The sequence below is a fragment of the Sinohyriopsis cumingii genome, unplaced genomic scaffold, assembly GCF_028554795.1.
Source record: "Sinohyriopsis cumingii isolate HCF-2022 unplaced genomic scaffold, ASM2855479v2 utg000452l, whole genome shotgun sequence".
Classification (NCBI taxonomy): domain Eukaryota; kingdom Metazoa; phylum Mollusca; class Bivalvia; order Unionida; family Unionidae; genus Sinohyriopsis; species Sinohyriopsis cumingii.
Window position 1 is genome coordinate 1627314 of NW_028315901.1, and position 72089 is coordinate 1699402.

The window sequence follows — 72089 nt, forward strand, 5'->3', positions numbered from 1 at the left end:
ATAACTGTGTGGTTTAATCGTTAGATTCACTTTAAATAGTGCATACTTTCCTCCATCATGTATTGTATTGTATTTATTAGTCCAACTCCAAGAGCATGGTTTTAGTTTCCAACGTGGATTATTTCCCTGAAGTTATTGATATTGTTAGTTTTGCACATTTTAGACTCACCAACCGAGAAGTGCAATAGTTCAGAAACATACGAGGGAAATACGTCACAAACACCGTTATGAAAGTGACACATCTTGTTACATGGACATCGGTCTTTGTTGTGTAGGCGACTTGGTTTGCTTTTTAATATTGCGAACATAAACACTTAATGTAGACCAATCAAATTTCTCCCTGTTTCAATTTGCTGTTATTGTTCTGATTTGCTTAGCAATCATGCTTAAAGACAGTTTTGGAGAAACGGTCGTTTACAAAGCTACTATCTATTAATACGTTCATTTAAAATGTATGCTAATAGTTCAGTAGTGTTATCATGACGCTCTTAGCTTTTTCCCTCTTTGTGTCCTGAGTCCTCACCATAGCCGGTATCCTCCTCGACATAGCAAGCAAGCAAAATACATAATTGCACAAACTCTGGATGATTAATCCACACAAATGTCCAAATATTTACACATTAGTTTGTATACTGCTATTACACAACCAGAAATGCTAAATCAATTTATAGGTGCCCATGCTTTTTCATGTGCGATTACAACTGGTACCAAATGTACTCGACTTAGATGTTTGTAAATACCGAACAGCACTGTTTCTTATTTGTGCTCGGAAATGTCGGTAATTTTCCATTTCCGTCAATACTGTCGCGAACTCATAGAGCGTGGTGGATGATATTCCTTTCGGGTATGTAAGGATATATTCATTTATTTTGTTTTCTTTGAATTACTAATGCTAATCACTAAATGGCCCACATATTGAAAATATTCGTTCTCGTTTGGAACACCAGCAGGCAGGACTGTTTCCTCCACAATCATTAGTAACGATATGTCATCAGCAAACAGAAGGGAATTTCAGTGAAAATATCGTAAATATATGTTAAAACACAATTGGACTAAGCACATACAATTGAGACACGTCAGCCCTGATAGGTTGATACTCTGTGGTGATTCCTTATTATTGTGATTTCCGACAGTGCATTGAAACATTTGAGAATTTGTTACAGCATATTAAACCTGAAACTTTGTTATGCGTCTAAATAACGATAAAATATTAATTGTGTTTTTTCCTTCCTTTCAGCGTTCGGTAAGTATCTACACCCACAAAGATCATGCATCATGATGTTACGTAAGTAAATACAGCTGATCATTTCATTGGTTTTATTTACATTGAGACAACAAGGTGAAGTAGATGGCGTAATGTCTATGCAGTTATATGTGACATAAATCATTACATATTGAGAAAATATGTGATATATGTTAAATAGGTAATGAGAAAATGAGTGGCACTACTAATATGACAATTACTGCCTTCTCTTATTCAGGAGAGTACAAAATGATAGACGGTTATCCTTGAAATGCACTCAAGTATTTTTATTTGGGTAATCATGTAATGAATTGCTGCACTTTTCTTAACTGATTATTACATTAGGCAATGATTGTTCCACCCTTAAACACTATTCACACGCATCTAAATGAATATCAAAACAACTATTTTTTCCAAATAGACTCAATTTAAAACAATTTAAGATCAATTATACTTGGTCTAATGTAGTACAAGTATGCTCGGCCTCAAAACACATGAAATAAAATAATTGTCGGCAAAACTGAATAGATCAATGCTGGGCTTATATGCTTGTTTTCTGATCAAAGGCGTCAGAGCAGCTGCTTGTTTTCATTTTGGTCTCTTCAACTTGAATCTATATATCTATCAGACATTATATCTATCTATATATCTATCTGTCAACTAAATAAGATCTATTGGCATATGACAATGAAGAAAGACTTCAAAAGACTCGTACCCAATGCCCTTGACATAACAAAAGTCATTCGGGACCAAGGTACGGAATTACGACTCTTAAACTGCCCTTTCGATCTACGCATATATCATTGTTATGTTCTTAATACGAAAACGTGAGGTTACAATATCTTTTTTTCAATTTATTGATTTAAAACTATTTGCAGAAAACGTATTTACAAGTTTTGATCACTAATACTGACATTTGATTATTTGCATGGTCTGTTTATAAAGCTTCATTTCTAACGTTATTGGATATTTCCGACATAATAGGATGTAGGCTTGTTTACAGGGCTAGCATGGAAGGGATCGCGACATTTCGATTACGAGTCAGATACACTAACAATTAAAGGACAGAGGCTCCATTCAACGTTGTTTCTTTTATTCTTTCTATTGTTCATCCCGTCTCAACTAGGGTTATAAAAAGCAGATTGCTGTATAGTTAATTTAAACATTTTAGCAACTATTGAAGTACATATGGTGACATTTGTCTAATATCCTCGCTTGTTTAGACAATCCGGTCCTAAGTATCGGTACGACAGCTTTTCTGTAACATAATTTATTATACAAGTGGAGGTCAGTATCATAGTTTATTGTTGTAGTAAATGACCTTCGACCTCAAACATTGAATAAATAGGGCGTTCCGGAAACGTATTTGAATTTGATTCCATGTACCAATGTCGTGTGTAAATCGACATCGACATTTTAACACATTCTGGTGCTTAATTTGCAAAATCAATCCAGCTTAGCTTAGGAGTTTAGTGTCATAATACTACACGCCTGTACAATCATTTTTCTTTTTTAATAATTAGAAACATCGCCAAGTTTACTAATCCATTTTTCTGTTGAAAATAATTTGTATATATTTGTCAAGGTGAAGTACAAGGAAAGGAAGAAATATGTAATATACATAGAAACAAGGTAAACCTTAGACATAATAAAATCATTATTACAATTATTTTGTTAAATGTGATTATATTCTTATAATTAAGAATGTGGTAAGGTAGAAAATGACACGAATTTGAAAGAGTATAAAAAAGACACGAATGTTGTACAGTAGAAGATGTCACTAATTTTGACCATTAGGAAATAAGATGAATTTTGGTATAGTAGAAATTACACGAATTTGGTACAGCAGAAAATACACGAACGGTACAAAATGGTACGGGAAGCACGGAGCAAAACCCCCAGATACGGCTATAAAGAAGTATTTCAATATCAAACCACGTATATTTTATGATAAATGCAAACTAAATGATGATGTTATACGTAACTTTATTTGTGCTGATTTGTGCTGAGTAGACACGATTCTCAAACCGTACATTGTTCCCTATTAAATAATTACAGTAAATAAAGGACCAGTTTAATATTATTTTAACTATAAAACTTTCTTAGAAAACTTTATATGTCAACCACTAGCAAAAGAGATGAACCCATTTAAAAAAAGGTTCTCATTAAAAGCACAGTCCGATTTGAAATTAATGTAAATACTGTGTTGTTACAACCATATACAGATCAATAACATAGAGGCTGCATGATAGTAAATACTATTAATATATTATTCTACATCATACAAAAGAAGCAAGTAAGTGAAATATGTCGATACAAGAATAACTAGTGCTATCACAATCGACAACTAATAAGTTTCCAAAGTATCTTGCTTTAATTTCGAGCGAAAATATTTTAGTAACTTTCGAACTAGTATATGTATTACACAAGATACTGTCGTCTTGAGTTAGATTTTGACAATAGACCTTATGACAAAAACAATAGTCACATGCTATATTTTCAGAGAGAGATAGGGAGACAAATAGAGACAACATCAGGAACACGAAACGAGTGATGAAATGCATGTCATAAAAATATGCACTGTTCTGCCTAGTATATATTGTAAAATGTAACTTGAATCCACATTTAATGAATACGGCATTGCTCGTATTTAGTTTCATTTCCATTTCACCTGATCTGCCCATGATAGCATACATAGGTCTTGCCAATATTAAGCACTGTTCGACTCCCTTTTGCAGTTGCTCATCCAGCATTGTTCATATGCTAAGATTTATCTTTTCTAGTAATGCATGACAGTGTAACCACAATTCTGAATATTTGATTTGCTCTTTGGAAAGTTAATAATTGTACGTATAAATTTCACACTGCTTTTAGCGTCTAGCAGTTATAAAGTGAGAGTTTTTAGATTGATTTCATATATATTAATCCGAGCCTTCTACCCCAGTGAATTTACTGTTTTGCCAAACGCCGTTGAATCTGTAATGCATCCTCGCTTGGTAACGGAGTGTGTTAAGCTATTAATGTCTTGAGCGGTAAAACGAGCTAGCCCAGCGATGATACTGGTACGAGTAGTCTAGACTCACAGTGACCCTTGAGAGATTTTACCACTTGCAACTCAGTAACTTGTTTCAGCTCTGCTCCTCGGTTCTGTATCTGTTCACGGAATAATCGGAAGTTTTTAATGTCCTCCAACACTATCACGAATTCCGCTGTACTAATTGTTTTATAAGTAAAGATTATCCGGTATAGTGCACTTTTTATAATTTTTGTTATTTGATCTCCTGAGAATTCCCCAACCAACACGTACTGGCTGATGTGCTCCTAACGTAATTACTTTGTCGGCACTGCATGTATCGATTCTAGCTCCGGCGGTATATATGTATGTATGTATGTATGTATGTATGTATGTATGTATGTATGTATGTATGTATGTATGTACGTACGTACATACGTACGTACGTACGTACGTATGTATGTATGTATGTGCGTGTGCATTTTTGCCTGCGTACCAGTGACACACATTCTTGTATGTATGTATAGATGTATGCATGCACACATGTATGTATATATGTATGTATGTATGTATGGATGGATGGATGGATGGATGGATGGATGTACGTATGTACGTATGTATGTATGCATGCATGCATGTATGTATCTAAGTATGTATGTATGTATGTATGTATGTATGTATGTATGTATGTATGTATGTGTGTGTATGTTGTTGTTGTGGGGTTTAACGCCATTTTTCAGCACACGATAGGCTATCCATGGCGGCCAGTATTAATACTGGAGGAAGAACCCAGAAAAAAAAAAAAAAAAAAAACGGGAAGAACCACCGACCCACGAGAAGCTACTGGCAAGCTTTCTCACATACCCACATTAGCCGAATCCTAGACTCGAACACAAGCAGACATAGGTGAGATGATCCGTAACGGAGAGCGGTTTAGACCACTAGGCATGTATGTATGTATGTATGTATGTATGTATGTATGTATGTATGTATGTATGTACAAATAAATGGTACTAACAGCTGCCTCGCTTGGCGCTCAGCATTAAGAGGTTAGTGTTAGGACTGGTCGGCCCGGTGTCAGGATAATGTGACTGGGTGGGAAATCATGCTACATGTCTGCGGCATGATGCCCCAGTGCTAGACATCACCATAAACTGCCACATTGCAGACATCGTAGCGATATGACTGAAAAGTTGTTAAAGCTACGTTATAAATCCAAATCACATCACATCACAACACATGTATGTAATTATGTATGTATGGATGGATGGATGGATGGATGGATGGATGGATGGATGGACGGATGTATGTATGTATGTATGTATGTATGTATGTATGTGTTATACATTTTCAATTTTTCAAAAGATGCATATTGAAGATTATCTCATACATGTCTAATGTGAAAGCCGAAAATTCCATAATCATTCTCAATTCAGGCATGTTAATAACGAGACGGCACGTGGGTGGTTTGATCGTCAGATTCATTTTAAATAGTGCATACTTTCTCCATCATATATTGTATTGTTTGCATTATTCAAACTTCTAGAGCGTGGTTTTATTTTTCAACGAGGATTTATTTCCCTGAAGTTATTTATTTTCTTAAGCTTACATTTTCAGACACTTGCCAAGAAGAGCAATGTTTCAGAAACATAAAAGGGAAATGCGTCATAAACACTTTTATGAAACTACCACATCTCGTCACATGTATATCAGTCCTCGTTGTCTTGGAAATTAGGCTTGCTGATGAATATTGTGAAAATAAACACTTAATGTTAGACCAGTCAAATTTCTCCATGTTTCAAGGTACTATTATTTTTCTGATGCATTTTGCATGCTTGCTTAATGCATGTAAGTTCTGGAGAAATGTTCCTTTTGGAAGCTACAGTCTTGTAATGCATTGATTTAAAATGCAGGAATATATTTATTGAGCCAGGAGGTAAGTCAGTCTCATCCCAGAACATTTAAAGTTGTCAACACAATTTGGAATTTCCAAGTCGGAAACTAATATTCTGTATTCAAATAGAAATAAATAGATTTACCAATATGTATAATGGTCCGAATGTTTAATCTTTAATCATATATCAATAGTTGTTATGTATTATGTTGTTTAAAAAATAAATGTCATTCTTCAGGTAGAGCATAAACTTGATTTGGAGTAATATTAATTGCACTTTGAGCAGGGAGAAGGAAAAATACATTTGCTTAGAGACTTGCTCACTTGTAGTATGTAGGCTGAAGTCCACAAACCAAAGTCCTAGCCACGTACCAGCAAATATATGATGCAATGCCCCAAGATAAATGACAATAAGATGTCACGAACGACGAGATATTTAAAGAGAGAAAGAGACTGTTTTAGCTGATATTAGAGTCACTGATTCTCCAGGCCATGCGCATGATTTCTAAGATAGGATGTGCATAGTCTACGTGTAAAGTGAAGACGGTCGTGCAATGCCATTACGACATCCCCGTATGATCCAAGGTTTAAGATAGCAGGATTTAAGCTCTTTGATTGCGTTTAAGCGATATATATATATATATATATATATATATATATATATATATATATATATATATATATATATATATATATATATATATATGGACAGAGAAACAGAGAGAGACAGATAGAAAGACAGAGATAATCAGATAGGCATAAAGCGTACATAATTTTAATGCATTGACAATATTCAGTGTTTTTGATGCACATATATGGTATCATATCATTGCGCTGATCCAACTGTAATTAACAGAACACGCATTTAATATGAAAGCTGGTTAATGAGTTGATGAAAATCATGAATTGGAGATATCCATAGTTTCCATAATATTCAACTATAATCATTTCGACAAGTTTCCATTATCTTCTAAAGTCAAGAATATTTCATATTTGTAATTAAGCAGTAGCAGCAGGAGGTATGCAGGACAGAACTAATCAAGTGAACTGCGCATCGTCGCTGGGTAACGATATGAGTTAAGATCGTAAGGTATCAAACTCAAATGCATATGGTAAAACGCACATGCCCATCGAATATAAATATCCAACTTCCGCAACTCAATAACATGGTTCATCTCTGCCCCGCGGATCTGTATCTGCGTCCAGATTTGTCGGAAGCTTCCCATTTCCGCCAAAAATATCCTTCATTCCGCCCTGTTTTATCTGTAATGATCATACGGTATAGTTTTTATATTTTTCTGCTATGTACCTTCCCGACAATTCCGGAATAATCACGTATTAGCTGATGCGCTAGTAACGAAAATACTTTGCTGGTACTGCTTCCTGTCGATATAGCTCCGTTGGTAAATCTGATTGATGTGACGAGAAATTAGGCTTGTTTACGATTCGCACGAACCGAATGTAAACGGCATATTCGACGACACACATACATGTATGTATTTCGGGACTACTGCATGCTGTGTTGATTTCCTCTTGCAACTTCTATTCCACTGTTCACAAATATGATGGTCCATCACCCTTATTATATTGATAGCAGTATTGTGTAGTATAATTTATCTACAGGTTAGCATTGCTTACGTGCATCAAACATGTCATTGCAAACCAAGCATCTTTTTCACACGCACAGCCGCCATGCAAACAAATAAAGTTGTTTTTTTCCGGAGGATATGTATGTTTCGTTATTTATATCCATTCCCTGAACATGTTATTACATTTACCTAAAATAGCATTATGTCTGTCAGTGGTACAGTGGCTGGTCGGTTTCACACATGACCTGTTACAGTGCATCCGTGATGACTAACACTCTCTCGTCTTTCTTTTACTGGTCGTATTAATGTTGTAAGTTCAATATACTTCACGGAGACATTTATCGAGGCAGATGTTGCAGTGTATTCCACATAATTGCTGTAGAAGCAATCCCTAGGAAATGTTACGTCCGTCGTGGATATAGTCAGCGACCAGGCATGGTTTGCATTTCAGTGCAAAGATTCCAAGCTGGCTTCGAGTTTTTATTATCACAAACGAGCAATCAGAAATGTCGGTTTCTATCTGACCAACGAATATATCATAATTTAGTGTGTCCGAGGGTTGATCAATGCCTTTTTCAAGGAATTATTCATCGACATGAGGCACAAATTTACTTTCGACAGTATCATGCTTTACCAGTTGATATAATGGTCCGTCAACAAATCTGCAACATCGTTAGCGAGTGGCTGTTCAGGATCCATCACTCACATGTAATGGTAAATCTTAAAAATACACCACGCCGATGGCTGAGTACCCGACGCTAAGTACCTCACACGTGTTCATCGCCGTCTATCAAATGTATTGATGCTGTACGTGTAAAAAGTTATGGAACATTGTATTTTCATTCTAAACGCATTATTGATATTTGACGATGCCACTGTCACTGGACATATTCGCATCTAGATCCGGTTAAGATGAATAGTACGATCCGGACTTATACACCTTTAACATGTGAGGTTTATTTTCATCAAACCCATCCCACATAGTATAAACAAGTCCGTTATTTTGTATGTCCTCGGTTCGTTCATTTGTTTGGTCGGTCAGTGCTTTTATGGTTGTTCCAATTAAATTCAATTTTCGTATTGGTGAAGGGCCTCTAACACATTGGATTTGCAGGATTTTCCAAATTTAGGTGTGTATTTGTTTCGAAGTTTCCTTTGGTAAACACACACGACACAACACAGTCTCAGCTTCACTCGTTCTCAGCTGTTTCAGTTAGCTTTCATGTGGAGGCACCTAGCGGTTTCAATCAACGCTGTTAAGTTCCACGCGAAACGTTTGGATGTTTACAGCTTTCCCTTAAAATATCACAAACGCTGCCAAATCAACGCCACCAACTCAGTTTTCCGCTTTCGTTACAAACCTGGCTAGATCCACACTGGCGCCACGTCAGGTCGCTGAGTTCGACCATCATTAAATGTCAAAAAGCATTGCATACTATTGTAAAAAGGATTTAATTCATATGGACTATTGTTAAACAATGTTCAAGTTCACGTTTTCTTTTTCAGAGGCAGAACGTCCATTTCATTGTCATTTTTTTTAGGTATGTTTTTTTGTGTTCAGAAAATTGTCCAAACTTGTACTTTGATCCGTTGTGTAATATAACAGTCATAAATCCGTTTTAGTCTGAGTTGTCTCTGGTTACAATCATACATTCATTTACTCATTATTTTAACCATCTTTTTTGTCTAGTCATTCACAGCGTGTACTTGTGTACAGGTAATTTTATTTCCAACAATGCAGAACTTGCCAAACAGGTTTGCACGTGTAAGCTATAGTTGTACTGCAGTTTGCCGGTTGCTGTCACGGAGAATGGACTGTTCACCCCCACTCTCTTATTATGCAGTGATCTGGCAAATTTTTATAATTCCAAGTTGGCCGTTTGCCGTTACCTAGCAGAGCCTGTTTGTGTGTGTACGTTTGTGTGTGTGTGTGTGTATATATATATATATATATATATATATATATATATATATATATATATATATATATATATATATATATATATAATTTTCTCTAGGTTTCTGGAACTAAAACTAGATTCGAAAGGAATATGTATTACTTGCCATTGGCATCGGACAACTTACCCCGAGATGTAATTCGGACATAACGTTGAAAATTCAATCCCTTCAATATATTAAAGAATGATATGAAAAACTAAGAGTGTGTTTATATACTTAACATTTTAAGTTAATGATTATAAATCTTTGTGATATGGCGAATTGATCTAACTAGATCGAAAACTGTTTTGTTGGTTATATGACTGGTCTGATTACTATGGTACTTTTAGTACATTTTTGGTTATGATTCCATACCACCGATGGACTAGGAGCAAAATGTATCTCTCTACCTATATTTTCATGTATCGCGACGCTTTAATTACTAGTCATTAACTAGACTACCTGAGATGAAAAGGCTATAATAATGCATTTATTTTGGTTCGTTTCTCCTTTGCTTTGAACTATGAAAATTAAATCATTGCAACCTTATTTGTAAAACTATGAGTAGCTATTCGTGTACAAGTGTCCAATGCATTTGCATGTTTAAATGGATAGGACCGTTTCTCAGTTTTATTATAACACTGTATTTTCGTAACTCGGATGCGGCTGAACATTTTCACAACTTAGATAATATGTTGAATAAACAGGATGCACATATTAGAATACAATAGTATGGAAGAAAAGCATACAGTTGGTAATGGGGAGAAGAAATGGAGAATTGAATTCAAAAGAAGGTTGGAGTTCACAAGTGTAATGTGTAAGCAATATGTGTTACTCTGACAGTTTTAGTGAACTAGAAGGGATTCAAAGGATTTCAATAACTAAAAGGTGAAGAATTTCTGAAGAGTCCGATAAGGCTCGTGCCTGCTTTTATATAAGAATAAATCATATGATATGTACGCGAATTGTTTTCACAAACGAAGCCGATAATAGAGTATATATGGTTAATTATAGCGACTGCCGATTAAAAATCTAAAATAGTTTCATAATTTGCTGCACAACTCTTGGTTCCATTGTATGCATGTATGTATGTATGTATGTATGTATGTATGTATGCATGCATGTATGTATGTAAGTATGTATGTATGTATGCATGCATGCATGTATGTATGTATGTATGTATGTGTGTTTGTGTGTGTGTGAGTGTGTGTGTGTATGTTATGTATGCACGCATGCATGTATATATTAGGCATTTTAGCGGTTGCATTAGCAAAGGTATCGGTAACTCAATGAAGTAAATACTCTGTTGAAAATCTCCTTCCTGGATACAGTTACTATATGCCATGTACACAGCTGGATATACAACTCGATCATAACAAAGAAGGCCTGAGGAATGACCAGGGATCGTCTTAATGCTGCTTGTTGCCTACATGACCTTGCCTATAAAACATCAAGTGATATCCGTGCACGTCAGCGCGATGATGTTGATCTCCTCCATGACATGAATACGATTGTGGGACCAGGTGCTGGAGAAGGGATTTTAAGATGGGTCATCGAAAGAGGTGTCATAGCTAAGGCTGCACTAGTATGTTCCTCTCATCAAAAGCAAAAAAGTATAATACAACCAAAACAATGGATTCAAAGGCGTGACATTATCGAACATATTTTACATTCTGCGAGAGTACTGAATTTTTTAAACCTCCGATGACAAGTTAAACAGTAGAGTAAAAATCACTCATATGATTGCTTTTACATGGTTGTCCAAACAAGCGCTTTGGCAAACTTATCTGCCAGTACCAAAGAAAATGTTACGTGGTTGGATTGATGTGCGGAATAAATAATAATTTAATCCGGCTGATTTATTGTTTCTTCCACACGATTCTGAATAGGTATGTCTTAACGAGTGTTGATGTTCTCTGAAAGCGGAACTGCTAATGAAAGGATTCTGCAAGTGTTGAAGATCCATTCGATCGAATTTATATACGTTCGCTGCTCATATGGCTACATTTGTTGCAAGTGGATTATGGTAAAGAATCTATCTGGTGATTTACTGCGTTGCTAACCAACCATCGTGTACAAGCTCGTATTCGACATATCAGCATTCATCGCAACCATCCTATTGCGGAATTATTTAATTGAATACTCGCGAATAGCTTTTAGGTCATCTATAAGCGCAGCAGTTAGTAATGATGCAACAGAGGTCTCACGAATAGGTAATCCTTCTTCCACTAGTCATATCAGGACTCAACAATTAGTTCACACTCACGATTTGACAAAACCAGTCAGTGCAATTGCGAAACTCTACCTTCAATCGGAAAATGACATTACAGCCTTCTCCGTTACAACCACTCGATGATACGTTTTAGCTTATCTGCATGCACTAAGAGAACTATCGAGCAACTACTCCAGTATAGTCCGTCGATGGGTTAGCTATCTCTGAACAGATTGTTACTCCAAGACAACCAACAGATTATTGTTTGGGATGATCATCGCATGGTTTAACCAGACTCACAGCGAATCATTTGTTTCCGAGGAAATGGAAGACGTTCAAAAAAAGCGGAATTTCCAATGATATCAAGCCGAGAAAACTCCAATTAGTGCATGCGATATATCTGAAATCGTATCATATTTGTCGTGTGTGTAAATTCACGTCGGTCTTGATGACATTCCACGTACATGTCGTGTTTGAAAACCTTCTGCACAATTGCTCTTCTGAGTCCTTTTGCCATTTTAATATTTTTTAATCTGATCACAATCGATTAAATTATAGTCTGCAATCTCAAATATTCTTCAGTTCGTTTATCTGATCATATTTTGTATTCTTGCTACTAAAGAACGGATGATATTTCGGATAATACTCTGCATCAAATACATTGAGCAAACATAGTTGTGCCATGTCAACGTACAACTCTTTGGCGGTGATGTGCGTTATCAGCGAGTCGGTCACTGGGCAACATTTTGACCCGATCCCGGTCAAACGGTTTGATTTTGTCATAGCGAAACCTAGCACACGAGAAGCTTCGACACGTCCAGCACGGACTATCCAGCATATATTGTTCTTTTCAGCTCGATTTTTTATATTTATAGTTTCGGCACGAATGACAACACATCCACCATCATATATCTGTCTAGATTCAATGGCCGGGTCAGTGATGAGACTTCGAATATTTTCTTATTTGCTATCATAGATATGATCGACTCGGATTCGTTTACGCAAATTCTCCATGGAGTTTCCGGACACTGAATTGTTCATGAGCTTGAAAATGTCCTATTCAAATTCGTTTGTTTCCTTTGTTCTCAGCTCCTTATTAATCTGGATATACGGCGCCACCCAAGCTTTCTTTCAAAATGCAAGCTACACACACACACACACACACACACACACACACACATACATATATATATATATATATATATATATATATATATATATATATATATATATATACACGTTTTAGGTGCGTTGTGGGCAGTCATCCCGAAAGTGGGTTTACGGGAAGGACATGATATAGTTTACATTTCAAATCAAAATACATATACATAGGTTGTATTTCTTACATAGTAATTATGTATATGTTGAAAATAAGTATATACACTTATGTTATAGTCCTATTCATGTTTTCGGTTCGTGGGCAGATATATAAATTTCATGGGCAGTTTTGACCTTTAGGTTGAAGATGACAAAGTAACTGCCCAAAAATACGTTCACGAAGAACAAACATATAGCATTCTGCCCGCGAATACGGCCCCGGGAACAATATATAGCGTACTGCCCACGAATACGTTCACAAGTAACAAATATATAGCATGACTTTCCGGTGTGCGCGCGCAAAATGGTTGTCAAGACACGACGATAAACATTAATCTATTAAAGCATCCTTTGCAATGGCCAGCGTACATATAGCGGACGTGAGGTTCGTTTTTCACAGCTTGTTTGAAATAAATGGATGATTATATATCCAGTGTAACAACTTGTCTTGACAGCTTATGGATGCTAATGTTTGACATTTATTGTGAAGATGATTGTTCACTGCTTGTTGATGAATTCGTAGCTTCTGTTAATCGATGTTATAGCTCAATTTAACTGTCATACACTGATATGTTTAAGTCTGCTTGCACAGTTAACTATGCAGAGTTATGGAAATATAACAAATTGGTTTTAATAACTTTCAGAGTTTGTTTTACTATTAATCAATATTTGTTTCAAGTACTATAAAGGCTGTGATAGGTTGGGTGGCTTAGATTACAAATCAGGCCCTTCTCACTTGGGGGGTGGGGGGTGGGTACTGCCCATTATGAATATTACTGGTCCTAGATGTCCAACCTGATATTTATGACATATAGGTTCAACATCTTACTGCCAGCAGAAATGGTGTTCTGTAGTATTTTTCCCAGTCAATAGTTTATGGATATATTATGTCATGTACTATGCTTGTTTAATTCTCTCATCTCAGTTCTGACGTTACCATTGAATGCTATAATGTTCCCAGACATCCGGTATTCTTGGTTATTAAAATTATATATATACACAGATAACTGAAGGTGAGTTCTCATTATTCCCTAACAATTGTAATTAGTGGGGCTGTAGCAATTGATGGTCTGAGAATTCAAGTTAACTGGTTCAAAACTTGGGTAAACAACAAACTGTTTTCTTCCTTTGACAGGCATCATAAAGTTTTGCATCTTTGTCACTCTGATGACTGTGGTACACAAGTTACAGACTTTGCCTTAGAATGAGCCTGATTTTTGATACTTGTTACTGAATGGGGTGGGGTAGGGAAGTAACACAATTATTAAAGGTGGAATGTATGCAAACCATGCTGGAAATAGATATGTGCCAGCAACTGCAACATGTAAGCTTCAATCAATTTGGAAACTATAAGCTTTATCCTGTAAATATTAACAGTTCACACCCTGTATAAAAGATGATTTTGTGTTTGATTAACTGGAACTGTTAATTTATTATGTTAAGGAATTTATTGTTTTAACCCTAGTAAATGTAATATAATTAGGTCAAAAGTTCCAGTTTGTTTATTGTTTCCAGAGTTGATTATTGTAACTTGAAGAACCTGTTTCTAAGTGTTAAATGAAATGAAAGAGATATTGTTTACTCAAGTGATATAAAATAAAAGTTTAAAATGAACTGAAAGAAATATTGTTTATTCAAGTGATACAAAATAAATGTAAAAGTGTATATTCATTAAGAAGTGTATTGTCAATTGCAAATAAATGAAGATTTATCTTATTTTGTTCTTTACTTGTGTACAAAATTATACCTGGTATGGGCAATAATTACTTGGACTCCATTTGGAAAAGAAAAATCTATATGTTCTAAATACCTAATGTTCATATCATAATGCTCTTTTAATGGATGATTATGCTTTTCAGCTGACGTTACCATATTGCCAAGTGAACTAATAGTATGGCCTTCGGTGTGGCCCACTAATCACATTTGTAAATGAATTATGCATACAATAGAGAAATAGCTCTTAAAATATCTTAGGAGTTGAACAATGTGTGTACACAAATAAACATAAAGCAAATCTTTGAACTTGTATGCCACACATGCAAGTGAATTGGTGGTTTTCATATGTAACTTGTGTACTCTTATGGCTTTTGTCTATATTACTTTTAGCCATTTCTATTCACACACCAGAACACAACCTTTTTTGTCTGATTCAGGTACTAATGCAAAACTTATTTCAGCTGTAACTGAAGTATACAGAATTTTTCCTGATACTGAGGCCTACTGTGTAGACAGTATAGCTGTAAGTCATCAAATCAAATGGAAGACAACAGTGTGCAGTTGAAGAAAATGATATATACCCAGTACCATTTAGAGTTATCTTAAAGAAAAGTCACAATGCACACTGATACATGTAGTTTTAGAAAATGCATTTGTTCCACATACATTTTAACTTAACCCAAAAGTTCAGTCTCTTGCCTAAAATTCAATCAGATGTATGCATTTATTCCATAAAACACAAAGATATAATGAACCAAATCATTTTCATTATTGAGTTAGGTAGTAGGCTATGTTAAAGAGTGCAATCACTTTATCGATTTTTTTTTTCCATTACATTTTTATTTATTATAAAATGACATTTCTTAGTGGAGTGCTAGCAACTGTAACTTGAGGAATATTTTGTACATGCTGGCCTAAGTGTCATGAATATACTGTGCTACATTTTGCTTTATTAGGTATAATACTATCATGAGACTTGCTTGATTAAATCCTGAATTTGTCAGTTACACTTACAAGTCCACTGGTAGAATTTAAAATCTGTGACAGTTTGGGAACTTTTTTTGCAGTAACTGCAAATCACTTTGCCTTCACAGTCAATGAATTCAAGCCATTGATAATTGTCAAACCATTGTGACTGAAAATGTGATTGTCTCTTAGTTGTGTCCTATTTGATAATTTTGCTGCCACAGAGTCTGGATTGTGTCTCTGAAGAAATAGTTCATCTAGACTCTGTTGCAGTATTACATTTTATATGTTCAATTTAATGAATTTTCTTTCTTTGAATCATTCTTATGTCATAACTTGCGAAAATAGTTTAGTTAACAATATTTATTCAAACAGAAAAGATAACCTCACTTGACAAATCATCCTACTAAAGTGATCATGGCATACACTTTTATCTTTGAAATTCAAATATTGCCCACTCGTTAATTAACATAACTAATATTGCACATTGAAGGTGATCATATGTATCATCAGTTTTAAAAAAATAAAGACATAATACTATCATTTAATCACTGCATACAGGAAACAGACACTTGTGTCTGTAAAATGCCTTTCATTGGATTACTTTGGTTTATTAAAACCAAACAGCGATCCACTCAGGATTTTCTAGGGTAGATACAGAGAATATATTATGGTCATTCAGAACGCTATCAATACATCAGACCAGATTGTTTTTATTATTATTTAGGCAAAATAACTTAGTAAGTCAGATGGCAAACATGAGGATGGTGATAGGTTATGTGGAATTTGCATTGAATCATCTGATCCCAGAAGATCTGATACAATGTCACTGGTTGTGGTAATCATCAAGTGCAGTTGCACGGCACCATAAGACTTATCAAGATACCATAAGCTAGAAAGATGAAGAAAAAGAAAAACGATGACCCAAAGACAAATCCTGCAAACTGTGTGCAAAAACGATTCCACAGATTATAGATGAAAACTTTACTATATTTAGCTTCAAGATATTAATAAATTCGGATTACTTCCTCCAGTCTGCTACAGTAATTCATGCCCATTGCACTCATAAATTGATTATAGTCCTTGCAGTATTTTGTATGGGCCACAATATTTTAATTGATGCAACTGATGCTCCATTCTTCAGTTCAGTGTTGATTCAAACATAGCAATGTCCCTTTGGGATGTGTGCATAAATAAAGAATGCCTGTTCCTTCATTACCACACTTGTTGAATTTATCGTGTCTCTCTGAAAACTGTACCATGTGAGAAAGAATTTTATAAAGAAACTGGACATAAGTATTGCTAGACATATACTCAGACCTGAGACTTCATAAAAGACTGCTTACTTGTGAGGCATTATTAGTGCTAGGGTTTGAGGTAATAACTTGCTATATGTTTGGTAAGGCAAAATAAGGGGCCTTATGACTTAAATTGAAACTGTGAAAAAACAAAAGGTTCAAATGCAATAAACTTTTGTTTTTCCTCATTTGTTATATTACAGTGCCATGAAAGGTCATTTCTTTAATCTTTTTAATCCCTTGCCAATTTTAAGTCATCATCACTAACCAAGTCTCTAAATCAATTCTTGGCATATTTAGCTAAAATGGTGTCTACTGTTCCATTATATCATTGATTGTTTAGCTTGCTTGTATGGAGCTTAACACCATTTTTCAGGACATCATAGACTTTACATGGCAGCCAACATATTTATTGGAAGAAATGAACACACATAACGCTACTGGCAAACTTTCCCATATACACACATTGGTTGGACTAGAGAGAGTTGATTAGTGATGTGTATGCCTAGACCATTCTATAATCCAGGGCCCCATGATTGAATACAGCTTAAAGAAATTAACCCTAATTCAATTTCCTTGTTGCATTTAAATCATAACACCCACCATGCAAAGTGACACGTCTCAAGATTTTCAAATTTGTATATGTTTTGCAACTTTTAATTCTGAGTTGATGCATGTGGATGTGGAAATTCAGTTACTGAATACTTAGCTACTTATATAAGGAGCTCTCACACTGGTAAAAGCATGCAGTTGGGATTTTATTTGCAAGAGGGCAATTAATTGTTCAAAATACTGTTTTAGCTAACTACATATGCGAAGGGTTGATGTATAAAAAAGAGGATCAAGAAATCCTAGCTAGTAAAGATAATTGTATCCAACTTGATAGAAAGTCAGAAGGCCTTTTAATTTTGTACAGCAGTTTCATTAAGGAACCAACTATAATACCATTAGAAGTTTATGAGCAGCAAAAACCACATTTAGGACCAACTAGACATCAAAACCATATGCATAGTTCCATTTACGGCCAACCAGACATCAAATAGGTCATCTAGTGAAAGCACAATGTCAAAATGACCAGCCATCTAGGAGAAGTAGCAAGGAAGGGGTTTTCCAGATGCCCATTAAAACAGCCATATTGGAGGTTAGATTGGCACTATTTTCATTTATGTCCAACTAGACATAAGAAGTCTTTCACTGATATGACGATTCATTCAGGAGAAGTAGTTATAACAGGATTTTCAGGATGGCCACATTGGTGGCCTTATAGGATGTCTGTACAGCACCATAATTCTCATTCAGGACCTGCTAGACATCAACATAAGTATGTTGTACACATGTTGACACGCTGACACAATTATCCATTCAGAAGTAGCGATAAAAAGTTTCTTAATATGGCTACTGTGGCAACCACATTGTATGTGTGAGTGGCACCATCTTGTTTTTTCTTCCAGATATTTTCACACAAATATCATATTTAAAGATAACATGAATTCATACAAGATCTTGTCGGTTTATTTCATAACAGATTTTTCCCTCATATTAATATAATCTTTTGAAAACATTTATACATTATAGTTCTAGAAATTTTTCATGCTCTCAGAAACTATTAAAATCACAGCAGAAAGTGTTATGTTATATCTTTATTCAGCACTGAAAAATATTTATGAACTCTTAAAGTTTTTTCCCCTATATTAACTTAATTTAATGAAGATGTTCAGACTATAACCTTTCCATTGGATTTATTTTTTCAAAAAAGTATGTTATAGTAACCAAGTTTTACATTGCCTTCACCATCGCAGAAATCTCAATAATCAATTTCCTAGTAAAGAAAAGCCAAGAAAATAAATGGACAGTTAATATTCACTTCAGGATCACAGACCTGAGGCAAATATGTCATTGTTAAATCAAACATTTTTATTGTGTTTCCTTAGACCTAAATATATATATATACTTGCTGTTACTCTAAACGAAGGCTGGTGATCCAGTTGATAACCTTTTGGGGGTTTTAAGGATGTCTTTAAAATTAAGGCCTTAAAAATGTTGAGATCTTATATTAAAAATGACAATTTGAGCCTTGCAGATTCATGTCCACAGGTGCCCAAATAAAAAAAAAAGGGGGGGGGGTGCAAGGGGCAAGCTTGTTGGTGTGTTATAAAATAACTGACTTATCATCGGTGTGCTGACAGGTAATGTGTAATTAAATCACTGTTGTAATATTAATAATGAGCGAGTCTGCACAAAGGAATTTCATACAGCTAAACTAACTCAACAACTAGAGGCAATTAAGAAATATATCCACATTCGTGATTCTGTCAAATGGCAGATACAACAGCATCAGGAAGCTCAAGTGGCATTTACAGAAGGTAAAGAGCCGCTATACTTGTTATCTTTTTAGGGATGTGCTTGGATTTTGCCCTCAAGCTGGAGCAGTCATAGGATATATAATAAATCGCCACGGTCGGAATTTATCCCCAAGCTGGGGTAATCGATGGGTAAAGTCTTATCCACAGTCGGGGATTTATTCAAGCTTCAGGTGCAAGTTTTTGTGCATCTCCATGCCCTTGCATAAAACACAGTTACACGTTTTTTTATATAGATATTTTTCAGTTGTAGACAGGAATAATATGTATTTGCGAGTGTTTGAAATGAATGGGTTCATTATGAATTGAGTGGCACTACATTTCAAAAGCAAAATTGGATTGAAATGCAAGAACTGTAGTACGGAATTAGTGTTGGTTCTGGATCGTAGAATGGAATTGTGTGTGTGTGATTGGATTTTTAACGTAGCTTGAATAATTTTTCAGTCATATTGCTACGATGTCTGCAGTGTGGCAGTTTATAGTGATGTATAGCACTGGGGCATCATGCTGCAAACATGTAGTATGATGTTGCACCCAGTCACATTATCCTGACACCAGGCCGATCAGCCCTAACACTAACCTCTTAATGCTGAGCGTCTAGCGAGGTAGCTGTTAATACCATTTTTGTAAGTCTTTGGTATGACTTGGCTGGGGTTTGAACCCATGACCTCCCGCTTCTGAGGCGGACACTCTAACCACTAGGACACTGGAGTGGTCAGAATGGAATTGTAACAATTACAATGGAAGCAATTTGTATTATGCTTGTTGGGGCATTCCTCACTGATGGCTGTCAGTGACATCATCATGGGAATGTGTAACAGCCACATTTTGTAAGAACAAGGTGTAGTTGGTGAACAATACAGACACTTTTCTGCCATTTCCACTGGCATCATCTCATATGATGTTATTTAAAAAAACTTCCTACAACATACTCACAACATATAAAACCTTTATGCAAATCTGATGAAAGCTGCTTGTGTTTCTGAAACACATATTCCATACTGGTGGCAAGAATGTCCAAATCTACATTACAAAAATGAAAACATTACCATCCACCTAGGAGTTGCAAATGTATGAAATCCTCTTGTTGGGTAGTTTTACTAACAGGCTTTACAGCAGGGCCTGCCATTAGATTTAAATGTGGCAGGTAAGTTGACAAAGTAGGGTGGGGGGTTGGGGGGACCTACCCCAATGGGGATAATTCATTTTTTTTTTAAAGTAGCATGGTGTAAAGTAAAAGTAGATGGGCTGATAAGGAATCCACTGAATTTACAGACTAAAGGTTCAGACATTTGTTTTTAAGAGAAAAATGAAAGAAGGAAACAATACAACAGATATTTTAATATGACTTTAATGTTTATTTTCTAGATTTAATTAAGATTATGAATCAGAATCAGTCTCCAACTCCACTGTAAAGTTTATCTATTACTTCTTCTGCTCAGGCACCTGCAAATTAAAACAAAATTGTAATGCTTAAATAAAGTCATATCATCTCAGCACTAGTTACATATGCAGAAGTCATGTTAATCAGCATTATAAAAATGTATGAAATTTTCTTCACTGCACTTGTGCTTCCCTTACTATCGTTAAGCCATGATACAAGATAACTTTGCACTTACTTATCATTTCTGGCAAGTGGATGGTGCAATCAATTTGCACAAAGATGAATTTATTTCATCCAAATATTTCATGTGAATAAAAATTCCAAATGGAGGCACTTGTCCGATCAGACAAGATATATGCATATTGTAGTTAGCTGGACTCTAGCTTTGATAGTCCTGGGCAATAGGATAAGCTGATTTTGTTATCAGTTTAGAAATGCATCCGCTTTGCAAATACTATGCTTTAAAAGACGAAACTGAATCCAATATTGATGAAATAAGAGTCATTTGGATTACCTTGTTTTTTATCATTCTGCGTTGGTTGGGTGCATATTTGAGGGTCTCTGATATGGTCTCTTCCATTCCATTTGCCTTTGCTTTGCCATTAGTTTTCAAGCAGGCTTCTGCAAGAGTAATACAATGTTTTAAAAAAGTTTCACAACAAAGGATGCATTGCATTTTTCTAAATGCCAGCAATAATCAATGGAATATTTTTAAAACATGTACTTTGAAATGTGGTCTCAAGTTACTTTATCAATTCATTTAAAAATCTCTGGCAAGTCACATGAAAAACACAATTTAAATCAAGCCATACTTACTTATCAAAACCTGACATATCACAAGCTCTTGAAATGCTTTTTTCCCTTTACGTCCCTTTGGACTATACTCTGGCCAGTCTTTTTGTTTTAAGCTTTTTCATCATCCTGCAGACACTATCCCCAATTGTAAACCTGCCAAGGGAGCTCAAGTAGCATATCTGAAAATAATAATAATAATAATATTACTATTTTTTGATTTTGATATTATTAGTAGTAGTAGTATTTCATGATCGATGTGACAAAATATGCTTGTATATAGTTATTTTTTGCCATGGTTTTGCAAGCAAATTTAATTTCTCTAACTTGAAAAAAATTTGATAACATTAACTATGCAACACAATGTACTAATAGCAATTATAAACCAAATTAACCACCGTGAATCTATTAACTTCATAAATGACATTCACTCAAGGATTGAATTAAAGTAGCCACATAATATGTAATAGTGTATATGTAGTAAAATACCTGTTACATGTTCATCTCTAAACATGTTTTGGCCTACATCCGTAAGACAAAACAGCCGACCACTACATGTTCACCCCACCCCCAAAAATAATTATACAGGCACTGCAGAACTTGCATAAATTATTTTGAGGTTCACAACAGCAAATAAAGGTTATAACAGTTTTTTTAAATAGAAAATAAAGCCCCAATTTACCATCTTCTTGGAGAGTTTGGGATTCTCCTCCAACCTCTGGCAAAGGCCCTCTAGTTCCTCCACTGAATCACATGGCATTGCAAGAATTTCTTCTCTATATTCTGTGTCTGGGCCTTGTGTATGAACTTGGAGGGCCAGCTGCTCCAACAAATTCTCAATATTTGTGTCCAGTTTCATAAGTACATTGAACTGGAAATCTGTAACAGATTTGTGATGAAATTAGTTTTGAAAGATCAAGATCATTATTATAAACTCCTTAAAAAGATCTGTACAGTGAACATGGGTTTAACAATGAAATATATTTATGGAATGAAATACATGGTTTTTGTACAGTTTATATGAAAACTTTTCCCATAATCCTTTATTTTTTTATTCCCTGGATATGTTGTTTCACTGCTGGTGTCTGTAAAGTCTGCATTCAATGTAGATGGTTTAGGCGTCTGACTTACACAAGACAATGGTATACATCAGAAAGAAAAATAAAAAAAAACCAATGGAATGATGAACAGTCGACACATCAATGAAAAACAATTCATTGTTTATTTGCACAAATAAGTCTTGAACAGTATGTTTTATGACCTATAATTTAATTAATTAACATCTCACAATGTTCTGAAATAACAGTATCTAAGCTACAAGAGCTTGTGCTTTCATGTCATAATCTTCCATTTTGCAAACAAATTTTGATGTTGAATCAATGTATATGACCTTAGCATTGAACACTAACATTCAAAATGTCTACAAGATGACAAGACTATTATCAACTGAAGTGACAACAAACTAATGAGTTTTACGTGCATTGAACATAAGCATTTTTAAATGCTATAAAATGTGTTTTTAGTGTATGGCCACAAATTACCCAACATTTTGTCAAACATAAAACAGTTCTACTACCTTAGATGAGAATTAAATTCATAAATACAGTGTATAATTGACCTACTCGTATTTAGAGAGCTGTAAATGAAATAAGAGATTATATAAAAGTCAACACCTGTAGTATTTGTTTCATTATTCTATAATGTACATTTTTTTTTCCATCCTCAATGCTTACTACTTGCAGAGGAACTGGCAGAGAGAAATCTTTATATTCTCCACTCCAGAGTGGATGGGGATGGTGATGGTGTTGTCCTTCTGGATGCAGCTAAGAGTATAAAGATTATCACTACTCCTTAATTGCAGTAAAAAAGAAACAAAGAAATCAGACTGGATTTTTTGGCATGTAAACAAAATGCATACTGGTTGCAATGACCACTGTATATAAAGCAGTGATACAATATATCACAAAATGCATTCTTTTTTAACAAAACATCTAATCTCATATATACAGCATCATGAGTAAGTAAGTACTCTTAAACACATCTTATTAAACAGACAGAAAAATGATGAAATTTATACATACTTTTGATAAAGAATTTCCAATTGTGGCATGGTATAAAAGCAATTGATAAAAAATAAAAAGAGACCAGATAAACTAAATAGAACATACCAGCAGGATAAGAGGAAATCTTGGAGTCTGCAAAATACTCTCCATTTCAGGAGGTTTTGGATGAGATGGCTGACCAGAAAGGTTTCCACTTGAGATTTTCATCTTTTTTCAGTTCTTCATTTTCATCTGAAATGTCAATGAGAACTTGTAAATACTGTATGAGTCCTTGAATACACTGACTCCTTGTGACATACAGGGTTTGCAGAACAATCGCTAGCAATATTCACCACTTTTAAATCCAGCTGGTGAATTTTCACCATGAAATGCATCCGAATGCAGTGAATAATCCTGGATTAAAGACAAAATAGTGTACAGAAATGTGCAATAAATTAGTCAAGCTCCAGACAAAACAAAGATATGATTTATCTCTGATTCATAATGACTTTTCTTGTGCTACACATTTTACCAATGCAAATTACATTGAATTTTGTAAATTAAATGGTACAATTAAGATATGTATGTCAAAAGATTACTAATCTTCAGCTTTCCAATTAATGCTAAACACAAGTATCAAGTCATGTATTTAGTCTCTCACCACCAATAAATGCATTTTTAAGTAATCATCCTAGAGTGCACCAAAGTCATGTGAACTTGATCCAATTCCAACATTACTGCTGCTTGAGTGCTTAGATCCAGTATTGCCTTCACTAACTGATGTTATTAATACCTCTCTCTCATCAGCATAATTTCCATCATTTTTCAAAACTCCCATTGTAAAACCTCTGCTGAAGAAACTAACACTACACCATAAGGATTTAAAGAACTACTGCCCGGTTTCTAATCTCCAATTCATATAAAAAATCTTACAAAAGGTTGTTCAATCCCAGCTTGCATCTTGTCTGAATTCAAACAGTCTTTTTAGCAATGTACAATCTGCATATCGCCCTTGCCACAGGACACAAATTGTGTCTGCAAATAGATTACACTCCAGCCCAGTTGATCTATGTTGTGGTGTTGCACAGGGGTCTGTTCTTGGACCTGTTCTCTACACTCTATACACTCAGCTGCTCTCAAGTGTCATAGATCATCATCCAGTGTCTCACCAGTTGTACACTGATGACACCCAAATATACAAATCTAGCCACCCAACTGAAGTTGATGCTACCATCCAAGGTGTAGAGATGTGCATTTCTGATGTGAAATCATGGATGACTTGTAACAAGCTGCAGATGAATGATGATAAAACTGAGGCCATTCTGATTACAACACAAAGACTTTCTCATTCACGTCCTTTACCTCACACAATAAATATCAGCAACACCAACATTAAATTCACACAATCAGTACAAAACCTAGGTGTTACTCTGGACAGTACTCTCACATTGCACCAACATGTCATGAACATATGCAAGGCTGCATATCTTGAGCTGAGACGCATCAGCTCCATTCTCAGATATCTTTCAGTTGATGCCACTAAAACACTTGTGTGTTCATTACTACTTTCAAGACTGGACTATGGTAACTCAATTCTGTCTGGTTCATCTTAATATCTACTGCAGAGACTTCAAAAAGTTCAAAACATAGCTGCTTGGATCATACTCAGAGTACCACAATCAGAGCACACCTCCCCGCTGCTCTGTACCCAACACTGGCTATCCATTCGATCCAGAATCAAACACAACATTAGTTCTCTGTGCTACGTTTCACTGACAGACTCTAGTCCAACATACCTATCCGACCTCACCTATGTGTACACACAAGCAAGATACTTACACTCCTCTTCCGACAATCATATACTCATTATTCTCACTATGAAAACAGAGTCACATGGACAGCATTCTTTTGCATACCAGGGCCCAGCAACATGGAATGAATTGCCCACTGAACTTAGACACAAAGACGCAGTGATCCCATTCAAGAGTGCTCTCAAAACTACTTATTCTGACTGCAAAAACAAACTTAATGACTTAATAATGTTAACTACCTTAAATATTCTCAGCATGTTTTTTATGTTTTCTAATTTCATGGTGTTTGTTTTTGTAATCATATCATTGTGTATGTTTTTATGTTGTCTAATGTTGCAAAGCGCTTAGAGCTTCTAAAGATTAGGCGCTATACAAAGTCCTCATTATTATTATTATTATATTTAGCTTGGATGAATATTTTTTAAATCAGTGGCCATAACTAAAACAATGGGATTTTGTTTTATGATCATAAAAGTATGTTGGACACCATCCATGATGTACAATGCTGTCTGACATTTCTATGCACCTAAGGTTTCCATCTCAAATATTAAAGCAAAATGCATACCAAATTTGACAGATTGACGAAAATAAAAAAAAGCAATGCTTACCATTTGAAAAGAGGCAATTGTCACTAGAATATTCTATTCAAAATGATATTAATTTTGGACACAGGGGATACCACCCCCATGTTTTCCTGACTCGTGATATGTCGGCCTATTCTGTGCACAGCTTTAAAAGATGTAATGTTTATCCATCGAGCTATAGAAATGAAATACATTTACTGTAGACTGTTTCTGTCAGCAGTTAAGTTGAGTAATTAGGTCAGGTTTATAGCTAGTTTACAAAATTCAATGTAGAATGCCAATAAATGACAAGATATATTTTTGCAAACTAAAGTGATCTTGAAAAAAGATTAGTAAAGTTTAACATTTTATAAAAAATAAGCTATTATGTGGAAGAGAAACAACAATGAAATAAGATGCAATGTGTTTGCGTCTTGTTGATGGGGGAAAATTACTAAAGAATTTAGAAACAGACTATACGCTGGGGAATTTTTTGAGAATTTATGTTCTGGCGACAAGTTTACATATTGGGTAGCAGATGATTTTGCATGTGCGGGACAACTTCTTGCAAAATTGGAAACTTGGATTAAAATGCAGTATTGTTTTAAGGTATACATTACCATATTTTATATAATGTATTGTATGATTCTAAAAGATGCATAGTTAATCGGAATTTCTGGGTTACAGATTCAAGAAGGTCATGGAGTGGGTCTACATGTTGACTAATAAATTACTATTTGATCCCCTAGGTGATATTTCAATTCTAAATTAAAACTAATAATACTTAATGTATAACCAAAAATGCGACAACCTGGTGGAGAGGCGAAAATGGATATAAAAAACTTCCATATAGCCTCAGCAAATTTAAACTGAATAAATAGGGAAAAAATAATTAAACTAAACAACAAGACAAATTATGATATGATTTTCATACAAGAAACACATAATAAGTTGACTAAAGAACTAATAACTTCATATGAGGAAAAATTAAATGGGGTTATAATTGTGAATGATTATAAGGAGATGTAAGGGGAGGGGTAGCTACTTTTATCAAGAATAAAATGGGAGTAACTTGGGAGCAAAAAAACAAGGGAAACTTTTTTGCAGGAAGATTGATACATATTGTGATACAGGACACTCATTTTATAAATGTATAAATACCTGCTAATAAAAACAAAAAGCAACAATTCATTGAAAACCTGTTTAAATATGTAGAAACAATTTCAAAGGCCCCCCTCCAATCTGTGTTGATATTGATGGAAATATTGTGGATCTGATGTGCAATCTTACTGCATGCAAATCTTTCCAGAAAGCACCTATGTACTGTTTAGACACCGGTATTTGGTAACAGCCATATCTAGCGCAAAATTCAAAATGGTCATAGGACAGAAGGTTGAGTAGCTACAATGTCATAGCCTCAATGTCTCCACGAAGTAGGGATAGTAATATTTGTGCTAGGGTTGTGCTATTCCATGTCGATTTACAAGTAACCAAACAGGATTTGATTTGGAAATATTTTTCGCAAAAAGATCTCTTCTGCCAATGGTAGCTCAATGGCTGGGATAAATACTGGCAAGTCAGATGTGTATAAAATGTACAGCAATGTGTGCAGATAAAATTGTCAAAAATGTTTGCAGGTTTTAATGAAAGGGCTATATCAGCCTTGAAAGTGCCAGAAATTATCATTATAGATGTGGCTTGAGTCTACATGTTTTCAGTTAACAAAAACAGAGTATCAAAGCTAGTAACTGGCATCCTTGTTAATTTGACTAATAACTATTTTTAATTAACCATTTCAGATTTATAAATATATACTCAATAGTAGTGAAGTGGGATGATATAGCATCAATGGGACTTACCATTAAAAACCACCCTGGGACGATATAGCGTCAATGGGAAATTTAACATTATGGAAACCCTTGGGACGATATAGCGTCAAGGGGAATTTAACATGGGAATATGGGACTGTTTAGCGTCAAGGGGAATTGAACAGGGTGGGACTGTACAGCGTCAAGGTGAATTTAACATGGGCAAAAAAAAAAAAAAAAAAAAAAATCTTGGGCCTGTTGAGCATCAAGGGGAAATGGAACAGGGTCAGGACCCTATTTTAATAAGGTCCCGACCTGATGGGTCTATGGAAATGGAACAGGCGAATATTGAAACAGGGAGGGGTCTCTATTTTTTATTTTTTTTAAAACAAAAAAAAAAAGAAAAAAAAAAGGGTAGGCAATGAAAGTCAAGATCTTTTCGAGACCTATGAGTGGCCCTGAAAAGGGCCTTTGGGTTTCTTCTTCTTCTAACTCTTCCACTTCTTCAACCATCTTCTAACTTTTACCAATATTCCTGTCATCTTCTTCTTTATTTCTGACTCAGGCATCCAGTCAGGATGACCTATCACTCGGAATTTCTCCTGTATTCTTATCCAGTTATTGTTGAGTTTCTCAAAGCTTTTTTTTCTCTTTCTATTTTCTTCTTCTTTTCTTTCCTTAGACCACTTTTCTTTGATGTTCTTTACCTCTTCCGTCAGCACTTTCCTCATTACTTCTTCCATTTTTGTCAACTGGTCGAACCCCCATTTTACGTATCACCACTCCATCCAATACAATACTTTTTCCAGGAAGCACCCGACTTGGATAACATGGTCCAGTGCATCCTTCAAACTTCCCACTCTGACATAAGGTGGGTCAGTAAATCCGCTTGACTTGTTGACTTCTTCTTCTATCATCCCTGCGATGAGATCTCCGGCCACCTTTAGTCCTTTGACTTGAATAGTTAACAAGTCTTGCCTATTTCCATCACTCCATTCCTTTTCTATTCTTCCTACAACATATTCAACATCCATTATCCAAAAATAGATATCTCTTAATAGATTGAATAATTTTGTCACCTCCATCTTCTTTGTTTATTCCGTGGAATGGTCTGAACGATTGTTGTTGTTGTTGAGTTGAATTATAGTGGCGTGCGCTTCGCATTGAGCATGTACCACTGGTTTATGATGCCACAGGCACCTAACTGATTACTCCTTGGAGGAAGGAATAGAGCCACTTCCTCCAGGCATATCTGTGTTCACAGAACACTAATTGATTGGGCCGTCAGGTCAAGGTACTTTTGTGTACACATCGATCTGATTGTAAGGCCTATGTTTTGTTTGAGTGGGATTGGACCCAGCACACACTCTGTCATTCATTTGCATTGATTAGCGACTAGTGGGATTGGACCCGATCTAGTCCGTATTTTTAATTTATGATGCGTGCACTGCACGTATGTGTTTTGATGTCTGTCCGTCGCAAAGGGCGAAAGTGGTCAGGCTCGGGCGGAGTTGTCTTGCCACAGGTTAGCAGGGTTTTTCCGATCCAGGGTATTTTTGTTCTAAATTTCCGTCTTTGGAATTTTGAATCATAAAAACTCTGTGCTGTTTTTAAGAGAGATAGAGTCTATTGAGGTCGATGTTAGCTTTTAGGTGACAGTATTTGTCGATTGGTTTTGCAGCCTTGTGCTGCTGGCCCTGGATGGAGTTGGTGTTTTTTCCATCTTACTGAGTAATTGTTTTTGGGTCCTAATTATCTAGTTGTAAATTTTGGTTGCAGCCTTGTGCTGCTGGCCCTATAGTCACTGGTTTTTTTTGACTACCTTATACAAGTAATTTTTGGGGTGGTATTCTATATATTTGTTATATCTGCAGCATTGTGCCGCCGGGCCCGATAGTCGTTGGTTTTTTTTGACTACCTTATATGTGTAAGTTTAGGGTCTTAATACGGGGGATCCCTGATGGTCTATTCTTGCGACCACCTTTTACGTTCTATTTTGGGACTATATGGTTATACCTAGTTTTTGTCTTAGCTGTCACCTATGTAGAAGATAGACTTTTGGAGCTGTTAGTTAGGGTGTTAGGTGAGTATTAAGTTAGGAGAAGTGGAGAAGGTTTGTTTTGTTTTTCCCACCACCCACCCCCTGTATATTTCTTCCTGGTATTTGAACTAGGTGTTTTTTAATTTAATGATATTTGTTTGTAGAGTTTTATCAGTCAGTGGGCTAGTTTTGATAAAATGAGTTTTTCTATTGTTCAGAATTTGGTACTTGTTTTGTGAGTGTATTTATTTTGTAATACTTTTGGCTAGATTCGGATTAGATTCCCTCGTCGATCACACTCGCCTCTCATAAATGGAGAGTTCGGGGAGACCGAATCCTTGTCTTCGCCATTGGTCCAAATTTGATATATATATATTTTATGTAAGTATTTATTAGTGTAATTTAGATAATTTCATTGCTTAGCCGGTTTCGGATTAGATTCTCTCGTCGATCACACGGTCTGAATGACGAATACTGTAGGTTCTTATAGTTAAAGCGCAGACCTGAAGGAAAACATCCCCCTAAGACTAAAATCTTATATTACCAAGATCATCACTTAAAACGTACAATTCACAATCTTCTCCTAGAGCAAAAGTAATCCACATAGTAAGTAATTTCAGACCACTGCCATTCAGGGTAACGTTCAAGAATCTCATTGAACTCTTTTGATGTAAACGGTCTAAAGCGATATAATAGTATAAATGCACCCTTGACCCAGAGAAATCTAACACACTGGTTGACTTTTTTCACTTATCTCTTGTGAATTTCTCGGAATAAAAGTTCTACAGTTATCCATTGAGATTTCACTCTGGCAAGCCCCTGCCAAACTTCCTTGTAAATCTTCTCTTGCAGTTCTTTAGGTAATGATTCAATATCGTTTTTGAAATGAAGTTTAAATACTGGTCTCGATGATGTCCAACATTTGACTCCTAACCAATCTGGTTTCTTCTTTAACGACATGGTAAGTTACTTCAATTTCTCGGTCCCACTAAGGGTAAGTAATGACAATTCGGTGACCAACGAGCATGTTCTAGATAGGCCGAATCTTGTGGTTCCCAGTGGTGAAGTGACACACCGCAACTGAAGCACTTGACTTTATCCCCTTCGTGCAAGTAGAAAAAGCTGGCTCTGGCTAATTCTTTGGGGATCGGTCCTCCCAGATACTTAGGCCATTTTCATTTGAATGATTGAAGACGATTTTCCGACAAACACACAGGGAACGAATATTCGTCTTTCACAGGTTCGTTTCGATGAGGGCTGGGTGACATGGACAGGAGTTTGCTCAAGTCTGGATGACATCCGTAGGGGGGTAGACGTGAAGGTGAACATCCACATTTAAAATGAAACCCAGTAAAGTGTCCAAGAGGACGAGCAGCATCGCTTTCGCATCCCTCAGGTTTGACACGCACAGCATCACTTTCCATGAGAGGGGTAGTGAGAACAAAGTTCTCATGATGCTTTACGGCATCGCTAAGGTCACAGCGTACAGCATCGTTCCCATCGCAAGGCTCACAATCACATTCCACTTCAGAAGCCCCAAACTTGAATTGTGCCTTTCTGAACTTGTTTTGTGTTTCTCTGAAAGGATTCATCTTGTTCGCTTGGTCTTGGTAGTCACAATGAACTATCGATCTTGACCATAGCCCCTTTTTATACTAGTCACAATGCAGTCTCAAGCTTGTACATCGTTCCTTTTTTATATCTAGTTTTTGAAGGTACTGTCTCTAAGGTACCGTCATAATTGTACCGTAGTGTAATGGGTGGAAAGGCCATAGAAAGGTAAGGGCAGTGCAAAGACCATCGAGTGTGTTCCAGAATAGCTGAACCTTTATAGATACATAGATCCATTCGTAACTTCAGTCCACAAGCGAAACACTGTACTTCGTATCCCAATCCTGACTCAGGTCCCAAGTAGACAAATCCTGTTCTAGCTAAAACATGCGAAGAAGGTAATCCTTCCCTATCCGTAAACTATTTCTGAAATGTGTCCAATCGACGGGCACAATCACAATAGTCAGGTAAGAAGACTGGAAAATGGTAGGGTTTGAACTTGGAGTTCTCATCAGGTTTCTCACTTGATTCTTGCTGTGGCGTAGTCATGCTTCTGGTGAGTGGCTATCCACTTACAACCAATGTTTTATACCGACATGTCCATATGGCAATATAAAGTGATTGGGAAGCCGCACTCGCTTCTGATACACGATTTGACAGACTTTTTCCAAGGGTCGACTGACGATGTGGTGAGTGGGTAAATGTACAATCTTGTTCGGTTGATAGGTGGTCACTTTAAAGTGTTCATCTTCTCTAGACTGCAAAGCTTCTTTCAATACGCCAAAGTTCACCACTCGACTGGTACGATAATTCAGAGTCAATCCTTTCAGTTTACACTTCGTGTGCACTTCTCCTTGTTTGTCCCAGTATTCGTAGCCGTAATTTTTAAGACCGCCACTGGCGAAACTTAGAATCTTGTCGTCAGAATGCTCGTCTGTCCAGGCTCCTAAACGGTCTCCTTCGATGTTAGAGTGCTGTTGACTCGGGTGATCGATGTAGATGCAACTATCCGTGTCAAAGTACAGGACGCGTTCCCCTAACAGTTCTAAAGCTTCGTACAGTTTTAAGCGAGCATGAGCTGTCACGTAAGCTGCAATGATGCCATTTCCAAAAGGATCGGCTTCTACAAAGTCCAGATCTTCTTCGTAATTGACTAAGATCAAATCTTCGCGAACGACGTCCACGTGTTTGATGAATTTAGTTTTGTTGTGAATCATCTGGAAGTAGCAGGAAGGTTCTGTCAAATATTCTTGGGTAAACACGGTCGTTGTGCCATTTTACCCCACAAGCAATTTAACATCACTTTGGCAAACGATCGCCTGCCTTTGTTTTTCTCGATGTGATCTAAAGTAATGCCTTCTTGTGCCCAGTATTTCTCTTTGAATGTCTTTTGGTCTTCGGGAGTGTGATACCAGGACGGATAACCACTGGCTTCTTGCTTTAGTTTCAAAAAGGCATCCACGTAGTCTGCCAAAATGCCTTTCTGAGTGGGGTCACCCTTGTTGTATTGTTCTGTCTTGGGAAAGTGACAAATTTCATACACTTCTAACAGCTGGTATCCCATGTCCAGAGCTTTGAACAATTCTACTCTGACCCACGTCCCCGTCAAGGCCCGTTCTTCCTGGGTGTGCTGACAAGGCTGGTCTTGGTTGCACGTTTCAGCACAAGTACGGCACAAAGGAAACATCAGTTTGTCTTGACAATGGTGAGGTAGAACGGGATGGTACAAGTCAGTGGGAGCCAAAACTTTACATTTGATCAAGCCTTCATATTGTCGAATGTTTTTCAAATCGATGTGTTCCGTCAACAATTGTGGGTGCCCTGCAGGAAAGCGACAATATTTGCACACGTAGGGATACAGTGAACACACGTCCAAGTATTTGATTTCTTCTCCTTTCTCTTCGTCGGCTTGGTACAGCAAACTGGTGGCATTGGTCCTTCCTCCGTACAAACTATCCCTCGTGTTCAGGGGGTCCATGAACTGGTAACTTTCCACGAGGTGTTTAAACTCTGGATCGGTTTTCAAACGGTGATGGTACTCGTGTTCCCACATTTCCACCACTTAGTATCCTTCCTGTTCTAACTTTAGGCGTTGCTGACATGTGGCCTGGTACAAGTCTTCCATGGTTCATTGTAAAAACTGATTTTTAGTGCCACGGTCAGGGTAACAGACGGGGCATCCGTGAAATAAGCAACCTTTAAACTCGTACACAATCTTGGGGTTTTCTAAGTCCCAACCATCGACCGAATGCATTCTGATGGTCTTTTCACCCCCTCCGTTGCGGGCATGCTGAATCCATTTGTCTTCCTTGTCACACAAGTAATGTAACCAGCGTAGGGCTTTGACCGAGTATTGACGTTTGACATAGTTGGTCATTTGAGGACTGATGACAGCCACGGTGTTTTCAGGCATGAATCATTGCCGGTACACTAAGGAACATGCGTTGGCAATGGTGCAAGCTTCTTTGAAAGGATCGACCCCTCCGTGTTCCATGAACAGTTCTCGAAATTTTCCACAGCAACACCGTAAAATGTCCACGTCGGAACGACAATACTTTAGCATTTCTTCCTGAAAGTCGAAAGGGTCAGAGGCGTGAGCCTGGTACCAAGCGTAGAAAGCTTCTCGTTGTTCGGTACGCATGTTGTCAGGGTCGTAATAGTGAGCCTCAGGCAAATGGGGTAGAACGGTGTGTTGATTGGCTTCCGTATTGAAAAAGTGTGGAAAGCACCCTTTAGCCATTTCTGTCATTCCAAACGTTTTAGGCATTCGACTCAAAGGCATGGCTAAGTAACTCATCGAATCTTTAAACTGTACTTGTCCCACTGGCATGAAAATGATTTTGGCTCCATTCAAAGTGACTTTAGGACGTTCGATGCCATGTTCTGTATAGTATCTGTGAAGAAACTGTCCATCGTATCCGGAGAAATTGTGAGCCATCACTGTGGCATGACGATGACAATCTCCGTAACGTTCGATGTCCTCTTGGATCCACGTCTTGTCGATGGGGTGTAAGACCCATCGAGCGAAATCAGCTAGCGTGTTCGGTCCTCGAAAGATTTTTTCACGTCCTCCAGAAATCTTGCTGCAGTGAAGGCAATGACTGAAAATAGGTTCTTGAATGCACTTCTCGCACGCTCGATGAGCCACGCAGAAATTAGGAATGTGAATACCAGTCTCTTGCATGCATTCAAAATCGAAAAAGATGAAATTGCCTTTCTTCTTGTGACCGATCTCTTTCTCTGGTTGGGGTTGGTATTTTTGCACATGGCATTCGTGTTCCAAGTCCACGATGTGGCAGCAAATGTGACATTTTTTCTTTCCTCGACACAGGTGTGCCTTGGCATTATTGGTAAGTATGCCTTGTCCACAGGTAGGGCACAATCTCAGCAGCTGACAAGCACATTTCTTCTGTGAACCTTGCATCTTCAAATGTTGTTGGTAACAGGCAGGGCTGACAAACGTGCGCAGACCAGTTGAACAATGCACTCGTTCTTGTCCTTCGCTCAGACAGGGTGGAGAGGCCAAACATGCTGAGCATTTCAATCCACATCTCGGTGATGAACCCTTCTGCTTTCTCTAACAGTACTTCGGACTTGAAATCTTTAAACTTCACCGTGTATTTGTAAGCTGTAGTTCTAAATTTTCTAGAGGGATGCTCTTCCGTCTCTTGAATGGAATAGTACTTTTCACGGTTGACTAAGGGTGGTGAACTTTGTTTAGAGGGTTTGGATTCTGGTTCACTCATGTCCTCTTCAAAATCACTGGCATGAATTTGTGCCAAGACTTCAGCCCTGGTACGAGGCGATAAAGCACGTTTCTGCCTCTTACTTTCTTCTTCCTTCTTCTCAAATGAATTGGATCGTTTCATCTTGATAGCAAAAAGTCAAATGACTAAAGTTTAAACACCATGGACTAATTTATAGTCATAGCAGACCAGCGTATATAAAAGGGTATGTGTCTTGTCCTTTCACTATTCATTTCACTCTCAAACCGAGCACAACGATGGAAGAGACTACTCAGATCGAACGTTTCATCAGAGCTTTGCGAGGGGTCAAAAAAATTCTCTTCAGACCAGCCGAGGGACTACTCTCCTTCCTTTCAAGATAAAAGTCAAGATACTTGCTATATCTGTCAGAAGAAAGGGCATTGGTCTTCAGAGTGTCCAGACCGTCAAAAAAGAAATAAAGGGGCTAGAAAAGACAAAAGTCAAGATACCTGTTATTATTGTCAAGAAAAAGGACACTGGTCTCCAGATTGCCCAAAAAAGAAACAAGGAGTCAGAAGAAGAGAGGGATTCTTCAGAGGAAGAAGAGGAAGAAAACAGGTGAAGAAAAAGAAACAGGAGAAGAAAAGAAGAAGAGAAGAAAGTGAGGAGGAATAGGAGGAAAAGACTGTGGTGGTGAAGAAATTCAAAAAACGAGAGTGAACAATGAGACAGAAGAAGTTTATGAACTTTTTAAAGTGCTCTGTTGTGAATTGTGAATTGGATTGTAAATATTTATAAAAGAATAAATTAGGTATTAAAAGGTAAGTGTCTTTGGGTTTTGATTTTAAAATAAGAACCTACACTCACACACTCATACACACGTACTACAGAGGTAAAATGTTTTTTTTTTATAGTTTGAATGGATGTTGGCAATTGAAAGTCTATCTCTTTTCGACAGACGTGGGTGGCCCTGAAAAGGGCCTTTTTTGGTGTAGGGGTGAGTTTAAGCAATCAACTTTAACTGCCTTAAGCCTTTGCCACGGCCAAGGCCTACTTCTGGACTGCGTAGTGTTGATGATGATGATTTGGTTGAAATCACTAAGGGTGGCACGGGAGGCTTAGTCACAGGGTTGGAGTGTTTAGCTCGGGAAGGTCGTATTCTCTTTGGTCGTAATAAAGAAGTCTGATAACATTTGTTTCAGACTTCTTAACTCCGCTAAAATGTCTAACAGTACCGTGACCATTTGATTTTCACACCCTTGTTTCTTTGCTGCTGCTTCTTCTTCTTCTTGTTTTTTTCTTACCTCTTCTTTTTGCTGCTGTTGCTGTAGGAGAAAAGCTTGTTCCGCTTCCTTTTGCTGTTGTATAAATTTCTCCAATTCTTCTTTCTGTCTCTGTCTAAATTTCTCCACGTGTGGTAATGAAGGAGAAGGTGACGAAGGTTCCGGAACAAATTCTTGCGAGGTAAGAAAATCCACAAAATCCCAATTCACCTCTTCTGAAAGTAAGTCCGGTTTCCCTTGGGTAGTCTCCACAGCTGGTGCACCCCAATTTATCGTTTTCTGAGTTTCCGTCATGTTGAAAAACTGTCGCATGAATTGACTGCACACAGGTGCTAGCAAATCTATATAGACCACATGACGTCACAGACTGCTCTCTTCGGATTGGATGTGGGCGTGTTTGGATTGGTCAGTGAACTCCGTTTCAATCCTTCCTCTCCCTATAAATAAGTGTAGTTCACTGCATTCCTTCACCTGTTCTCGGCGCCTCAACATGTGGACCAACGTTCAATCTTCTATGCTTGTGTCTTCGATGATGTTCAGGACAGACATACCGATGTACGTCCGATCCAAGTGGACAGTTGTCCATAGGACAGATACCAGCCTATGGATACGTAGGATCTATGTGGAGAGGCAAGGATGTCTCAAAAGAGTTTTAGTCTATGGTCCTGCAGTCAGGCGAAGCCTAAGGACAAGAAGAAGTCACAGATGCCCTTTATGTTAAGGGCATATTAACATAAACCCAAAGGCCCTTTTCAGGGCCACTCATAGGTCTCGAAAAGATCTTGACTTTCACTGCCTACCCTTTTTTTATTTTTTTTTTTGTTTTAAAAAAAATAAAAAATAGAGACCCCTCCCTGTTTCAATTTTCGCCTGTTCCATTTCCATAGACCCATCAGGTCGGGACCTTATTAAAATAGGGTCCCGACCCTGCTCCATTTCCCCTTGACGCTCAACAGGCTCAAGATTTTTTTTTTTTTGCCCATGTTAAATTCCCCTTGACGCTATACAGTCCCACCCTGTTCAATTCCCCTTGACGCTAAACAGTCCCATATTCCCATGTTAAATTCCCCTTGATGCTATATCATCCCAGGGGTTTCCACAATGTTAAATTTCCCATTGACGCTATATCGTCCCAGGGTGGTTTTTAATGGTAAGTCCCATTGACGCTATATCGTCCCACTTAACTACTCTCAATGTGTTTATACCAATATTAAGTTTCTGTATGTCACTGTGTTTAAGTTTTGATTTTCTCTGTTTTATTTCACTTGATACAAACACATGCTGACTAATCTTGTCATGTGGTGTATCTCGATCATACTGTAAAAGTGCATAGTTTAACACAGGTTTCGAACTCTTGCTATGAGCAGCAGCAGTAAACATGGCATGTACCACTAGAAATCAACTTTTTTTCTTCTTGGCTATAAAATCATTAGGTACTAATGTGTAAACTATTAAGTTGGTAATTTTTTAAATATAATTATTGTGCAGATTTACTAAATGTACTTTTGCGATACTAAGTCCCATGTTTGTTTAAAGGTTCTAACAAGCTGGGGTTTTTATGCAATATGTCATAAGTATATAAGGTGTTGTGGGCTGCATGTATGAAGACAGCTCAGCAGCTTTCTAACTAATATTGCAATTACTATGAGCTTTTTTAAAAGTTATTTATTTTTTTTAAGTTGTTTCTTACTGTTCTGTATATAGTTTAGAAACTTTAAGCAATATTTTGGACTAGTCCGATAACATAAGACACATCACCCAATATATTTGTTGGGGGGCTGATGGGTCTTACTGCCTAACGAAGGGTGCTGTGTGGAGCGTTTTGATGTCGACTAACACTGTAATGAAAGTCAAATTTTCTGAAATATCACACACAACTGGTAACCAATAACAATGCATTTCTACAAAGTAAAGTTATAATGTTTTTGTCAGACTTCACTTATCCTGATGTCTTTTCTCTAATAAATTCAAATTCTCACAAAAGAACCGGACCTGTTTTCAAGTTTTGTTGGCCCACATTTCAGTTGGCTGGAAAGTCAGGAATGCCAAAATCGGGTTAAGCTGAAACATTATTCTTTAAGGAAACAAATAAAAATATGTTTTGCCTATTGGAACTGTAAGCAATGTTTTGTTTCATTCAAGAAACATATTCCCCACATGAACCTACTTAAACAAACTTTGGCGTACCTCGACTACCATTGCATTGCAACAAATTCAAATGTATGTCAATGGAACATGAAAATGTGTCCATTTGCTAGTGTCATATTTTCACTCCACCAGGATAAAGACAGCACTGTAAGTATATTAATTACACATAAATTAGTGGAAGAGTGTCGATATAGGCTGCCAAGTGTGTGAGCTATTCCTGAAACTTGGACTACTCATTCCGATGACAATTGACATTGGAACACATATACATGGCCGTTATTTGGGTAGTAAGACATAGCACTAAAACAAAATATTTTGGACTTGTACATTTTTGTTTAAGATTTTATTTAAGCACAAAATATTTATTGATGGAATTTAATGTGCTTTTCTCTATTCTAAATTATATAATTAATATTCATTCCTAACTTATTTTACAAGCAAACTACATATAGTTATATCATTTGTTATAAGAACTTGGCTATATTGTCAAGTGAGTGTTATCTTCACATACCAACACGTGTATGTACTGATTTTCTGTATTTAAGACTCTAATTCCATGCCTGAGAAATTTTTCTTATGCTGCAATACATGATTCAATTTCTTATACAGTATAGGTCCAAAAATGTTCTTAGGGATATAGAATACCCAAGTCATTGTGAGTGTTATCCTTGCTGATTTGATCTTTGCAATACAATTTAATCATTACTTAATCCATGATATGATTGAGGTTTTTTCAAACTAGTAATTTTTTAAATTACATTACATTTTTTTTGTAATGTAACAAATCCAAATCACTCACACACACTTAATCTAGCACTTCACACACATAATTCCAATGTCTTCACAAAAAGCTCAAAATGTCAAAGTCACTGTGAGTGTTATCTTCACTGACATAATATTCTAACTTCAAGTCAACAATAACTTATTAATCTAGCAATCCAGAAAAGCATAATTTAATGACATTTTTCTTTCATAATTTACTAGTTGTCTAAGTCTGAGGTGGGCAAACTATTTTTCAATGTAGCCACAGGTGTGGCGAATGAGAAGTGAAAAACATCATACGATGCCACAACTGAGCCAAACTTACATGGCCAATTTGCCACTTGTGGCAATTGGTCACAAGGTTGCCCACCCTGGGTCTAAGTCAGTGTGACCATTGTCATTACCAGCCTGAAACCCAATTTAATGCCATTTGTATAAATTCATTTCAAATAAATATTATGATATAGTTGAAGTGTAAAGTCAAGCGAGTATTCTGTTTGCAGATTTTACATTTTAGATATTACAGTAAAGTCATATTTTCTCTTGTGTAGTGAACTTTATTGCAACTGGTTCCAAAATAGTAAAACTTATTCAGTTTTCATTCACCAGAATAGGTATTAATACAATCCTGAACTAACTGTATGGTACTAAAATATACCCTGATCTTGTGTGAGATTGTAATATACAGAACTATACCTCAAGACAACAATAATATATTGAATTTATATTATATCAAGACTGTCATGGTTATGAACTCCAACTTTATTCAGGTTTTTTCATAATAAATGATCATCTTGTGTTATGGCTGAAAAGAAATCAGAGTTCATTTTAACTCCATTCTCTCCACATTTGTCAGTTGTTATGAGGCATACTCATCATCAGTGTTATAGTAAAATGTAATCTTATCTGGATCAATCTTGCTGGTGTAATATATGAATGGAGAAAGAATATTATCATCCAGATTAAAATATTTTTTATTCAGACTCTACTGAAAATTTTAGCTGGATATGGGATACGGAGCCTGATGTGTACGAACAAAGCAATGTGTACCATGACCTTTTTAATTTAACATTTTAAACTCCTGCAGAAGAAAGAGATTTTTAGATCCATTAAATTGTATTAACAAAAACATTTCTTCAGTATGATTTTCCTTTACTTAGTAGTGACACAACTCATATTTTAAAGTTGTTGTTTTGTGTTTGGTTTGGCTTTTTATGGTAAAGCAACACAAGTAAGTTATTTAGTGCCAAGGCACTTTAAGTATAGTGCCTTGCCCAAGGACGCACCATGGTAGCTAACCCAGGTTGGTCCGATGGTAGAATTTGAACCTACCTTATTTCACAGGTCCAGAAAGCTAACCACTGAGCAACTACAGCTCCCCATCTTATAGTGGAATGCTGGTATACTTTATGATCAAGAAGGATGGGTTGGGGTATGCATGTTGCATCTGAAAAAAGTGATGGAATTTTTGTTTACATAATATTTTAGTCATACAATATGAATCATTTTCTATAGATTTAAGATGTATCAGATCAAGTTAAGAAAAATTATATATTCTGTTTCCTGGGAATGTACTACAATTCACTGTTAATGTTTGATTTTTTTGGTAGTAAGCTTACTTGGTATTTTTTTCTTTTTAACTTGAATACCTAATTTGTTAACATCCTGTCCTAAATCTTCATGGTTCTGTCTATAAAGTGACAACTGTTGATACATGTAGGGAAGTTTTTGTTTATATCTTTTGATTTTTGTGGTTCTGGAAGTTGCAGTATTTGTTGTTGTATTATTAACCATTTCAGTAATTTAATGAATGCAGAGTATACTGCTCTATAAATGAAATTTATGGGAAGATAATGTAAAAGTATGTTTCACTGCAAATATAAATTGTTTAAAATAATAATATATCATTTATCATATGACTATTCAATTGTGGTAACTAGTATTCCATCCAATATCTATATATTAAAATATGTCTTTTCATACAGCTGGTGATCATTTAGATACAAGTCCAATTGAACATAATCAAATTATCAGTGCAGGTGTTTTTATTAGTAGTAGTATTGCAAGTATAAGTGTTAGTATTAAGATTTCATATACAGGTATGATAAGTGTATCATAATGTTTAAATGATGCTCCTTGTTACAACATAAAATATGTTCATTGAAACAAATGGTTCACTGGTAAATTGGCAGTAAAGGTCTTCACTGAATTATGTTGCATAAACTATTTTACAATAAAACATATATGATGCATCTCAATTATGATGATGTGGAGGAGGAGGATTAATAATAATGCAGTTTAAGTTATCTTCATCACATAAGTTCTAGCAGATGTGTCATTTTTATGTGGCTCATTATCAGTTTGAAACTGGTCTATGATTCCTGGATCTGGACATATCTGGCCCCCTGCTGTTGTGCTGCTATGGTCTTTACAGTTCATTAGGATATCAGTTACACTTGGTTTACATTTAGAACCCCATGGGATGGAATGCCCAGTTTGAAACTGAGAGAATGGTTAATTATCCATAATATAACTCCTGCAGTTATTATTAGGTTTGATATCAAGGTCTTTCATTAAAAGCTTTTCAACTCATGTTCTGTTCTACCATACAGATAAATAAAGTCAAATTCAAGGCTTTCAGAATTGTCCAGTTTGTTTCATGTGTTGTCAGTTTAATGGGCAGGTAACTAAATGTGCAGCAGACGGACTGTATATTGCCACTGTACCACATAAATATCAGTGCTTAGTCTGCTCTCAGTGGCTGTGGTTTGATTAGTTACAAGTATCATCACATGTGACTAATTATTAACCAATGTAATGAAACTTATATAATTAGAAGGCTGTATTTAAAAACTCTAAAGATCTTAAATGTGTGCTAGAGGGTAGGGTTAGCAGTTATAATCCCAATTATGTTGTGACGAGCAAAAAGCACTGCACACATTTGAGCTTTTAGTTTGGTTCTGGTAGGGTCAAAACATGCAGGTACATTTTGATCTTTAAAAATTAACATAATTCCCATGTAATACTTTCCAAACCTAAGTATGCAATTGATCTGATAAAAGTTTTGAGATTACTGTTTAGGCTCTGTTCTTACAATACTAGATATACCTGACTACTCCACAGTGAAATGGCCAACTGTTAAGTTATATAAGCCAGATGAGTAATGTTAGCCATTTGTTTAAGTGTTTTCTCATTAATTTCATTTGTGTCACAGAGTTGCATGCAATATTTCTTTCTAGAATAAATTTATTTTATTTTCTAATTGTGTATTTTATGGTCTCACTGGACAGTTTATCTGGTGAATTTTCATCCGACAATGACCAATTACAGAAAAATGAGAATAATTTTACACTGAAGATACTAACAAAAACAAACTAATGATTTTTGTAGAAAGCATACATGTGAGATTTTGACTGCAGTAATCAGGTTAATTCCTGATGCAGCTATTGATTTCTATACTGAACCATCACTGCCACCATCTCCTAAATTTTACATTCATTTTTGACAAGAAATAGCTATTTTCAATATTTTTCTGTGACAAGGCAGCTAAAAGAATCAGTATGTGGCTTATGCATGAATAAAGTTCACTAGTACTATAACAAATTAGCATACTTTTTTCATCAACCCTCAACCATCTAGATTTTTTTATATTTGCCTCTGTAGCAGACACACATCAAGGTCAGCAGCTCATTTGCAGATCAAGCATTTGATCTCCAATGCTCATCTAACTGTGACAGGCAGTCACTAACAAGCCAACCTATTTCCATGCCTAACTCAAAGTAAATCTAAACCACATTATAGATTTAGCTTATGTGTGAATTTAGAAATGCTAGGCTTGTGATAATTAGGTTCATGCCTTCTACCTTAAAAATTAGGTGTATGTCAAAATACAAAATTATCCAGTGAGACCTATGATGTTAATTTTAATCCCTATGGGATTTGTGACATAAAAAACCCAAATGCTTTATGTATTAAAAGGTAACTAATGGGGGCAGGATCTGCAGTGAATCAATGGTATGTATGATAGACTCCTGATAAAAATGTTTGTGTTACAATCCTGTTATCAAGTCAACCAGGTTACCTACTACAATGTACCCTTGCCTTACTCCAATTCCCTCAGTACTCAGTAAACAACTAGTGTTGCTGTACATAACAAAACCAGTCCATATTGATTTTACCTATTTTACTAAATCCTGACAAAAATAATTCTCTAAATAAAGCATGATTAATATGTGAAGGTCTCGCATGTAATCAAACTCTTCCAAGCTTTTAATGATATGAACCGATTTATCAATGTTTATCAAATTTACATGAAAAACTATTTCTTATTTGTTATCAAATATGTTAGATGTTTTGATCATATAAGCATTTCTGCTACATTAGAACAAAATAATCTTTTTGTCAGAAATAGAGCCCTTATAGTATTTGCAAGGTCAACCAATCAGATGCAGAATTTGAGTTTAATATGAATGAATATTTTTTTTACAAAATTGCTCCTTTGCTATATCTTGATGAGATAAATCTATTTACCAAGTCTGATAAAATTAATGAGAAATAGTTTTAAGAGCAGTAGCAAGAATGGCGAGTGAGATGTAGAACCACCACATTATTTGCATAGAATTTGCTTACAGCCTCAGACATACAAGCAAATAATTAAACAAGTCAGATCTAAATTTGACCATAAACACTGTTGTGCAAGTCGTAAGAAACTCTGCCAATCAGATGCAAGGTCACTTCATTAACATACCTTTATCACACTCATAATAAGCATCATTGTGAAGCTTGACTATAGAAGCCCAATGGCCAAGTATGATCAAACTTGAATCAGCAGTAGTGGTTATAACCTCGTGTATTTGTATGCATCTTCACTTCTTCAATCTAGATCTCATTTATATAAGCATGTATTCTAAATTTAGTAAAAACTGCACTATATGCATAAATACTGCATGCGGTGGTAACATGCTCAGTCAGGTGAAAGATCACTTTATTATTATTAATGGTTAACACTCATCAAACTTCGAGGACAACTTAATGATTTTAGTCTATATTGTGGAAATATGGCTTTTAGGTTGGTTAAAAGAACTCAACTAATCTTATACATGATCACCTCGTGTATATACTTGGATTTTGCTGAATTCCTAAAGCATGGAAAGATGCCATAAAAAACCACCTAGTACATAATAATTTTGATAAGCAGGATGATAAAATAACGAACTTGCGAAAACAAGATTCACTCAAGTTTATTTACAAAGATCTTTGACAGGAAGCTAAAAGGCAACACACTGCGAAGCAAGAAACTTGGATGCAAGTATTAAATAAAAATATAAGTAGTGAGGAGTGGTCTGATATATATAGCCGGGCAAAATGCTGTACCAAGGATACCAAGTTGATCTCTTTTAACTTTAAATTAATCCATAGAATAATCGCTACTAATGATATTCTTAAAAGAATTAACATATTTGATGACAACAAATGTACTTTCTGTAAGAGTGAAACTGAAAGTATTGAGCATCTCTTTTATGACTGCAGTATTACTTCACAGTTTTGGTACCGTTTTAATGAAGTTTTTGCACCTTTTTGCCCAAATATTGTACATCTGTCCAAAAAAGAAACATTTTTAGGAAGTGAACAACTGGACAGTTTGGATAATTTTCTGCTTATTTTGGCAAAATATTATATTTATACTTGCAGATTCAATATGAAAAATCCTTCTATTTTTGCTTTTAAGCAAATAGTTGCAATGGATAAGAACATTGAAAATTACACTGCCAAGGTAAATAAAAAAGAGGACCAATTTCTTCAAAAATGGACCTCAACAATGAACATTTAACTTGTCTCTGACTTGAGGGTAAACAGGAACAAAATACTGTAATATCACAAAAGCCATGTCACCTAGATTTTGGCCATATGCATATGCGTGTGTGTGTGTGTGTGTTTTTCTTTTTTACTTTCTCTGTAGATTATATTTATTATCCCTAGATTATCTGATAACCAGAAATGTTTGATTGTAAGGTGATCCTGGGATGGTTCCCCGACCCAGTGGTCAACCTATTACGGGGTTAATAAAAAAAAAAAAAAAAAAAAAAAAAAAAAACTTGGATTTTGCTCATTATTAGATTTATCCAAGATGTTGATTTAAGCCCAAAACCAAGTTTTATATAAACAAATTGATCAGAACTATGGACTCCAAAGTAGCTAATTTCTTACTGTTGAAAGACAGAAGGGATGTGAAATAAATAACACACTCTGGACCATTACATAAACCCACTTAGCCTTTTGACCAGTTGAGATAAAATAGCAACAATAATGTTAATTCAGATTGATAAATTATGTTTTCTCACATTACCTCTAGCCCTTTTCAACATGGATGGTATTTTTCTTCCACATATGTCAGCTCTTAATTAGTGGCCCTTTTCCATCATGAATGTTGTAGGTGAAACTCTCAGAATTAGGCTTTTTAATTTGTATCTGAAAAAGAAAAAAATTATTGGTCTGCATATATCAATGTCACCTTTTCTGTATTAAATTAAAATACCATATATGTGTGTGTGTGTGTGTGTGTGTGTGTTCATTTTAGAATTTAAGCATACTTGTCTCCATGTGTTTATTTTACAATTGATGATGATAACACATAACTGGTTCAATTGATAAAATGTTATTTCTGACTTCTTACAACTGCTCATTATATCTGAATTTACATTCAATGTTTGTTTTAATTAACATATTTTGGATAATGGGCAAATTATTTATTTTGTAGTTTATCATTATATCATTTATCAGTAATTTATCATTCAAATATTTAAAATATAGTACCATTATACTGACTTCATATTCTATATGATATCCCAGCAATACATGTTAAGCAGATAAGTGCAAATAAAAATGTTTAGAATGTAAAAGCTACTCCAAGCTCAAAGAAGATCTGCAAAAGATGATCTCCAACATATTACCAAACAAAAAGCGAAGTTAACGCAGTTACCTTTTTTATGATGTCTCAAACACCAACGGTACTGTACAGCTACGTCTTCTGAGTTTTACCGTCATCTTGTCTTTCAAACCAGAATTAATTTCTTGAGCTCTTACAAAATGAAGAAAATTTTAAATACTATAATTTAAGCAGCTTCTTTACATGACATAAGATAAATTATGGCACAGTGTTATGTCTTTCAGCACGACGCAACTTCACATTTGGACGGCGTGCTGTGTGGGCATCCCTGACACAGCAACTGACATGAATCCTTTATTAGCAGACAATAATTCGGAATAAATCCTCCGCAAATCTAACATTCTCGATTTTTCATAGTTCCACTTTTTCACTGTTGCATTTGTTTGATTGTGCTCATGAAGTTCAATGAATCAAGTTCATCTGCTGTCTGAAATCCCGGTTCAGTTGGTATTTTCTTCCGCGCATGATGCCGTGTAAATACAAGTTACGGTCGACATTCAAAGTGGTTTAGGTTAATTTATTATTTTCCTTTATTAAGGTCATTTGCAGAAAGTGTTTCGCTAGGATGAGATAATTTTAAAAAAAATATATCAAAAATAAAACTTTCTTTTCCAACGCTAATACTGGATATATTTCAATTTGTGATTGATACTATAAATAAATATTTAAAAAAACATTTTAGCCCGTGGCTTCGGCGCGCCACTCGTTTTTGTGGGTTTTTTAAAATGTTGTTGGTGTTGTTTTGGTTTTTGTGTGTGTGAGAAATATATTGAACTGATCAGGCCCCAATACTCTCGCTCTGACAAACATTAAAATAATTATATGCAGAATATCGGTATGTCTCCCTCTTGCCGAAAATGTCAGCACCATATATATTTTGCAAGTAATGTAATGGGTATAGTAACACACACACGCACACACAAACACACTTTTTTTTGGGGGGGGGCCGCCGGAAATATGCCCCCCCCCATTTCCAAAAAATTAAAAAGTATTTTATGTTTGTGTCTTTCCCCCTCAGATGTGTTGTATGTTTTATTTAAAACAAAATTTTATATAAAAAAATTTAGTTTGTAGATATTTTGATGGGGTATTTATGTTTCCATAGTGTTATCTAAAGGGTTGTTCGTCCGAGTCTGGTTTCCCTCACCTTGCTCGAAGTTCCTTCCCTTGAAATATTTTGTGACCTTTGCTATATGTCGCCTAGGTCTCAGTGTTTGCTATATGTAATGGTGCTATATTGTATGTATGCTATATTTTCTTTATGTTTGAGACAGCAAGTATAGATCAACTATCTTTCCCAGTTGTATTTCTTCCTTTATGATGTTATATTGTATCTTTTAATTTGTTTTATGGTTTTCTAATTTTGACGATGGAATGGTGTACTATTTAGATTTTGTTTAAAAAAAAAATAATTTCTCATTTTATTATTCGAGTGATAATATGATCGTTCCTCATAATAGGTTTTAAAGATGTTGATAGGTAGGTTACGCTCGATCCAAGGTTCACGCTTCTTTATTCTTTATGTGTTTCTCCTGGGTCGCATTAGGCTTCCTTCATTTAGTTTATCTGATTATGCTTTATTGAAAGATCCAAAAGTATGTATGAGACCACATTATTGTGCAGTGGTCAACCATGCAGTGCGGGAGCTGTATGGATTTTAAGATATAGAAGTTAGTAGGGTTTTAAACTAAGTGTTATACAGTATGTATTTGTGTCTCTGTTTTGTCTGTTTATGTTCTACATGGCGTGTTTTCAAAGACTTTTGATGGGCCTGTCCACTTCGCTTAGCGCCATGTGACTTAGCCCCATGATGTCATCGCTATTTACTTCCCCCTTATATTTTCCCTGTATCCCTTACTATATATGTCTTTAGAATTTTTTTTTCACAGAAAGAAAAAAAAAAATAAATTACAAAATTCTTTTATTGTTTTCTTTCTTCCTTTCTTCCCTTTTCTCTTTTAAAAAAAAGTTATATGGGTTTCTTTGAAATATTTGAAATATAATTTGAAATTTTCTTTAAAATATGGCTGTTGTGGGGTGCGAGGAGGGGGTATGGGTATGGCATCAGCTCGCAATTGCGCTACGCGACCCTTCGGTCTGTCATACCTATTCCTCTCTCCCCCAATTCCAACATAAATTGCGTTATATCAGCCTGACGGTAAGTATCTGTTCGTCGTAAGACGTACTGAGTTCGTATTGTGGTTAATATTCTTATTTTTACGGCGTATCCTATTTAAAAATCTTTATCACCTGTTCACAGGATATCATCGTAGTTACTATATAGTCTATACATTTTTAGAACGATTTTGTTTTCGTAGTCTACATCTATGAATAAAATGTTATTTTTGTTATACTTATATTTTTTTTGCAAATTTCCATTATTAACTTTATCCTATTATGTTTAGTTTTTTTACATTGGGCAATCGTATGTAGTTTGGTGAAGTTCGCTGTTTTACATAAAGGGCATTTCGGCATTATCCTGAGCATATGACGTTTGATTGCTTCTTCGTCTGTTAGCCAGGTGTTGTGCAGGTATTTAAAAAATTATACTTTGTGTTTGACAGATCTTATTTTCACCAATTTTTCCAAGTGTTTGTCCAATTTACCCGCCAGTTGTCCTGCTCTAATCTACATTTTATATTTTTGGTTACCTCCTCTCTAATCCAAGCGTCACTTTTACTTATTTCTATTTTCCATAAATCTGTTTTGTCTCTATATTTTAATATTAGTTCTCTTATATATTTAAATTTGCGTGGCACTTCAATTTTTTATATTAATTTGTTATTTTTGTATATCTCTGGTCGGTTTCTCAAGGTGAAGCCGAACCAGTAGATGTACAGTGCTTCCCACGCTGTAGCCGGGTCTGATTGCAATTTTTTAATCTATTGATTATGTTAGTTAATTATAGTAGTAGGGGGCTCGGCAACCCCAAGCCCCCTTTACTTCTGGCCCTATATAATGTCTCTTTTTTTACATAATGCATTTTATGATTCCATATATAATCTATTATTTCCTTGTCTGTTTTGTTTAAAATAGTATTATCCGTATATATGGATTTAATTATGTAGTTAATATTTCAGTATAAATAAGTCTTGGCCACTTGGGCCCGCTCCATGATACGTAATGGCGCCATGGCCAGATTTTCATATTTTCTCTTATTTTGTTGATAATATGTTCATAGTTTTCTACAGCTTCTTTTCTTTTTTACCAAAGTAAACCCTTAGAGCCTTTACCGTGTCTCTCAGTAGGTGTGTGTGTGGGGGGGGGGGCAATCCAGGGTGGTTGCCCCTCCAGTTAACTATTTTTAAGATTTCGTGCTTGTTGTGGTTTATTTTGGAACCCGACGCTTTACCAAATTTTTCAAATTCTTCTACTAGATGCATATAGCATTTCCCCTCTCTTATAAAGTTGGTGCAATCATATGCATGTTAGAGCATTTTTTATTCTTTTTTAGGTTTGGTATTTGTATGCCTTGCATTCAGGGGCGGATTAAGGCTCACTGGTGCCCTAAGCACTGACAAATCTTGGTGACCCCCTCCTTTCAACGTACACCTGGGAAGATAACCCTAGGGTGTACCATGATCAAGAAACAGAACATTATGATCAATTGGCACTAGTTTTATCAATTTGTTTTTACAAATCTTCATTCGCTTTTTTTTTTCTTTTCACCCTTTTCTCAACTTTGTGGTGCCTCCTTTGGCCCTGGTGCCCTAAGCAAGTGCTTAGTCTGCCTAATGGTTAATACGCCCCTGCTTGTATTTCTGGGTTGTTTCTTATCGTGTGACTTAGGATTTCTATTGCCATTACGTATTGTAGCATTGATAGTGGACATCCTTGTCTCACTGATCGTTTTATTTCAAATTATTTCGTGCATTTCCCGTTTAATTGTACACATGAAATTATCCCAGTTTGTAGGATTTTGGTCCATTTCAGAAACTGGGTCTGAAACCAAATTTTTTAAAAACATTCTTTATATAGTTTTGTTCAAATCGGTCGAAAGCTTTCTCCTGGTCGAAGAGTACCATAACACTCATCATACATGTTTCATTTATGTAGTTAATTATAGTTTTAATGTTTAAAATTTTGTTTTGTATATCCCTCCCCCACAAGTTTGATTTACAATAATTATTTTGTTTATCCTACCCGTTACTCTATTTGTTAAAATACTACTTAAAATCTTATAGTCCGTGTTTAAAAGTGATATGGGCCTCCAGTTTTTAATCTCGTCTCTATCCCCTTTCCCTTTGTATATAAGTGTGATAACTCCCTCCCTCATAGATTTAGTCATTTTATTTTTACTTAAAAATATATTGTTATACAAAGCGTTTAAGATCGGGGTCAGTTCACCGTGGAACTTTTGATAGAATTCCACGGTGAGTCCATCGTTCCCTGGCGATTGTTGTGAGTGTAGATATACTTTTTGTGATTTCTTGATCTGAGATGACGTCATCACATTGGTCTCTATGTTCTGTTGATGTCATCTCACAGTCGACATTTTTTAAGTAGCTGTCGATTGTGCTGAAGTATATGTTCTGTGTGGTGTATAGTTCTTTATAATATTGGGAAATATTATTTAGGATATCTTCTTTTACAGTATGGGTTACATTGTTTATTTTGATTTTGTTTAAAATTGTATCACCCCCTTTTCTAAATTCTTCTCGTTTATATAAGTTTTTTGCCTTGTTGTAGATCTCTATAAATTTTCCCGCCCTTATTATTCCCCCCTGATTTTCGTCTTCTTCAACGATTATAATTTTGTCTGTCAATCGTTTTTTTTCTCCATCGTCGTTTGTTGTTTTGCTTAGTTCAAATTTGAGTTCGTGTTTGTCTTTTTTCTGTTTTTCCGCCCTCTATTTGAGTACTGAATATATATTCTTTTCATTATGTTTTTCAAAAACATCCCAATCAATTATTATATTAATATTTTCTTCATTTTTGAAGGTTTCAATTTCTTTTTTTATTTTATTATTTGGCCCATATTTTTCTATTATTTTTTTTTTCATTTTTAGGTCAATAGTGAACATGAAATGGTCTGATAGTTTTTGGTTGGTTATTGCAGCATTAATATATATTAATGGATCATAAAAATTCCCGTAAAATTTATAAAACTTGCTAGACTGGTTTTATTTATAGTTAAAGGTAAATTCTCTTCTTAAAATGTTCAGTTTTCTATGAATGTCATGTAAATTGTGTTTATTTAATAAATTTACCATTTCAGTTCGGTATATTTTGTTACTTGTTAGGTCAGCCGTTCTGTCAATTTCGTCCCCTACCCAGTTGAAATCTTCCCCTATGATTAGATTTTCCATCGAATATTGTTGTAGGTAGGTATGTACGTTTTCTTTAAAATTAGTTTCTTATTTTTATTAGCTGGCATGTACACATTTATAATATGGCAATTCAACATTTTAACATGTAGCAACCGTCCCTTAAAAAAATTCCCCCACCTCAAACCTTTACTAGCTTACTGCCTGTTTTATTAAAAAATATTATTGTTGCAACCCACTCTAATATCATTGTTTGTAAAATTGTTGCATATCTTTATTGCGTTAAGTTTGTCTTCTACTAAAATTTTGAATTCTGGCTTAATTCCATAGTGTGTTTCTTGTATCATTATTATCTCAAAGTTTGTTTCTTTGGCTATTTTGTCTGCTTTCGCTTTGTATATCCCCTTGCTGTTGATAGTAGCGATCCGGAAGTTTGTTTCTTCCATTTTTGCTTTACTCCCAGGTGCCGCATCACTTTTAAATATAATTTAATTGTATATATTTCAGTTAAAGTTATTATATTTACACACACACCAGCACGCTCGACAAAGAGCGCTTGAGTAATATACAGTTTGATACATCCTACATGGTAGTGGGCAGGAATATATATATAGGTCGCTATCCTTCTGGACCGAAGTAGTAATATTGTTCCAATGTTACCACTCGACGTCCTCGATTTGTGCTTCATCGTATTTGCAGTCTATACACTTAAAGTTACAATGGAAAAGTGTACATGAACATATTTATACCATAGACAGAGCCTTGAAGTACTACTTATTTCGGTTTAGAAATGTAAATTAAAAAAAAAAAAAAAAAAAAAAAAAAAAATTATAAAAATAAAATAAAAACCCGGCTTGTGATAGTTCATTTCGATACATTTGCACAAGAGCATTTGACGTTCATTTTGATGTCAATATTATTTATATCGACTAAGTGCGATTTGTTTTCAAAGTTACTTTATTGCTGGTAGTGCTTCTGTTTTCAAGTTCGATATATAATAAAACCATGGAGCAGTAGTAATAAAACAAATCATGAACAGCAACCATCATCATCATCATCGGGATTATTATTATCGTATATGTTGGTCACAGCTATGATCATTAATAAAAAGCGGTTGAAATATGAACAAGATTCCATCTCTTTAAATAGCAAATACCCTAGTAAAGTGTGTGTGTGTGTGTAATTTTTTACGTAGCTTTAAAAAAATGCAATCATATCGCTACCATGTCTGCATTGTGACAGTTTATAATGATGTGTAGCAATGTGGCATCATGCCACAAACATACAGCATTTTGTCCCACCCAATCCCATTATCCTGACACCTGTCCGACCAATCCGAACACTAACCTCTTAATGATGGGCGCCAAAAGAGGCAGCTGCTAGTGCCATTTTTACAAGTCTTTAGTATGATTCGGCCGGGGTTTAAATCCGCGACCTCTCGCATCCAAGGCGGACGCTCTGTAGAGACACTGCACCACCGGAGCGATCGCTTAACAAAGAATGTACGATATTGGTTCCTGTTGTTCTTGACAACTCGACCTGGAGACCTACCTGAGGGAAAATGAAGGCGCATTATAAGGTTATAATATACGAATCCAGAATTTTTTTGATAATTATAATTTTCAAGAAAGTTAGTGCCTGTTAGAATTTGACAAAGTGTGCTTGCAGTAGCGTACTAAGGGGAGGGGGAGTTTACAACATACTTCGATGCTGACACTACTGATTTCAAGCATAAAATTAAAGCTAAACAACAGCATAACATGTTAATATATTTTATTAAGTACGTCTTCATTTGTCTTACCGTGCGCCAAATGCCTTCCTACACGAACATGTTCCACATAGGTAAATAAGTTGTACCAATCGTAAACGACCACCGATTTCGACATATTTGATATCAATTTATAGGTTTCTCATCAGTTTAAATCGATCTATGCCACACACACACACACACACACACACACAATAAAAAAATATGGCGAAAATGAATAATAAAAAGTTGCTATTTGTGACTCATTGTCGCTTGCGACTTTACCGATCTTCGTATCCTTGATGCTTCCATCCTTGCCGTTTAGGATGGTAGCACATAATTGGATGCTAATACTATAGATTTGAAGCATATAATTAAAGCTGTATAACAGTAAATAATATGTGTATGTATCTTATTAAGTAAGTCTTCATATATATGTTCGTGCGCCCAATGCCTTCCTATACGAACGGTTTCGATATAAACGAATAAGTTATACCAATAGTAAACAAATACCAATTTTGACAAATTTCATATTATTATATAGGTTTCTCATCAGTCTAACTCTATCTGTGCCAATAGACATGTGTTAACATGCAAAATACAAAAAAGTGTACTTTTTACTGAATATTGGGTTCGACTTTACTGATCTTCATATCCTTGCTACGTTCATACAGCGTTCCCGTTCTGCGATGGTCGCACATACTTCCATGCTAATACTATAGATCTGAAGCATAGAATTAAAGCTGTACATAATTATAAAATATGTGTATGTATCTTATTAAGCACGTCTTTATCTGCCTTTCCGTGTGCCTACATCTGACCTATACGAACGTTTTCCATATGGGTGAATAAGTCATACCAATCGCAAACAAAGAACGATTTTAATACGTTTGATATCAGTTGACAAGTTTTTCATGAGTCTAAATAGATCTGTGCCAATATAAATGGGTGAAAATGCAAAATAGAAAAGTTAATATTTTTCACTCAGTATCGCTTGCAACGTTACCGATCATCGATTCCTTGCTACGTCCATCTGCCATTCCCGTTTTGCGATCGTATCACATTTTTACGATGCTAATTCTATAAATCTGAAACATATAATAAAAGCTGCACAACGGTAAATAATATGTGTGTATGCATCTTATGAAGTACGTCTTGATTTGTACGTCCTTGCGTTTAGTGCCTTCCTAACCAAATATTTTCCATATAGGTGAATAAGTCATACCAATCGCAAACAACCAGCGATGTTGACAAGTTTGATATCAGTTGATAGGTTTCTCATGAGACTAAGTCGATCTGCCAATAGACATGTGTGAAAATGCAAAATCAATCGTTTTGTTCTTTTTACTGAATATTGGATGCGACATTACCGATCTTCATATCCTTGGTACGTGAATCTACCATTGCCGTTTTGCGATCGTACCACATATTTCGTTGCTAATACTATATATTTGAAGCATGTAATTACAGCTGTACAACAGTAAATAATATGTGCATGTATCTTATTAAGTACGTCTTCATTTGTCTGTCCTTTCGCCCTCTCTTCCTATACGATCGTTTTCCATATAGGTGAATAAGTCATAACAATAGTAAATAAACCCGGATTTAGACAAATCTGATATCAGTTGATATTTTCTCATCAGTCTAAATCGATTTGTGCCAACATAAATGTGCGAAAATGCAAAATAAAAAAGTTTATATTTTTGGCTCGGTATCGGTTGCGACTTTGACCATCTTCATATCCTTGATACGTCCATCAACCATTGCCGTTTGCCACGGTACCACCTACTTCAATGTTAATAGTATAGATTTGAAGCATATAGGGAAAGCTATACAACAGTATATAATATGTGTATGCATCTTATAAAGTACATCTTTATGTGTCTGTATGTCAGCTCAATGTCTTTCTCAATGTGCGTTGTCCATATAAGCAAATAAGTTACAACATTAGTAATTTTTTAAAAACGCGATTTAGAAGAATTTGATATCAATTGATAAGTTTCTCATCAATCTAAATTGATCTGTGAAATATATAAATGTGTGAAAATGCAAGTAAAAAAGTTGATATTTTTTACTCGGTGTCGCTTGCGATATTACGGATCATCAACGGATCATCATATTCTACCTACGTGCCTCTACCCTTGCCGCTTTGAGATGGTACCATATAGTTCGATGATAATCATTTGAATGTTAGTGCTCCTAGATCTTTACAACACGAACGTTTATCTTAGAGTCGAATAAGTCATACCAATCGTAAGCACACAAAGATTTTGACAAATCTGGTATTATTTGATAGGTTTCTCATCAGTCTAAATTGATATATGCCTACAGAAATGTGTGAAAATGCAACGTAGAAAAGTTAATATATTTTACCCATTATCCTTTGCGACTTTACTATTACCAATCTTATATTCTTGTTACGTGCCTCTACCATTGATGTTTTGCGATGGTATCACATATCTCGATGCTGATACTAATGATATGAAGCATATACTTAAGCAATAAAACAGTAAAAGTTATGTGTATGTATCTTAAGTACATCTTCATTTCTCTGTCCGTGCGCCTATATCCTTGCAACATGATCGTTTTCTATAAGGCTAAATATGTCATGTTAATCGTAAAAAAAACCCAAAGATTTGGACATATTTGATATCCATTTATTGGTTTCTCATTAGTCTAAAACGACCCGTGTCAATATAAATGTGTGAAAATGCTACCTTGAAAGTTGCCTTTTTTGTCTCGGTATTGCTTGAGACTTACCGATCTTCATATCTTTGCCACTCGCTTCTACCCTTGCCGTTTTTTGATGGTTTGTATATAATCAAATAAGTCATGCCAATTGTAAAGAACCACCGATGTTAACACATTTGATATCAATTTATAGGTTTCTCATCCTCCAAATCTTTCTGTTTTTAAGAAACGTTTTTCTAATTCAACTAACGGGTCATCATGCTAAAATTATGCTACTGACAAATGTCATCTTAATATCCTACATACTAAACTTAGATAAGCAGGTAGTCTCCTGAATTCCGACCTTTACATGGTGAATTTAGTTAACTCTTTCACGTGTGCATGTGCTTATAATAATGAAGAAGTTGAGCACTTTGTCTATTGCCCCTTACCTAATGCCAAAGATCCCAGCTCTTTCGCTCTACCTTTCAACACACTTCTTGGTTAAGTCTAGATTTATCATTGAAAAATGACGTGACTACCCAGCTACAATAAGATGTCTTTCTGCTTGTGTGATGATCCGTTAGTTAAATTAGAGAAACGTTTCTTAAAAATAGAAAGATTTGGAGGATTTCGGATAGCATCAGGGAGAGAGTTCTAAAGACGAATCGTATATGGTAAAAGGTCGTGTGAAAATATAAAGTTTGGTAGAGATTGGTGTGATACTTTGAGAGTAACGTAGACGATAATTAGATGCCTCATATCTCCTTTGTGGAAGAAGTTCGCTTAAATAGTTAGGTACTTGAGTATTTATAATCGAATACATAATGCATAATCTCTTCCTTTTCCTTCGTTGTGCAAACCAAAGAGTTTCCGCATAAAGAGACTATCTAGAAGAATTAATGGGTATAGATCTGGAACGATCCGTGCATCTTCCATCTGATTTTCCCCCCTTTATTCTGATCTTTCCGAATCTTCAATAGAGCAATTATCCCAGACTCCAGAAGTATATTCTAAGGTTGGACTTATGAATAGTGTATATAATTTAGCCGAAGTCAACAATTAGTCTGTATTTAGACGGTAGTGTTTTATCTCCTTTCTTATACATCGGTATGTCATACGCTAGCTTGCACTATGTTAGGAACACGCTGGCTGGGAGTGATTTATTTAAAAGTATTTGCAATGGAACATACATTTCTTCAACTATACTTGTACAAGTTTATTACTTATTGGATTGGTTCCAGCGGTTTTGTTTAGGTCAAGACTAGTTATTACATCAATAATTTCTTGTTTATATATAATGATGGCAGAAATAAAAGTTTGATTTCTAACTTCAAAATGCGGTAACTGTTTATCATAATTTTTTAAACGTGTAACATATCAAACTTGCGAGTTCAACAGATCGCACTTCTCCTGATCACTTTTTGCAAATTTAGATGATCATTTCGTATGTTTCAGTGGAAGTAATAGGTTCCATGTCTTTGTAGAATGTACTTGTTATCTCATTATTTTCCAATAAGGTCGAGGATTTGATCCGATGGCAGGGGTTGAACCTGCATCCTTTCGGTCGCAGGTCTGAGACGCTAACCACTGAGCCAATGTGGTTCCTCTTAAGATTAATATACCCATATGATATTTTCCAGTATCATACGTAACTATATGATACGTTTAATAACACCCAATAACTCAGCAAATGCCGGCATGACGACATATGAATTGAAGGTGTAATGACGAATGTAATTTAAAGTCAATTATGTAACCTATTTTTATGCTTTTTATTGAATATCATTTCTGTCATGTGATACACATAACATAATCTTACATTTAAGATTATTTAAAATGAAATTTATGAAATTCATTAAATAGTTTCAATCTTTTGCGACTCTCGTAAAAGATCCTTCATTGTTGTTCATGTAATTTTACATGTCATTATATTCCTTTATTGATTTGCACTTTGGTTATACAAAAGAGACAACTTTGTTACAAAAGAGACAACTTTGTTACAAAAGAGACAACTTTTGCAATTTAAAACTTATTTCATCTATACTACACTGGTATAGCTCATGAAATGAAGGCAGTTTACTTGGCCTCTAATTCATCTATAGGGAATGATACCTGCGGGAGACTGCTCTATCTGATCAGTGTGTAACTATGGAAACGGTAATTTAGTGACCTCTTCTCCAGCATCGAGCTTTAGGTTAAGACTGAAATTCGTTGTCTTATGTAATGTTCTGTCTCTGCAGTTTAAAGCTGGGAGAATTATACAAAGAGAAAAGCAAGTAAACCCTTCTGCAAACGGAGCAAACTCGCACTTTTACATTGTAAAACTAATTTCTCTTACAATCATTTATGAATAATTAAAAATTACTGAGTAGTAACTAAGAATATATAAATTCTTTAGATGGAGACCCAAATTTCATTTTTTAAATTATCGTATTTTTTTATGTTTACTTTCCAGATACATTTTAAAAAAAATTCTCAAGAAAATATGAAATCTAACAAAAGATCAACGAAAGTCTTATTATTTTGATTTTTTGTAAAGAGCAAAGAAAGAAAACTATTGATGACATAACCTTTCATCATGACATATACACACTAGCCTCCACAGAAGTACTTTTATGACAGTACGGTTAAAATAGAAATAAATATGCATATCCAGTTGTAAACTTTCCCGATTTATGACTAAACATTTATACTGTGATAGGGTATTCTTAGTAAGTAAAATGTGTATTATACAATAAATGAATAGGAGGTATTCGATGAATGGACTGCATGCATTTCAGGTGCAGTGGCTACTCAAGATTATTTACTGATGCACAAACTAGTTAGAGTTGTCATACTGGTTGTCATTCCAGGGATACTGACAGTCAGTGATTTCCACCTTGTAAAATCTTTCCTCTAGGGCGGACAATAATAATAGTTTCTGAAGCTGATTTTATTAGCAATGGTTTGCAAAACAACAACAAATATCCTTGTGTTTTATCAACTCATTATGGTTCCGCTGCTTTGATAGAACAAAAAGGAATGCTCTTTATTGTTTTATGAATGTTATGCCCTGTGACAATGGCCAACATTATGCAGGTCACGATCACTTTGGCATAAACTTATTTTATGCATGGCAGTTGGAAACTACGAAAATCTTCTTAGAGGCGAGCTGTATAATCGGCAATTACATTGTTATTCTGAAAGAGTTCTGATAACTAAATAAAAAAGTAGATAAATAAAAACACCAACTTTTATCATTAAAAGTTGCCAAGTGTTGTTTATACATTGTACGTGGCGTAATTCGTAAGTTTACTCGGCATCTTTTCAACTCAGTAACGCCTGGTAACGGTCATAATTTTACCTAAATATGTGGGTCCTTTGAGAGCATCGTAAATGTATGGAGGAAAAGAAATTGTCTTTTATGCTCATCTCAAAAGATTTGTTTGTATTTCTGCGAAATAGTCATGCCTAACCAAAGAATAGCAAAGAAAATCCCCCCCCCATTGTAACTACAAAACCTTGAACAAGTGCGAAGTTACCAGTTAATTTTATTGTTTGTTTCTATTTTTCAAGTTGTCTTCGTGTGTGTAAATTGAAAGCTTGTTATTACTAGTCAATATCGTCAATCATATTTGCTCCATTATTCCATGCAGATAAGAAAGGAACTAATTTTGTGTTGAATTTGTGCCCCCACCCCCCACCCCACCCCGGCACGGTACAATAAACAAACACTTGATTGAAAATAAAATAAAAGAAACTAACCTTGCATTGTTATAATGTATTCCTTCTTTTTTCATCATGCGAAATTTAGAGAACAAAATATATCAACGAACTCCGTAAATGTAGCGGATGCCGGCATGCGTATGCATCCTTACTGTGTGTGTATCGCTAATGTCAAATAAAAAAAAAATATCGCAAAAGAAACGAAAATATCACCAGATTGCTTGAAGGCGACTGCCATTCACGCATGATAAGTTACAAGGTGCAAACGGACCAAGATTGTATTGTATCCAGGTTAACTATACGACGATATCTCGCAAATAAAAAAAAAAATCATTATTTTAAAGAACATACAATGTGACTGCAAATGATAATCTTTCGCTAGTATGGGTTACGAAAGTATTATTATTTATTTATTTTTTTTTTTTGGGGGGACGCACCAGACAGATGCACCCCCCACCACAAAAAATAAAGTGTTTTCATGTACTCTTGTATACCCCAAGATGTGTGTGCTTGTTTAAAGTTTTAAAAAAGGAATTTTGATCAAACGTTTAGTTTATAATTAGTCCCAGTGTTTTCTAAAGGGTAGTAGTCTGAAACATGGGTCTTATTCCCATTTTCAGATTTCATATCCTTGATTTTTAGTGATCTTTGCCAAGGATTTCCTATGTTCCGTGTATGCTATGTGTATCAATGCTATGGTGTGTGTATGCTACATAGTCTGTGTATAGGGACATCAATACTATGTCAAATTTGTCCCTGTTGTCTTAATATATATTTTTCTATGGACTTTTCAAATTTATTTGTTTGTCCTGGTATAAATTTAGTTGCTTTTGAATTAATTTCAATTTAGAATTCCGGCGAGATGAACGGTATACTACCAGTTGAAATTAAAATAAAACCTATTGTTTTATGTGAGTGACTATGGTGTGGCGTTTCTCACATTAAAGTCTATTTTCAAAATGAGGCAGGTTGTATTCGAGTCAGGGTCCGCACTTTCTTTAATTATTTGTGTTTCTCCCAATTCGAGTTAGGCCTCCTCTCTAGTATTTCATTTATAATGTAAAAGAAGTAAATATCCAACCCAAAACCCCTTAGGAAGCTTTATACATTTACGGGTTTGGTTTTAGCATGAAAAACGTAAGTGACATCTACAAAAATAATAAACTGGTAAAAAGACTAGAAAAACCAAGGACCTTTAGAAGTATAAAGGAACTTTTATGTAAATATAGGGAAAATGAGGAACTTTGGGGAATTGAAACTAAGGAAACATATAATTGGATAAGGGAAAACTTAACCTCTAAAATTAAAAATAAAGTAGAGGAGGAAATATCTCGGTTAATTGGGACAGACCTTGGAGGTACTGGACCAACATCGGCTCTCCAAAAATACAAAGCTTGATATTCAAATATCTACACGACATATGGCTGACTGGTAAAGTGGCACTCCGAAGGAGAATGATACGCATACATGTAAAATATCTCATGTGCAAATGTGCGAACTCCACAAAATATCATGCGATAGCACAGTGCGAGTTTAGGAAACAAGACAGGATACAATTATTATGGAGATATCCAAGAAATAAGAATACAGAAGAAACCAAATTTTATATCAAGATGGCAACTTTAACAAAAATTTAATAGGAAAAATAACAGATTACATAACTAAAACCATGATGGCATGTGACCAAGTCATAAACATAAAAAAATGAATAGGCCAATTTTTTTGTAATCCTTTCAAATTAATTAGAAAAAAGACCTTCTAGGAAGATTTGTGAATGGGAGGGACGGGGCTGCAAAGGGTGAAAAGAAGGGGAGGGAGATGGGGCAATGGATAGTCTCCCCTTAAAGGGGACCACCACAAAGTGAACCCTTGCCCCCATACCCCCACCCCGGATTGGAATCTGCTGTAGCCGCCACCCTTTTAATTTCTTATAAATTTTCCTAAAAAGCTTCAGTTTCTTTTTATTATCCATTAAAATTAAAATTAAATAATTAAATAGACTTTAATTATATTACGCAACCTATCACAAATCTTAATTATCGGGACAGAGAAACTATATGGGAAAAGTACGAGATAATGACGTCATGGGCTATGAAAGAGTCGGGGAAAACACCCCATATAGGAAACTTTACATACAAACACGAAAACAAAGGATCTAATAAGTCTCTCTTCTAATTCTATTCGCTCTAAATGTGCAGCTCTCGCACTGCACGGTAAATCCCCACTGTGTGTGTGTGTGGGGGGGGGGGGAAGAACAACCATTTTTAGAGATTTTGGCAGAAATCCAATGAATAATTTGAGACGGCCTAACTCTAGGTGGGAGAAATACAAGCAAATAAAAACGTGTATGGACTCCAACTCGAGTACAGCGGATTTCAATTTACAAATTCAATATGTGAATAATGACACAATATATTTGCACAGAGAACACATTAAGGTTCTTTTTTCTTAATTAAATTATAATACACCGTTACTTCGCCAAAATTCCAAAATATATTAAATAAATAAAAATAAACCTTTTCTTGATCCGATTATAAGGTCCTAAGATTACTGGGGAGATTTGGGAAAAAAAAAATATAGGATATCCCAACATGGAAGCAAAATATAGCATACACAAACTATAGCATATATACATATAGCACACACGGGATATAGGCGACCTCTAGCCAAGGTCAACCAAGAGTATAGGGAAGGGATTTCAAGTCAGGTGATGGAAAGATGGAAACCTACTCGGAAAAACAACCCTATAGATAAAACTTAGTTTAAAAAAAAATACCCCGTTAAAAATTAGAATTAAATGTTTTTTACCTAAATTCTTTTGCATAATATAAAACATACAACACATGGGGGGGGGGGAATAAATACACATAAAACACCATAATTTTTTGGAAAAGTGGGGGGGATCTGTCTGGTGCCCCTCACCCCCCACCCACCCCAGTACTTCGTCTTGTGGGGATAAATGTACGTCATTTCCTGCTGGCGTCCTCTATAGGTGGAAAATCGTAGCTAAGTAACAGTGATGTATACTTTTATTTCGAGAAATTAAATTATTTTTTCTGTACACTTGATAGTTTTTTTTTTTTGGTTCTTTTTGTTCAAGTATAACTACTTTTAATCATGTTATGCAAATCTGATGCAAAAAGAAAAATGTTGGTGCATGGCCGGTAACTTTTATTCGTCATGGCAACGGAAATTAAATTCCGCGCATGCGCATTTTGTGTGGGAGCACAAAAAACCCCACACAAAAACAAGCAAGTGAATGCAAACATCTACTAAAACAAGCCATTATGTGAGAACTTGGCCTGAAAAGAGCAAATATAGGTACTATAAAATGTTGTCTAGTCTCGGATTTGACAATCCTTATTTTTTATGCTGATGAAACATTTTTCAGTAGAATTTTTTATCCTACAGTTTAAATGCCTATATTTACTGTTTATAATCATACCTGTTCAAATGTACTGGTCACATATAATAATATCGTCGAAATATTAACTAATACCATGCTGGATTTAAATAGAATGTCTAAATGATCATAAAACTAAAGGTGTAATTGATTATAACCAATATATATTTTTTGCAATAACAAGATAATGAGATCCGAACATTGACCAAACAGTACTTAGAGAAATTCAATATCGATTAGTTCATCCTCAACCTCCAACTGATATACTTTATTGCAAGGGGTAAATGGTACCCTATTGAAATGGAACCGTATTGAAAGACGTGTTAGGATAAAAGATACCATTGTTAAAGAATATTCTGACCGACTGAGATCTCAACATCGTACATCATAGCTGAAAACAGTGCAAGCCAGTATACATATTTGCATTATGCTCACGCAAGAAATATTGTATCAACCAAAGGGGTTTCTTGACCGAGCGATGTCAAGCCCTTGCGCGAATCCCGCTACGAGTCATAAGTTTCCCCTGATTCAAAGGAATCCTGTACAACTACTTCTGCAAACTGGAAAGTCCAACGCGTCCATTCTATCAATAATGTTACTCTAATTAATACATGACCACAAATCCCAATTTCCCAATTGAATGTCAAGGTCACAACTGCAAAGCTTCTCTTCGTTAACTTTCCGTAACTTACCACCAGTATTTCACGCCGTGAAACTATACAACTCAACAACCTAATACAGGGAACCGTTTTTACTACGCCACCTTAGGCCATTTAAATCATGATTTTTTTGCTTAATTACGCCTGTAACTTTGTAATATATTTACCACCATAGCAACAATAAATGGCGCCTGCCGACGGCGGAACAGTCCTTTCCTGTTGATTCCATTGTATAATTTACCAATCTCCAGTCATAAATACTGCACCTGGAGTCACACGATCAATTCACGCAACTAGATTTGAATAGGGACTACTGAGTGACAGGGACACTCATGCGGCTCTGACCTGAATTCACCAAAAGTAAACCATGTCATCTTGAAACTCACTTACACTTCACTCCGTAACGTTTGCCCCTAGTAACTGGCTAATTATTTCGGTCTAAAGACTATAATCCCAGCACCGACTTCCCATATTCAAGCAAGTATATAATGAATCCTTAAAATGGAGAGCTGTAAACAAATGCGCATACTCCAAAATATATTACAATATTATACATACTTTGGAATTTTATTAACTATTTTTGTTTATATATTTTCATTGTACTCGTGAATGGGCAATGTGATTTTGCGTTCTGCCTTGCTTATAAAATGTATTGTCTTTGGTCAACAAAAGTTGATTTAGAGTGGATAAGAAAAGAAGTCTTGTTAAACGATGATGGAATTAAATAAACACTGGGGACAATATCGTACGTTGCATCAAAATGATAACACATAAATCGCAGAGATTAACTGAGATTTTGCTTAACGGTCAATCAGTCCGCACTCGCAGTAGGGAAATAAGTGAATAATGCAAAAGCCGACCATTGTCTGATAATCGACGTACATCTGCCACTGCCATATATTGTAAAAATCCCATTACTACAGGGAAAAAAGAATTAACTACAACTGCTTCTTTGGGGCGTCATGTGTGACCAGTGTATATTAGTATTGTGTTAGAAAAATATTGCGACAAACCAAAGTAAAGAAAACAGTCACTTTTATCAATCAGTCCATATCGTTTTACAAATTATACTGAATAATTGACTTCAGTAGAACTCAGAAGAATGTATTCCTGTAAGCACATCACGATTGCGGTGTTTGTACATTTATATAAAGTGGGATCATTTTACAAGCAAAGTATACATTTAAAAATTAATACTACAAATGAGACAACACATAAGTACATACGGATTATAATCGTGAGATGGCAAAGAATGGTTCATATGTTGAGAGGTAACCAATACACCAACAAAATAAGAGTTCGTAAGAACATCTTATTTCCTTCTAAGATATACTTAGCCATAATGCAAATTGTTTCATAATATGAAACATTTAAACATATTCCGACCATGCTGGAAACAAAAATAGTAAATTTAATTTAGTTTAGAGTAAACTGTAAGTTAGTTCTTTCCTTTTGGCATGGTGTCTGAATAAAAAAGTATATTTCTCAAATTTGCTAACCACTACACTGTCATTATGTAATTAGATACCTAATTGTTGTACCATGGTTGTATACATATATCTATAAATATATATAGTTTTGTGGACATGTACGGTTGAATAATACCATCCCGTGTTTGTGTAGGACAATGCGTACATCACAATCGCACTCATAAATTTGAATCAATACCATCTCATGAATGGTTAGGGGCCGTCCATTTAGTATGTACGCATAGAGGGGGGAGGGGGGTAACCCAAATGCATAGGCTTGCGTATGGAGGTATGCTGATAATAAATGTACGCATTTAAGGGGGGGGGGGGCGCTGAAACGTCGAAAATAAGTTGTATAATACGTATCCTGTTCGACTTGGTTCAGTAGGCTTTTGCATTTTAGCGGACACAAGACAAACTTGTCCCACCCAGTCACACTATCCTGACAACAGGCCGGCTAATCCGAACACTAACCTCTTAATGATCGGCACCAAAAGTGGCAGCTGCTAGTACCATTTTTTATGTCTTTAGTATGATTCGGCCGGGGTTTGAATACGCGACCACTCGCATCCGAGGCGGACGCTCTATAGACACATTGCACCATCGGAGAAGTCGCTTAGAAAAGAATGTACGATACTGGTTCCTGTTTTTCATGACAACTCGACCTGGAGACCTACCTGATGGAAAATGAAGGCGCATTATAAGGTTATAATATACGAGTCCACAAAATTATTAAAATTATAATTTTCCAGCAAGTTATTGTCTCTTAGCATTTGACAAAGTCTGCTTGCAGTAGCGTACTAAGGGGAGGGGGGTTACAACATACTTCGATGCTAATACTACTGATTTCAAGCATAAAATTTGGACATGAGGATGTTGATGACAAAAATGAGAATGTTGTATTTGAAGGTGTAGTTAGACGTAGAACAAGGCGCTTTTATGTGGTGGCATTGGCGTCAAATCTACTGCTGAAGGCCTCGGTAAATTCTTGAAAGAATACGATATAGATCCGTTATCCATAAAGTTTATCCACAGTAGACGTAATTGTCTATCGGCCAAGCTGACTGTATATAATTCAGACTGCGACACTGTTGAAAATGATGTAACATGGCCAAAAGTTGTTTATGTAAGAAGGTGGTATGGGAATCAATCTTGGCGAGACAGGTTTAGCAATCGCGATCAGGAGGCAAATGAAGGTGCAGGATGCGATATTCTGTGACTAGGGTGACAGTTAATTGTTCATAAATTTGCCATTATGTTCTGTCGTAAGTTAATGTGTTTTGTCATCTTTGTCATTTTAGTCCTGCTTTCACGATGCATAAGTATTAATATGCCTATATTGCAAGTTAATATGAATCTTAATATACTGACCTGGAATGTTAGAGGAATTATGTCCTCTGCTCTTAGCTTTAGTGCAATGCTGGATAAATATAATGTTGACGTAGCTTGCGTAACTGAACATAAACTATTACAGCACATACTTCCATTTTGCGATACTATTCGTTCTGATTATAAATGCACTGCTAAGGCACAGGATATTTCCTCTAATTGTATGTTAATAAAATGTGGTAAAGGAGGAGTTGCAATCTTCTGCAAAACTTCTCTCATGAGATATGCTAACTTTATAGATGAAGTTAATAGTGACAGAGTTGTTGGCATAGAATTCAAATTTCCTGATATGCAAAATGTATATATTTTTTGTGTATATATGCCGACCCTATTATATGGCATAGATTGTTACAAAGCGCAAATTGAGTTGATTCAAAATCTCTATGATCAGTACTCACAGCTGGGGGACGTGTATTTTACTGGTGATTTCAATGCAGTAGCTGAACCAGCCACTTTCAGAGATTACAAAGATAGAGTATTTCATGAGTTCTTGCGATATAATAATCTAGTGAGTGCTGGACATTTAATAATATGCACTGGTTCCCGCTATACGTTCACCCCAGCAAGAACGATGATTGATCATTTTGTACTGTCGGATCAATGCATAGGTAGATTACGAAGTGTGCACATTGTTTCAGAGCACGCGATATCTGACCACCTCCCTATCCTTACTTCCCTTCGTACAGTGACCTGTGGGAGAGACTTCAGACAGTCTATGAAGAGAAACAACATAGCCTGGAATAAATTAAACGCTGATATCTTGAAAAACTATCAATCTGAGCTGGACCTTCGCCTGAAAACTTTAGATATAGATACTATTTCGGACAATGTTGATAGCTTTTACCAGCACATTGTTAATGCAATACAGCAGTCAAGCGACATCGCGCTTCCAAAGTCTAAATTCAATTATCATGCCAAACCATATTGGTCAAATGAACTCAAAGAAGCACATAAACTTCAAAGACAAGCTAGGTATACTTGGATAAATGAGGGAAGACCGAGGGATAGTCAATTTAATTCTTACAGAGAATATAAAGATAAGAAGAGAGACTTTAGAAACGTTCAAAAACTGGCTGTGGAAAAATATATGGGGGAGGTGTATGAAGAAATTGAAAAAGCACATGAATGCGATGTAAGACACTTTTGGAAAATGATCAACATTAAGAGAGGGAACAATACAAATTTTTGTCAGGAACTATCAACTGATGGAGTTTGTGTCCGTGATGATGATTCCATCGCAAATGGCTTTGCTAGATACTATGAGGACATTCACACGCCGAATTTAAACCATAGTTTTGACGGAAACTTTTATGAATTTATAGAGAGAGAATTAAATCGGGGTCTACAGGACGAAGTAAGCCATATCGAGGCCTTACAGACCAGTATCAGTTTAAATGAAGTAAGAGAAATCATTAAAGGTCTAAAGAAATCAAAAGCATCGGGCCATGATCAAATTTGCAATGAACATTTGATCTATGGCAGCGACTACCTCATCGAGTGTATGACAATTTTATTTACTCGGATGATTGATCAATCTTACATACCTGTAGATTGCAAAAAAGGGTTAGTAATACCACTGTACAAAGGTAACAGAAAATCAAAGAACTCCCTCGAAAGTTACAGGTCTGTTACTTTACTGCCTGTTATCTACAAAACCTTTGAGAAAATTATTCATGAACGTTTGGTAACTTGGCTCAAAGATACTAATTCTAGTATACACAGTTCACAACAACATGGTTACCAAAAAGGTTTAGGCTGCACAACAGCGAGTTTTGTGCTGTTGCAATCAGTACAATATAATGTAAACATGGGTTCACGGGTTTTTGCTGCTTTTCTTGATACAAAAAAGGCATTTGATGCCGTGTGGCACGAAGGACTGCTTTTTAAATTATTCACGTTGGGAATTACGGGTAAATCCCTTTTGATATTTTTTAACATGTATACAAATTTACAGAGTAAAGTTCTTGTAAATGGGCAATTTTCAGATTGGTTCTCAATTGGCCAAGGAGTGAGACAAGGGGGTGTTTTGTCAACCTTGATGTACACAATATTTATAAATGACTTGCTGCTACAGTTAGAAAATAGTGGATTTGGAGCAAAGATTGGATCCTTAGCTGTGGGAAATCCAACCCTAGCTGATGATATTTCACTTTTGGCTATATATCCTAGCAATCTACAAAAGCTGTTAGATATAGCATACGACTACAGTAATAAGTGGCGATTCGAGCTTAGTGTTACAAAGTCATACATTATCATTTTCGGACCCCAATACAAGAATTTTATCAATATGAAATGGTATCTTGGCCCGTCATGTTTGCCGGTCACCGATTCGGCAACACACCTGGGTCACCGGATTAACTCAAAGCTGACGTCGCATGACGCAATACTCGATGCATGCAAGAAAGGGAAAAAATCTTTTCACGGTCTGTTTGGTATTGGCATTAAACCGAATGGTTTAAATCCTTTGGTTGCTGCAAATGTAATTAACAAGGTAATTTTCCCTTCAATGTTTTATGGAAGTGAATTATGGTGTAACATTTCAAAAAGTGACCTCGCTTTATTGGATAAAACTCTGAGGTATCTTGCCAAACATTTACAAGGTTTTCCAATACATACAAGATCAGACATTGCCCTGGGAATGCTAGGATGGACATCAGCGCAGTCCGAAATTGATAGAAGAAAATTGATGTTTTTACACAGATTGTGTTTGATGCATAACAATGTAGAAATTCTAAACGTGTGTTTAACGTTGCGTTATTTCACTTCATTCTGAGCGGATGCATGTCAAGCTGCGGGTTAATTTCAAATTTATATTATACCTCAAAGAAGTTTGACTTGCTCGGGTATCTAACTGATTATTTACATTATTCTGAAATTCCAGATAAACATAATTGGAAAGAAATTGTAAGGTCAAAAATTGTTGGTCTTGAAAATAGCCTCTGGAGAGTTCGTATGTCTAATCAAGCAGATTTTGATAGATTCTCTTCGATACACGAATACTTACGACCTGCCTCAGTGTGGCAGTGGGCTAAAACTAGACAACACACTAAGGTATTTACATATGTAGCTAAACTATGGGCTGCTGTTCCACAAACACAGCTTGATATGTGTATTAGATGTGGGAATGTTTATACAGACTTGATACTTCATTGTTGTGTTAGTTGTCCTTATATGTCGAACTTTCGAAATTCTTTCTGGGATTTCCTTACTGATAAATTTCCCCTGAGCCTGCACATTACGTTATTTAATGCAGAAGATGAGCTGCAACTACAATATCTTTTAGGTAAAAGGTTACCATCAGGAGTAATCGACAAAGAAAACTCCAAGCTATTCGTCCTGTATGCAGCATACTTTGTCATGCAGTGTGCAGCTATCTTCTGTAAATAAGGTACTGAAACTTGCAACTTATGAGTTGACGAACACTGTGTTGATTGATATTGTGTAAGAATTTGTATTCCAATATAGAATATTTTTTTTTTTTTTTTTTTTTTTTTTTTTTTTTTTTTTTTTTTTTTTTATATTTATTGATTGTATTCAGATGATTTATTCTTATATCATGTAATCTTCCATGGAAGGAAATAAAGATGATGATGATGATGATGATGATGATGAAGCATAAAATTTAAGCTAAACAACAGTATATAACATGTTTACATATATTATTAAGTACGTCTTCATTTGGCTTTCCGTGCGCCAAATGCCTTCCAACACAAACATTTTCCATATAGGTAAAATAGTTGTACCAATCTTAAACAACCATATATTTCGACATATATAATATCAATGTATAGGTTTCTCATCAGTTTAAATCGATCTGTCCCCCAAAAAAGTCGAGAAAATTAATAACAAAAAAGTTGGTATTTATGACTCATTATGGCTTGCGACTTTACCGATCTTCATATCCTTGATATGTGCATCTACCCTTCCCGTTTAGCCATAGTATCACATACTTGGATACTAATACTATAGATTTGAATGATATAACTAAAGATGTACAACATTAAATAATATGTGTATGTATATTATTAAGTACGGTTTCATATGTCTGTTTGTGCACCCGATGCCTTCCTATCCGAACGGTTTCCATATAGGTGAATAATTTATACCAATAGTAAACAAACACAGCTTTTGACAAATTTCATATTAATATATAGGTTCTCATCTACCTACATCGATTTGTGCCAATAGACGTGTGTGAAAATACAAAATAAAAAAGTTCCACTTTCTACGGAATATCGGGTGCGACTTTACCGGTCTTCATATCCTTGCTACTTTAATACACCCTTCCCGTTTTGTGATTGTAGCACATACTTCGATGCTAATATTAGAGATCTGAAGTATAGAATTAAAACTATACAATATTATAAAATGTGTGTATATATTTTAATAAGCACGTCTTTATTTGTCTGTCCGTGCGCCTAGATCCGATCTATACGAAAGTTTTTCATATGGGCGAATAAGTCATAACAATCGCAAAAACAAGGTTTTGACACATTTGATATCAGATAAAAAATTTGATTTTAATTGATATGTTTCTAATCATACTAAATCGATCGGTGCCAATAGACATGTGTGAAAATGCAAAATAGAAGGTTTTGCTCTTTTTACTGAATATCGGGTGCGACTTTACCGATCTTCATATCCTTGCTACGTGAATCTACCATTGCCGTTTTGCGATCGTACTACATATTTCGATGCTATTGCTATATAGCTAAAGCATATAATTAAAGCCGTACAACTGTAAATAGTATGTGTATGTATCTTATTAAGTATGTCTTCCTTTGTCTGTCATTTCGCCTAATGTCTTCCTATACGATCGTTTTCCATACAGGTGAATAACTCATAACAATAGTAAATAAACCCCGATTTTGACAAATTTGATATAAATTGATAGGTTTCGCATCAGTCTAAATCGATCTGTGATAGTAGAAATGTAAGAAAATGCAATATGAAATTTTTGGTATTTTTGACTCTGTATCGGTTGTGAATTTAACGATCTTTATATCCTTGATACGTGCATCTACCATTGCCGTTTGCCTCGGTACCACAAACTTCAATGTTAATAGTATAAATCTGAAGCATACAAGGACAGCTATACAACAGTATATAATATGTGTATGAATCTTATTAAGTACATCTTGATGTGTCTGTATGTCCGCCCAATGTCTTCCAAAGCGAGCGTTTTCCATATTGTGTATTGTTCCACTTCCTATTTTTACACTACCTAATTTTGACCTAGTTTAATAAACACCCATTTCTACAGAGGACACATCTGTCGCAGCCTCGACATTTGTTTTACACATATCAGCATTGAGTCACGCAGACTAAAAGATTTGTCAAAAGTCATATCATTATTATTAATAAAGTGAAACAAGGACACATACGATGAAAAA

At 35.6% G+C, this 72089-nt stretch overlaps 1 long non-coding RNA gene across 4 annotated transcripts; it reads right to left on the bottom strand.

The window, feature by feature from the left end:
• Positions 1-20883: 20883 nt before the first annotated feature.
• Positions 20884-47134, bottom strand: LOC149774015 (uncharacterized). 4 transcript variants are annotated; one of them, XR_016417085.1, is made up of 9 exons: positions 46418-47134; positions 45785-45906; positions 40771-40885; positions 23891-24016; positions 23456-23545; positions 22405-22601; positions 21747-21904; positions 21445-21551; positions 20884-20992 (listed from the first exon to the last, which is right to left on the bottom strand). It is a non-coding gene; the product is annotated as an uncharacterized LOC149774015 (long non-coding RNA). The 4 variants fall into 4 exon arrangements; XR_016417084.1 differs by lacking the exon at positions 20884-20992 and having other exon boundaries at positions 21021-21551; XR_016417086.1 differs by lacking the exon at positions 20884-20992 and having other exon boundaries at positions 21021-21551; positions 23456-23572.
• Between the last annotated feature and the right edge of the window lie 24955 nt (positions 47135-72089).